This window comes from Nannobrachium achirus (genome assembly GCF_963921795.1).
Source record: "Nannobrachium achirus genome assembly, chromosome: 16".
Taxonomy (NCBI): domain Eukaryota; kingdom Metazoa; phylum Chordata; class Actinopteri; order Myctophiformes; family Myctophidae; genus Nannobrachium; species Nannobrachium achirus.
The window spans coordinates 36,821,215-36,893,303 of record NC_137823.1 but is presented as its reverse complement, the minus strand read 5'-3'; the positions used below and the strand labels follow the sequence as shown (position 1 = coordinate 36,893,303).

At 43.1% G+C, this 72,089-nt stretch overlaps 1 protein-coding gene and 1 pseudogene across 2 annotated transcripts; one reads left to right on the top strand and one right to left on the bottom strand.

Moving 5' to 3' along the window:
- Nucleotides 1–8,356: 8,356 nt before the first annotated feature.
- naa30 (N-alpha-acetyltransferase 30, NatC catalytic subunit) lies at nt 8,357–15,211 on the bottom strand (the record flags this gene model as incomplete). Its single annotated transcript, XM_080744892.1, has 4 exons — nt 8,357–8,494; nt 10,056–10,111; nt 12,264–12,387; nt 14,318–15,211. 4 exons carry the CDS (start codon nt 15,209–15,211, stop codon nt 8,357–8,359), a joined length of 1,212 nt encoding a protein of 403 aa, XP_080601018.1.
- Nucleotides 15,212–52,417: 37,206 nt separating this feature from the next.
- Nucleotides 52,418–54,356, top strand: LOC308300429 (homeobox protein OTX2-like; annotated as a pseudogene). Its single transcript has 3 exons — nt 52,418–52,515; nt 52,964–53,115; nt 53,727–54,356. The product of its transcript is annotated as a homeobox protein OTX2-like (transcript).
- The last annotated feature ends 17,733 nt before the right edge of the window (nt 54,357–72,089 follow it).

Below are 72,089 nucleotides of genomic sequence, written 5' to 3'. Positions count from 1 at the left end.
TTCAAGAGGTTCGACCTCCTAGACCCCCTTTTATTCATGCTATACTGTGCAAATAACCTTACATCTCTTGGTCGCTTGCTTCGTTTTTCATCCCCAGCAACCTAGAGAACCCGGCGCCGCCCGACAGGACCAAGCCATGCTATTGGCTGACAGCTCTGAGGACGAGTTCTGATCCGGTGTCAGTAACCAACGGCCTGCTCCTGCTGCTGCCGTGATACAAGGGACGATCAGCCCACATCACCATTTCTATGACGACCACATCTCACAACTCACCCCGGGGTGCTTGCTTTATGAGTCATTTGATCAGAGTTTGACAGCGTAGGGCACCAATTTGCACTGGCACTTGAAAGGTCAGCTCCTCCTCCCTTCATGTTTAGAGGCATATACTCAACACAGTGTTGCTTGCCGACAAGAACCGATCTTCAAACTAACTTGAAGATCCGCAAGCAAGTCAGCGACTCATTGTACTACGGTGCATAAATAGGCTCTGTGCATAACTGTAGTCCCAGGTTTCCAGAAGGTGGCAGTTCCTGTACCGGTTCATTTTACCACAGCTTCATTTGATTGGATTGGCAGCGGATTTGAATGTGGAAACACACATACAGCGAGCAAAGGTGTCATTCGTGTTTCCCGTTCAAATCTGCTGCCAAGCCAATCAAATGAGGCAATGGGACACTGAACAGGAACCATCTGGAAGCCTGGAACTACAGTTATGCACAGTAGCTGATTAGGCTTGACGTTGGTACTGGGAATACACATCTTTTCAGACAATATCGTCAGGTGTGGTTGTTTGCAATGGGATGGCAGGATTGGGCAACGGACCAGTGAACCAATGAAGACAAACATCAAACACGATGCCTCTCTGGATGCAGGTCTTATCATCAGCCGGGCCAGAAAGGTTGCACAAAATCATTGTCTGTAAAGTAAAATGTTGTCTTTGAGGACACTTGTGTGGTAGGGTTAGTATTAAGTCTGTCCATTAAGTTTAAGGGTTCAGATCCACCGTGGTACATCCAGCTTGGCCAAGCCTCTACACAGAAATGTGTGGGGAGGTCAACTGGCATAATTACTAAATTGGGAGGAAAGGAGGGTTAAAGTAATTTGCTACTTGAAAAAAAAGGGCTGTAGCAGATTTGAGACATGACGTAAACCTTGTAAATATTGTATGTAGATGACTGGGGGCCAATGTTATTAGTGTACATAAGACTTCATTACCCGTTGTCGACTGTCATTTTAGACTAAACTAAGTTGACTGGAACAAGATTTCCAAATAGCTACAGTACAGCGCGCATTTAGCAGAAATTATGCTTTTGTTCCAGGTCAGCTCAGTTGTTCATAAAAAAATAATGTTGGTCTACATCCTAGCATCCTGCTTTCTGCATTAGGCAGAAAGCAGGTCAGCATAAGCTGCTATTCCTCTTTCTGTTCCTTTTGTCAAACGAATGACACTTTCTTGCTGTGAATACAAAGCTTACCCCAACATGGCTTCTCTATTTTAGTCAAGATGTTCAACCCTATCACAGTTGTCCTCCTAATGGAGGTGGTGATCTCTCTCTCTCTGTGTGTGTGTGTGTGTGTGTGTGTGTGTGTGTGTGTGTGTGTTTTCCCTCTTGGTTAATTTGCTTTATTGTCATTGAAAAACAGCAGATGATAATGTTCTCGAAGGACACGTTTTTTAAATTTGTGTTGGAGCTTAGTTCATCTCATCTGAATAATGTACATACTGTACAATCAACAAACATGTTCCAACATACTTGATGCACAAATATATTGCCTGTATATATACTGTATGCACCACTGTTGTTAAGGGTCTAGACTTATGTAATATATTGGACATACTTGGCTAATTTCTGTATATTTTAAACATGACATGATGGCAAATAAATTACACCTGTCAGATTTCTGTTTGTGTGTACACACCAAAACACTGCTTGTTAAGCACATAAACCATATAGTGTCAGCTTTTAGATCGGCTATTTAATATACAACCAAGTATATATAGGTTTTAAGTGGTTAATGTTAAACATAATATGCTCATATTATGAGCATAAAAATGGACCAACCTCCACTTTCAGCATTTCTTCTATGACATCTGAGGAACCACGAACAAGTGATCGGTTTTCAGAATTTCAGATCATAAAGGCTTAAAAAACACTTCAAAATAGAATACCGTCTCTGTCGGGTGGAAACCTTATATGCCCAAAACTGTTATTTCAGGATTCAAATTAAAAAATAGCAGACCTTCAAGCTTGCGGGTTTGCTACTTTTGTGTGATGCTGCAGTATCATGAAAATGTAGGGGCACTAGTTTACGGAAAAAAATAAAAAAAATAAAGTTAAGTTAAAATATGGAGAAAAGAGCTTTCTGCCTGACAGCAACAATACGATGAGGCCGTTACAGGTCAATGTTTACTTGACAAACATATTTTACTATATCGTCATCTTCAGGTGGAAACCCTGTATGTCTAAAACTGTGCTTTTTGTATTTATCATTTTAAAAATAATTTAAAATAGTGAAAATAGCCGATCTACAAGGCGAGGCGTTGTGTGCTTGTAGATCTGCTATTTTCACTACTCTTGTATAATGAAGCAGGGCTTTACTTTACGAAAAAATGTACACATTTGAAACTTGGAGATACAATGTTTCTGCCTGACAGTGACGATATTCTATATTGCCAGATCTCTACCCTAAAGTAAAAGACCCCGGCTCATAACCTGAAACTTCACTCATTGTCACCAAGCTAAATCTGTTTGGGGTGATTCGACCGAGAAACAGAACCGACACGACACAACAGGCACCAGTCACTACAATCCAGCTTACAGCATTAAAAAAATCAAATAATTTATTTCTGTGTTCTTTTTTTTCCCCCACATTAAATAAAAGCTATTGTTGGACATTTTCAGATCAAAATGAAAAGAGGAGAAAGGGACGAGGGGCAGGGAATCAAAAACAAAGATTCTGACATGCAAAACGCCCCCTTTTTTTCCTCTCCCCTCAGCACACTTTTATAGATGGCCGCAGAGTCAGGGGGCTGGTGGTGCCGGTCGCCCCAAAGCCTGCTGGAGGCCCCTGTAGTTGGTTCTGGTGAGTGGAGCAGCTTAATTGCAGAGTCACGTTTTGCTTATTTCGTAGGCAGACAGTTTTTGTTGGTTAAGCAAAGGTCTTCCTGGGAGGGGCAGAGGATTGTGGGATTAGGTCTGGGAACGGTTGAGCCCAATTCATACCTCGTCACGCAACGGTTATCTACTTGCCGAAAGCGACACCATCGAGCAACGCGGCGTACATTGGGCTTTTAGTGTAAGCTAGCTGGGACGTGATTGGCCACCCCAAAGTCCATGAAGTAAAAAGTCCTTCTTGTAAGACACAATTAAATTTGAACACTTAACTGGCAAAACAAGTCACATCTCGCTCTCTTTTGTGAACAGTCGAGCCGTGACAAGGAGCAGTTGGTACTGAGTATTGGGTTGTTCTTAGGCATCGCCACAGGCCACGGCTACAAACTTGAGATTGATGACCAAGTCCTTTCAGCTGATGTTCAGTGTCTAAGCTGAGCCGTTTTGACTCATTGTGGCAGGCTGTAATGCCCATAAACCTAATGGCACTGCCAGAGTTTCACATGTCACAACATGGAGGGTGTAGGGGGGAGACCCATTCCACAAAAAAAAAAGAAAAGCAAAAAAACTCAACAAAGACAGTGCACAACTTATCACTGAACTGCCTCCTCATACACAGCTGGTTAGAAATATTGTTACAGGTTACACCTCTCCTGTCTGTTAGTCATCGTATGAAAGAGGAGAGTGGGACAGTGATGGGGTACAGACAGCAAAAGGTAAATTCATTAGGATCATGGCCCATATCAAAAGGATAGAAGACCCATACACCTCTATAAGAAACTCATATTAGATGAAGACGTCATCATTTTGATTGTGAGGGGAAGATTTAAGCGGTTGAGATAATTAATTGCGCCTGTTGCCACACACCGAAAATAGCAGATATACATGCTACAAGCTTGTAGACGAGCTATTTCTTCGGTAAAGTGAGACACCAGCAGCGACCAACTAAATATATGCATAAATCTGTTAAGATGTCACTGGTCGGTGACGGATAGGCAGAGGAAGAGAACAGCTTCAATAACCCTTCCTCCTTCATTCATGACATGATCTGTTTACAACCTGCTCATTCTAGGCAAAGCTCCAAAAGTCATCCAAGCACAAAAATCCACCAGAAACCTCAATAATAATAAAACTCACTCAATCAACCACCCCCCCCCCCCCCCCTTCCAAAAAATAACAAAAAGAAAACCAAATAAAAAATTAAATCAAAAGATTCACAAAAAGGTGCTCTCGATATATCTGATGAACAAAGACCAAACACTCACATACAGTACAAATCTGTAAAAAAAAAAAAAAGGTATGTTCTCCCCCCCTCACCCCAAACACACACAAACATACACAGGTTGTCGTGTGGGTTGACAGGACTGTAAAGTGTAAACATGTACTCTCCCCTTCAGCTCATGGTCTCACAGCCTCCATTCATTTCCACAGAACTGCACTAAAAGAGGAATAAACGCAGTGAATCAATCTCCAGCCTTTACCTCAACGCATCTCAGAGAGGGCTTCTCCCAGTTCATCTCTATTTTGCGGCTAAGGTTTATGACTGTGCTGAAATGGAAGAATTACACAATGTATGCCATTTTCTTTTTTACAAGGCCTAATTTATGATGTCACTTGCAAAAGTATTATTTTAAATCGACAATATCTGCAACGCTGAATATTCACTTTGGACGTCTCTCCCTGCAACAGGCAAAAACAGGAGCTATCGTCCATGTGAATTGTAGGCAGGATCAAAGTGCATAGACTTGTAGCTGCATTAACTTGACTCACTACCATTTATCTAAACTCAGATTCCACTGCAAATCACCAGACCTATTGTGGAAGCTATTCAAACGGCAACAATCCACAGAAAGACAAAGGTTTAAGTTGATGGCTCGTTGGGCGGGTTTATTCTCCCTTTCAAGCTTTGCAAACGATTGACACATTTGTCTTATAGTCCCGTGTTATCAGATCACAATAAAATAGTAGCCATGAATCCGGGAGAGTTTTAAGAATGTGTGCTTTCCTTCCAGGCCCATTACTAACTAGTCCTTTTGTCCTTGCTTAGAAGTGGGTTGGAACAAAAGCCTGCACCATAGAGCACTGTAGTTTCCCTGTGAAAAGTAGAGACAGAACATCTAGACAGAACCGATTTCCACACCATTGTCAAAATAACGACAAACACACGTCACACACACACTGCAGCAATTGCCAAAAGAAGTGCATCTGACCTTTGTTCATTTCACTATAGTTAAAACGAAGAAAAACGACATTTACTAATGCAAAGTGTCTTTGCCGTGTGGTGAATTGGAGCTTCCTGGTGCATGTGTGTGTGTGTGTGTGTGTGTGTGTGTGTGTGTGTGTGTGTGTGTGTGTGTGTGTGTGTGTGTGTGTGTGTGTGTGTGTGCTTCCCAGGTCTTGTCTTTTGATGTTGGGGAGGTTGGTAGTGCATCAAAGTTAGCAGGGCACCTGGGAAGCATGATGCGAGCTGTAGCCAGCATGAGGTCGTTACTGGTGTATGGTGGAACAATCTAGATAAGCCGAGAGCCAAAAAAAAAAAGAAAAAAAAAAGAATAAAATAAAAATCTGCTAAGAATACTTGTCTTTTCTTCCTTTTATCATCATCGCACACACGCGCAAACACTCGCACGCGCACATACACACACTCGCGCGTACCCCCCCACACACACACACACACACACACACACAAGAGCATATTCAAACAAGAATCCAGCATGTCTATAATACTAGCCCCCCCTCCAGTCTGATGCTGACGCCAGGCCAGGAGGAGACCAGAGCCCAGTGCCCAGCCTGTTAGCAGGCAGAACTCCCAGGCTGTGGTCAGTGTGAGTGGTGTTGGGTATAGTGGCACTTGTAACTAAGCAGTATTAAGGATCATTCTAAGGGAGGGGATGCTAGAGATCAGTGTTTCTCATACTTTCAAATTCCAAGGTGTCCCCTTAACTCTGACAGTGTACAAATGGAATCAAATGGACCCGTCAGGGTTCATTTGGTTCCATTTGTACACTGTTAAGAGTTACAGACTTGTATGGGTCAATTTAGACGCCCATAAAGGAACCCACAGAGTCCCTGGAATCCACTTTGAGAACCATGGCTATAGATGGTAGGACCCAATAGACTTTTTTGGATGACATTGGTATCGGCAGTTACGCAGGCGATGTGTCCCAATGTTGGGCACAGGCGAAGTTTTCAATAATCTAAAAAAGTGAATGGGCCAAGTGGTTAAATGAAATAAGAGTTCTGTTTGTTTTCATTATATCTTTATACTTTGTTTTGCTTGTAGACTGTATAATTAAAGTGAAAGGTTATTTTCATGTATTCAAGTTTAATAAACATTTTATAATTGATTTAAAAAGAATGTTTTGTTCATTTTTTTAGTTGCTTGCTTGTAAGTTAAATGTTCTCAAATAGAACTTTAATCAAATCAAAGTTTTTCAAATCGAATCGGACCTATAAATGTGGCATCAGTGGGGCTCTGATAGACAGACACAGTAGATAGATAGATACATACCACCTCAAGGGCTCTGTTTGGAAAAAAAAAACTAAACATGAAGAGAGTCTGATTCTCCTTTAAGGGACATTTTGCCGTGCCTGGCAGTGCATTTGCAGGGGGATGTGGGGGGGAAATGTAATAAAGAAAAAGAACATCCACTCATCCACTCTTCCTTTGGGGATTGGAGGAGGGACTGAGGACAGGAACAGAATGATCCACCATTTTGGGGCAAAGTCGGGGTTGCTAAGGAGAAGTGATTTGTTTAAAGCTACCTCCTGCTTTGCACCAAAAAACATATTGTTTACGGGGAGGAAAGCTTGTGTGTGTGTGTGTGTGTGTGTGTGTGTGTGTGTGTGTCTGTGTCTGTGTCTGTGTGTGTGTGTGTGTGTGTGTGTGTGTGTGTGTGTGTGTGTGTGTCTGTGTGTGTGTGTGTGTGTGTGTGTGTGTGTGTGTGTGTGTGTGTGTGTGTGTGTGTGTGTGTGTGTGTAGGGGGGAGTTAAGTCTCAGACCAGGCTGAGATCTGAGCGAATTGACACGTTCTCGCCACACTTGTCCCCTGACGAGTTCAAATAAAAGCATCAGCCCTGATGGTGGAGACGGGACGGCAAACAGGCGCAAGGGACAACACAGATGCACAGTGTTTTTTTCCCCCGCCCAAGTAGGCACGAACACACACACACACACACACACACACACACACACACACACACACACACACACACACACACACACACACACACACACACACACACACACACACACACACACACACACACACACACACACACACACACACACACACACACGCACGCATTTTGCATACACAAATGCACAGTTCACACAAACCCAACCACATCTCTTATCTGTGCCCACACAGAGACACAGAAACAGGCTATACACCCCCTTTTTTCCGAAAACACAAGGCGGTAACAAACACTCAGTCACAAGATAGATTTTTCCATCCTCTGTCTAACTCACCAAGAAAAGAAAAAAAGAGCAAAGAAACACAAAAATAAACTCCAAACATTTTCTTCCGAGTCTGTGATGGGTCACCCCCTCCCCTCCCTCATGTGTCCTGGTTTGACTTGGTGTTGGTTCTCCTGTGTTCAGGTGAATAACTGTGTGTGGGGTGCCGCCTTCTCTCAGCGGTGGCGCTTCCACGCGCAGAAACATGTGGCCTACCCGCCTCGAGTTGCCTCGCACCTCACTTCCTGGTCAACAAGGGGTCCAAGCTTGAAGGTCAAAAAGGTCACCTGGTGCGAGGCAAGGTCATCCAGGAGACCCTTCACTGCCCCTCCTCTCCCCCCACCCACGGCCCTTTATTCCTCCTGTTAGGGTCCAACGACTATAAGGGCCATATTCATTAAAACTTTTGGTGGGATTAATAGTCCTTTTTAAGCCTCAGGATGGGTTCTTGAGCTGATGAGGTCAGGGACTAAAGAAAATAAATGGGAGGTGTGTGTCGATGCATATGAACTCTCATACTTTGTTTGTTGTAGGTGACCTGCGTATGAGCACTCTATGCACGTACGCGTGTGTGTGTGTGTGTGTGTGTGTGAGTGTGAGTGCGTGTGTGTGCGTGTGTCTATAGTCTGTGTGTATGCGTGCGTGTAAAAAACAAAAAGGGGGGGTGAAATGTCGGGGCAGGATTGAGGCCGTTGAGCTGATCGTCAGAGGGGGCTAGCAACACTCCACTGCCCACCGCACACCCCCCACCCCCCTCCGCTCAATTTCCTTGTCTCGTGTTCCTCTAGCGGAGCCACAGTTTGAGTCGCAGGGCGTCCACTCCATTCAGGTAGTATCTGAACAGCCGCTTGTCTCTGACAAAGCCTAGGTTCTCATACAGCTTCAGGGCCGACTTGTTGGTGATCTCCGTCTCCAACACGACCTGCGGAGACGGGGAGGTGGACAGCCATGTCAGGGTGGGCAAGTTTCAATGTCCGAGGTGCCGTTACAAAAGTAATTTTGACTCTTATGTATGAGTATACGAAAAGTATGTTTTATTGTTACTCTTATGTACCTGTGTACAACATGTAACAATAAAGAGCTGTCAAGTTACTGAGTTAACCACTTTCAACCTGCCGTCCTTATTTTGGGCATGTGATTATAGGCGATACGTTTGTAAAAATCGTCCAACTACAAACTCCCTATGCAACGTGGTCGTGATGCGAGTTCATGGATCACCCATTTCCACCAAGTGAGCCCATCATATGATATATGAAATGGGGCACTCAAATTAATGGAGGTGATTGGAGTGGTTCATGGAGATAACGGATGTATAAATGGAGCAATGCGGAATATATATTTCCTTCTCCCCCCAAAACTGTGTTTGAATGAAATCAGTCGGCAGATATTTGTTTTGGGATTGTTTTGCTTAACTCACTTGTAAAAAAAAATGCACCCAACTCATGTGTCACTGACTGGTGTGGATGCTGTTGTTGTGATGCACACTGCCTGTTCACACACCGAAACCAACTCCACCTTTATCTTAGTGTAATTAAATTGATAATGTTCATGTCTTGCAAGTGTCTGATTGCTAAAAGATTTCAATAAATGTATTATCGTATTGGAAATCACCTTTACCAAACTTGCACACATAGCAAAATAATGTCTCTCAAATGATATAAAGAAGAAAATTAAAGGTTTATTTGATCCATTTGTGTATCTCAACTCGGTGACAAAATCATAAATAAAAGGCACAGCAATACAGTGAAAAAAGGTTATCCTTTTGTCTAATGCAGCAAGGGGAGGGGGACAGACAAGGAATCAATCTCAAACTGTCTGTCTCATATTTCTGCTCTATCATTTGATTTGAAATCATTTAAAAAACACTGTTTTGTCGCTAGTAGGTGCCTAAGTTAGTCGGCAGGCGTGAGTAAGTGTGTAAAAGAGTTTGTATTGGTTTTGATTGAAGAATTTATTAGAAGTTTGCAATAGAAAAAAGTACAGTTTCATGACAGTACAAATCACTGGTACAAGGTCAACTAAAAGGAGATCCTAGAAAGCCACAGCTTATTTCCACAGGAACCACACTTTAAGTATCTCATATAACATTGAAAGACAGACGGATAGAACGTAGTACTTTATCTAGGATAATATCAGTTTCAAAAGCATAACATCAAATACAAAGGCAGAAAAAAAGGGGTGGGGGGAGCATGGGGGCTTAGTCTATTTACAAGTCAGGGGTAGCAGCTGCCTGAAGGTGACTTTTCATGCCAATTTTGAAGGAGGCTAGTAGGCTTGTGGAAGGGCGTTCCACATGTTGATGGTATAGCAGGAGAACGAGTTTGAGCCTTGTTTGTTAAATCTACGTTGATGATGAGGAGCTGCCACGTTGGTGACACGTTTCCTGAATTTGTATCTATATTCTATGGGCCCTTGAGGCGAAAATGTATACGTATCCTGTCCCTATGTATCCTGTTAGACTGGAAAATAGTAATTTGTCTTACCTCGTCACAGTCGCCCTCTACCATGGCATAGATAGCCTTCTTTACCAAGTTAGTACCTGAAACAGAGGGTACACAGGTCAGCCAAACCACATACGTAGATAAGAAGCACACAATGGCTAATGTAAGCAGCCCTCGTGATTTGTGTATTGTCCTTGTTTAGTCCAGAAGTTCACTACATAGAACATGCTACGGAAAAGTGACTGGGCACGCTGGCAGAACATGTACGTAGAACAAATTTAAAGACATTATTTCGCGGTAAACGGGGTTCACTCTACTCCTACAGGCTGGGGCGGCGTCCTGTCAACGGGGAGTGTTGGGTGGGAGGAGTAGAGCGAAGGTTCTACTCTGTACGGTGCAGTAGAGCAGTGGTCCTCAACCTTTTCAGGCCGCAACCCGCAAAATAATCATATCTTAACTGGGGGGACAGCACTAAGTGTTGAGGCATTACATTTTGTATGACACGGTTCTATTGTGAAAATAGCAGCTCTACATGCTCATTGCTCACAACACCTTGCCTTGCGTTGTGAGCATGTAGATCGGCTATTTTCACAATTTCTGCCTATAATATTTGACAATTTGGCTAATGTTTAATTTGTCATTTTAGAGGTATTAAATTGTCACTTTAGAAACGTGCAGATGCCCTCTATACACTTAAACGTTATGTTGGTTTGTTTACTGTTGAGTTAGAAAACAATGTTGCACATTAAGTTAATCATCTGGGGAACCCCCAAAATAATTTGGGGACCCGCCCCTGGGGGTCTGAGAACTAGTGCAGCAGTGTAGTGTAGCACAATGCAGTACATTGATCAGTAGTCAGTGCACGAGTACCAGCGTACCACAAGTCACTGGAGTACAGTATAGTACGGTGATAAAGAATTCAGTATAGTACAGTACGGTGTAACAGAGTATGTTCATTAGAGAGCGGTACAGTGTAATGGAGTACAGTGGGTAACAGAGTCAAGTACTGTATAGTGCCGTACAGTAGAAAAGAACACAGCAGGGTTTCTGCCAACGCATTGCAAGCCTGGCGTTGCTGCCGTGCCTAAGTTGACCCCTGACTGGCCTACGCATCGTGGTAATACTCTCTGAAATGTACCGTGTAGTAGTCCGACTCAAATGCACCTCAACAAGGAAATGTTAAAATAGTCCAGACAAGAGTGTGGAACTTCTTGATAATACATGTAATCCACGGATTAATAAAGCATTTTTTTTGCAGCCATTTTTTTGTTTTGTTAGGCCAGCATTGTTGTAGCGAAGCAGTTTTTACAAATAGGATAAGTGTTTAAAAAGAAACATTTGGCAAAGGAGCCAGATGGTAGGGGGAGAAGTTGTTTGGTGTGACTGTCAGAGGGAGGTGCGGTGGGGGATGCAAGTGGGTGGTGAGTATTTGTAGTGAGACAAAAACATGAGAAAAACAAAACAGGTGCTCACAGGAGATAAAAGTAGTACAACTATAAAGTGCTGGTGGTTGGTTGGTGTGCTCAGATTTGAAGTGTTTGAAGCTTTGTGTTGAAGTTTGTCTACATAGTTTGACTGAAATTATAATCTTTTAAGCAAAAATGTGTCCAAATTATTTGTTTATTGGTATCCTTGATTATTAATAATCCATATTGTATTCCATCCATGATTCTGCTTAATCTACTTCCACAGAAACAATAGAGCTCTTCTGCCTTAACGCTGCCATCAGTCTGTCGCCAGCCTAACTATGTTGGGCCGCCAGTCCCTGTCAAGAGATACACTAGCCAGATAACTATTCGACAATCTCTGAATGTCATACAGTCTGAAACTACACTGGGAAGTGGGAACTACACCTGAAAGGCGATTAAGGCAACCGTCATCTGTTTGTCATTTCCGTTCACAGAAATATATTTTTTAATATCTTTATATTTTATTTTTGAATTTCCATTTCTGATAAGCGGCAAGCTATATCGGCTTTGATTATTTTGATTTACATCAGGACAAATTTGCGCGACTACAACGATGAAACAAAAGCGGGGGAGGAGGAGGGACATCCTCTTCACTCACAGCTCATTTTCAGCGCTTCCTTTGCACAGACTACATGACGGAAGCATTTGAACGTTGTGTAAGTCAACACTGCTGGCTCGAGAGACTACACCGAGCCTGACAACTTGTCCGGGGGAAATGCTGGTACAGTGTAGTACATTACAGTGCAATGCATTGCAGTGCCAAAGTGTCTGAGGGCCTCACCGATGCTTTTCCTCCTGTGCTTGGAGTCCACAGCCAGCATGGCAATGTAGCCGCGACGGAACATCTTCTTGTGCATGTCCAACTTACACACGATGGCTCCAACACACTCCTGCTCCACCATGGCCTGAGATACACACACACACACACACACACACACACACACAAACACACACACACACACATGTTATTCCTCAGTTCATCTTCAAAACATTTTACGACAGGAAAGAGGCTAGAGAGAGGGGAAACATGCGATACATGTTGTCTCGTGTCATACTCGAACACCAGCACGTTGTAATTATGTGGTCGTCAGCTCACTTAACTTGGTTGAGCCACCAGGACATCCTCTTTCTCTCTGTCTCTCAGACACACACACACACACACACACACACACACACACACACACACACACACACACACACACACACACACACACACACACACACACACACACACACACACACACACACACACACACACACACACACACACACACACACGACTCCTGGAGTGACCGGTGCAAACTCAGCTCCCTCTGCCAACACAGTAGCTGACCTGTCTCTGACCCTGTTGCGAAGCATTTCCTCTTGTCATGTGCTTGTCAAGGCAACAGTGGGTTTTCAGCCTCCCAGAGAGAAGAGATGGTGACATGACATGGTAAGCAGCCACACTACTGTGGTTCTGAACATTTCATTTGAGTACTGTACTACTGTAATCAAATTAAACCAACACACAATTTATTTAAGTAACAGATTTGATTACATGACAAACCTTTGATCCAGCAGCCAGTCTAGTAGGTTTGGTAAGTGTGTGTCCTCTGCACTTTTCTCATGTTGTATTACTGTGAACATATTTTGGTAGTCCTTTATGAGATTTTTATTAAACAGCTCTTAGCCAGCTAGATAGTGTTATATCAGTCCTGTTATGATGCCTTACCCCCCTGCCCAATCAAACAAGGATATCCTCTTCAAACAAATAACTCCTTTACTCCCTTTTATCGATTTATAGTCGATTAAATTATCTTCCTTACATCTTCGTATATAGAATGAAATGGCGGCACGTCATTGTCATTAAAGTGTGCATTTATTGAAGTTGGCCAAACTAAAGTGACTGTCACAACATCTCAGATTCTGCTAAATACGCTGTCCTGACTGCAGCCCTGTCCAAGGCTATAAACACTCCCTGTCAGGCCTTGTGCACTGAGGGATATTTATAAGTGGTTGTTGTTGGCTGTATGCGTTTGTGTACGCGGGCCAAGACTACATAGCACCACTGTGTTCAGCTGCCTCTTGTGACGGACAGGCTGACAGGTGATTATTTAAGTGCACTGGCTAGGCAATGTTCTGTACATACCAACTCCAGCAGTAGAGTTGACACACCCTATATATCTCAGATAAACATTGTGAGGTTGCAGTTATATACGTTCCCACCAGCGATGATAGAATACAGGCTTAGAACCACACAAACCCACCTACTATGGGCAGTACTATGGGGCCTGTCAAAATAGGCGAACATTAGGCAAAGATCGATGAACATTCAGCGAAGAGAGCAGATGTTTACAAGCAAGATCTGCCATCCGATGCATTGGCTATTTGAATTACAAATAAGTGTATACTTAGGGTAAGTGGATAAGAAGACCTGGAAAAATGCCATCTACAGGGAAACAGGTCTTAAGAGGACAACCGGCTCAGTCAGATCATAATGCAGGCTTGAAGATCTCAATACAAGCAGTCAGACTAGAGCAGAGAGAGCTGAGCCAGTAAAGATGGTTATATCATTGCTTCCCAAGTAGAGTTAAATTAACATTGATTTTACACTATTTATGGGGGTCTCAGAGATAGAAACGTGATTAAATGGGGGTATGTAGCATAATGCATATCAAACTGTGGGTGCTTGAAATTAAAAATGTTTGGGAATCACAGATAAAGCCGTAAAAATCTCCACTTATTGGGGCCCCTGGCGTATCTTTTCAAATGGGAGTTCGTGGGCTAATACGTGTCAATGTGTGGGTCCTTGACATGAAAGGTTTGAGAACCACTGGGTTATATACTACTCACCAGAAAGCAGAGCTGGGGCCAGTTGTGGATGAAGTACCTATAGGTGTAAATGGAATAAGGCTCAGACAAGTCCTTGGTGATCAGTCTCATGATCCATGGCATCTGTAACTCGGACTCGTAGCGGACGTAATGGATCCCGTGGCTCTCTTCTTCCGAGGCGGCTGTCGGGTTGAGATCCAGTCTCGCCAGCTCTGCGGCGGGGGGCTGGGGCTGCTGAGGTGCTGCCGGGTCGAGGCGTGTCTCAACGTCGAAGGGACTCGTCGTCGTTTCCCAGTCGTGATCGGGGGGCTCACCCGGTGGTCGCGGCGGTTCCGTGGGGCAACACCGCCCGGTGGCGCCCGGGTGGCTTTGCACAGCCTCAGTCCTTGTGATACTCGGCATTCCGTTCACGGCGTTGTTCAAGAGAGGGTGGCCGCCGGTGCCTTTCGAACGGGGGCCTCCTCCTCCTTCGTGGTGGCAACGCTCGCTGTTGTTGCTGTCGCTCGGTGTCCCCTCCTCCGGCTCCGCGGTGTTGTCACCGCTGTCACAGTTGTCATCGGACGGTCTGCTGGGATTGTCGGGTCGGTCCTCCGTGCGCTGGTGGCTGTCAGCGTCCTCCGAGGGGCTGATCATGCCGTTCATCTGCTGCTGTTCCTGGGCTTGCATCTTGAGGTGGAGCGCCGTCGGGTTAGCATGCGACGATAACATGTTCTTCTGATTCTTCTTGATCGCCTGTCGCTTGTCCTCGCCGACCTGCGACTCCTTCCCGGTGACACCGGTGGTGACAGGGTCCTCCCTGCCGCGGCCCGTCTGCGCGTCCTCCCCGGACTCCGCGCTCCTACCCCCGGGGAAGGGAGTAATTTCGGCCGGGGATGCAGGCAATGCGCTACTAGGCCCAGTCGGCACTGTAGCCATCCCACCGCATTAAGGTGGAGATTTGCACTTTAAAGGCGTTACGCGTGCTTGCATTCACGGGGTGGAGGTCTTCGCTGACAAGAACACAGGTCACTCCTCCGAATATTTCATAAATCCGAGGGTTCGTGCGGCGGTACAGCTTGTTTCCCCTGCGACGTTTGTCGTTGCTTTCTCCTCGATTTCCCAGCTGCCGTAAAGTGCTGTCGAAGCAAATGTCATTGCGACAGCACAGGGGAGGCGCTTTACGACAGTGGTGGTGAAATGCATCTCATGCTCAATGACCTGTCCTAAGAAGTGCATTATGTTTTTATTACATTATTTACACAACGTTTTTATTTTATTAGAACGTTTACAACTCGCTTTTGACCTCTTTGGGACACACTTGAATTAATGTTGGGACACCGACGTTTAATGTTTCTTAAAAAATAAGGATAAAATAATACACTTTATACTTGTGTATAATGTAATGCTCGATACAGCATCATAATGGGTATGTGGTGTGGCTGCAGTATTCTGCAACCCTTAAAAGTGTAGGTTAGTGTACTTTAAAGAACGTTACTGATGTGATCATTGAGTCCTGTGATAAACTGTCGACCTTCTAGATGTTAAATGCATTGTGGTGACATAATGACGCCATACCAGTAGAGGGTGCCCTCCAGGTTGAAGATTTTTTATTATTATTATTATTTATTTTTAACCATAATACCATAGGTGAATCCTATTTACCGTATATATAAATCCATGGGTGAATCACATTGAGATTTCTTTCTATTTCATGAGGGAGCTCTCACAGGGCAGCAGCGGTACAAAAATGATGTATTGTAGTGCGATAGTTAGTCCACTAGATGTCTCCCTTGTCTTATTGGTAACCATAGAGTTGAAGTTGTTACCACAGAAACTCAAAACCAGCCTGATTTAATTCATTCATTCGTTTGTTTGTTTGTTTGTTTGTTTGTTTGTTTGTTTGTTTGTTTGTTTGTTCGTTCATTCAGTTATGTTTTAAAGGAAAAATATGTAACTTTAAGACTATTACAAAATATATATGTATATACATTTCCCTTCATCAGTAACTATATTATTGTGCTGGGTGTTTCCTTGCAGAAAGACATCCCCTGGCTGTATTTCTGTTTTGTTCCACTCTTTATGTTGACATTAAATGTCAACAGAAACAGTGGAGGGACGTTTTTGTCAGGGGGAGCTCAGCCAGAGCTCTTAATTGCTCCCTTTGAACTTCAAAGGGGTTGTGCACTAAGGTAATTGATTGGGCCATAAAAGTGTCAAGTCCTCGTTAGTTATCTCTCTAATCAATGAAAGCATCAAAGACAGCTACCTGTTTGATGCCTGTCATAGAGGGGAGGGGGAGGGGGGAATGTTTTTGTGTACACACAAGCTTGCCTATTTTTCCTTTAAACTTTTAATTAATTCTATTTTTGAGCTGTGCTCCTGGAATTGGAGCTATAGCCCATAGCTCCAACATCTGGCTTTGTCCGGTCAAAAAACAAAGGGAAAACATGTTCAAAAATGTCCAGGCTTAAATAAACTGAAGCGTGGATACAATGTCCAGCCTGCATCCTGGCACAAACTAGTCTCGGGTGGCCAGACTGTTGACTCCCACAATTTGCAAATGCTCCCGTCATAGCCTACAGTCTGGGAGAGTCTGGGAGAGGGAAGTTCTGATCAGTATGGGATAAAGCCGAAGTGAAGCCTTCTCCCCACTTCCGTTTCGTTTTTACCAACGCACACATTTATCCTAATATATATAAAATGTGTGTGTGTGTGTGTGTGTGTGTGTGTGTGTGTGTGTGTGTGTGTGTGTGTGTGTGTGTGTGTGTGTGTGTGTGTGTGTGTGCGTGCGTGCGTGCGTGCGTGCGTGCGTGCGTGCGTGCGTGCGTGCGTGCGTGTGCACAGGGCGTGCACGTTAGCCTGGAAAATGGATGAATCAGCCACAGCAAAAAAGGTTTTTGTCCAATTTGTCCAAACAGTATCCAAATATGGGCGGCTTTATCACCAGAGGCATTTTTTCATTCAAATGCCTCTGGTGAAATGCAGGTTCTACACAGATATTCCAGACTAATATCTATGCAGTGATATTAGTCTTGCCATGCCAGGCTACCGGTACGCGCGTGTGTTTGTGAGTGTGTGTTATGTTATTCTTCCTCTGTTGCTGTTGGTAGTCATGGTTGCCAGTTCCCACTTGATGTCATGTGGGAGTTCAGACTGCTCCAGACCATAATTAATAACCGATAGCTTATATAATGTCTTCAGGCTAGGACTTAAATCTAACACGAAGACGTCATCAGTGATGTCCTGCTTTGTATCCTCCAAAGATGATGATACGATCTCGATGATACGACAATACACCCACACAGGTCTTTTTCTTGACTCTTTCCCCTTAGGCTCAACCTGCTTCCATGAAAAGGTCTCTTGACTGAATTTCCACAGATCACTGGAGTACTGGTGGTTCTTGGAGCTGTAGTCATTCATGAGCTTACCACATGTACAGCTCTCCATTGTAGACAAAAGCTGAATAATGATACCAACGTCCTTCTGGGAGAAGGTGTGCCGAAGGCGTGTTCAGCCAGGAGTTTGTCTCTGTGTCAAACACTCTGATGTTCTGGCCCCACTTATGCCCAGTGTATACAAACATCTTTGTTCCAAATGGTGGTAGAGTAACCTGTAGTCCAGCTTGTACATGTCATTAGTGTATTCAGTGTCCTCCATAGACATTACCTTCTCCAGGACAAAGGCTGAGTGGTTGCTCCTTACTTCTGGAATAGTTCCAGAAATATTGGGTTTGAACCAGATGTGGGTTGAGACATCAAAGGCATAAAGCACATTGCAGTAACAATAGACAATTTCTTCTACTAGCACGGCTGTGTGGGCATGGCGCCCAGAGGGAACCTCAATGGGACTTTCTCCTCTTCCATTTGTCACTGGGGGAAACTTCATCCATCACAAAGACACTGTGTTGAAGATGTGGACACCAATCTGACCACTATTGTTCATTATTCCAAATGAGTACACCACAGCAGCATGCTAGTCATTCTTCTATCCTCCTTTCAGATGTACCGTCCAATGAAACACTTCACAGAGAACCTGAATCAGTGTAACTTAGAGGATGACAAAACCGTCCGGAAACCTCTAGTAATAATAATTGGACAATAAGCAAATGCCCAAAATCAGGTCAGTTTGAGTAATGCCACCGCACAGCGACATCACAATATCGTCATCACTCGATTAGCTGACGACTCATTATAAAGGACCCAAGGACCCAAGTCCTTTATAATGAGTCGTCAGCTAAGCAAACTGCTATTTAATAACTTGTAGTAACTTCTCTTAGAGATTAGACTCTTCTGACTGTCTGCTGTGTAGCATGGAGTAGCATAGCCTGTCTGAACTGTGATTGCGCTCAATGCACTGGAGATCAATTTCGCTCTCAACAGGCATCGGAATTCCTTGACTGGACGACCCATCTCCTCAGACTTTGTAAATTTGTGCCACTGAACCCAAATATAAGCAATTACAGAGCACAATAAGGACTCTTACTTTTACCGAGCAAGACTTCAGCTACGGTGCGAGGAATGTGGTGCTGGACGCTTCACCTGAACAGAGGACAGAAGATATTAGATGATGTTGCCGTTGCAGTGCAGCACAAGGTGTACTCCTTTGTAGGGCATGGATACAGCAAACAGATCGATGTGTACATTTTCAACACAGTGACTTTGAGCTGGACGAAGTTGCCAGCGGTGATGGCTGGAAGAGGGAAACGCCCCCTTGAGGTTCCCTCCAGACGCCAAGGCCACACAGCTGTGCTGATAGGACACACCGTCTACATCCTGGGAGGGTGTTGTGACAGTGACTGGCTTTATGCATTTGATGTTGACGCCCACAGATGGTTAAACCTCTCGTTTTCTGGGACTGTTCCAGCGGGGAGGACCTTCCACTCAGCTTGCGTCTTGGGGAAGGTCATGTATATCTATGGAGGACATACTAATAATCTCAGTTTCACTAATGACATCTACAAGTTGGACACCAACACAATGGTCTGGTCTTTAATCAACACCAGAGGTATTACACCACCTGCTTCAGTTTGTCACTCTGCCACCATCATCGGGACAAAGATGTTTGTGTTCGGGGCCCGGGGCTATGGGCTCCCTGACGACGGCAACACCATCAGGGTGTTTGACACAGAGACCAACTGCTGGCTGAATACACCTCCGGCACAGTTCCTTCCAGATGTACGCTTCCATCATTCAGCCTTTGCCTACAACGGAGAGCTGTACATATTTGGTGGCCACTATTACAGCAACAATGAACTGTTGAAATTCAACCCAGAAACCTATTCCTGGAAGAAGGTTGTGCCACCCACTGGGAAAGGCCCGTCTGCGACTAATTCCATGTGCTGTTGCTTGGTGGGAGATCGCGTCGTCCTCTTTGGAGGAAACAACGGAATCACATGCAATCTATACGCTCATGACCTTTACATCTTAGACTTGAGTCCTAGTCTGAAGACGCTAAGCAAGGTAGCAGTTATTCAGTATGGTATGGATTATGTGGGACTCCCACATAATGTCAGATGGGAAATAACAGCCATGACTATACCAACAGAAACAAACTAGAAAAGATGAAACTGGAAATTACAAGTGTGGTTGCATATTTATTTCCTGGATAGAACGTCACCACTCCCCCATAGAACCCCCATGGAACTCAACTACATTAACTACACCAATCAGAATCAGACTTATACTCTATAATGGTGACGTTACCGAGAATGCTGCTTCCTGAATGGCTATGTTTACGGAATAATGTTGCTGCTTCCTGATTCCTGATTGGCTATGTTTACGTTGTTTTTTTTTTTCCTTCACTTTTTTCAAAAGTGTCATGGGACAACTGAGTGTGCTCTCGCTAAAGCGAGCCCACAATTAAGTAAAAGACTCCGCTCACTTCACACAGGGTGTGTTTTTTTTAAAACAATGTTTATTTAGTTTTTTGTTTTTTTTGGACATACAGTACAACATTTACTTGACAATAAAAAGACTACTTACAGACAAAACAAGGAAATAAAAAGAAAAGAAAAGAGAATACAACACCATACAAAAAAAAAAAAAAAAACTACAACAAACAAACAAAATACATGACATTAACACGACACATAAAATTATTAAATAATTATAATACAAAGAGCACATATCCTTAACAGTAACTCCCAGAGTCCCATGCTATAAGGCCGGACAAGTGACTGTAGAGAGGCTGCAGCTACCCTACTCCTGGTTCCTCCATTAAATGGGAGAGATCATTGCCCTTGACATATTGAATAAAATTCCCCCATATTTTCTCAAAAAGCTCTTGTTTGTTTTTGAGAGAGAAGACACAAAGATAGTTCCTTAAACCATTGAGCAATGCTAGGTTTCCCTGTCTTTTTCCATGAAAGGGCGATAACCCTTTTTGCTTGTAAGAACCCAAGGTCCAGAAATTTTATTTGGCAGTTTTTTATCTTATGACCAATCGGGTAAAGGCCTAATAAAAAGAGTTTTGGATCTAGCGCAATGTTGATAAGTAGTATAATCTGTTGTAACTCCTTTCTAACCTCCTCCCAAAACTCCTTTATTCTTGGGCATGCCCACAAACAGTGGAACAAGGTGCCTTTATCATCATTACATCTGATACAAGTGTCTGGGATATTGGGATTAAATTTGTTTATTTATTCTGGCGTGATGTACACCCTCATCAGCCAATTATATTGTAGCAATTTTAAACGGGTATTACTAGTCTGTGCCTGGGCCTCCTCACAGGCTGTGTTAAACTCATCGATTGTTAGTTCCCCTTGTAAATCAGAGTTCCAGGCAACAGGGTGTGTTTTTGAAGCGGTGAAAGCCGCTTCCAAGGAGTGGCTTTGTGTGTCCCGTTCATGTCCATTTGGTCATTCCAGTCCAGAATGAACAGGTTTTATCTGTCCCGTACGTCCAGAATATGTGTGTAACGTCCGTCCCGGTCTGATGATTGGATGATTAAAAATGTCCAATGAGACCATACTTTGAGGATTGGTCAAGCTTCACATGACAATTCGGCCCTCCAGATAAAATCATTCATTCATTCAGAATTGGAAGAATGTATAGATCACAGAGTTCATAGCTCTAGAACACATAGAATAAAAGTTCACCGCTTCACTTCGAACCGAGGTTTGATTTTTTCATTATTATTGACAGCTTTCTTGTTCATTGCTGGTCATTTTAGTTTTTGGACACCCATTAGTATTGGCTTTTTCATTAGTACCTCATTTAAATGAAACACCCCTCAAGGGCCCCTGGGGGTCCCCGGACACCCTCTCTGAGAACCACAGAGATAGACACTGAATTTCAGCACTGGACAGCTACTGCTGTCTGTCTGTCAGAATATTCCTAACATCTGGCTGTTGCTGTCTGGCACAAACATCACAAATTCTAATTCCAATAAGATAACATTGTTATTGTCAAACTAATAACAATAATGAATGGCATAGATGGGTAAAAGCTAGCTCTGTTCTCCTGGTCGGGAGTGGCTTATTGTCGGTAACAGCCGGTAACACTATCCCTGTTACAATGCGCTAGGCAAGACCCCTGGGAGATGGATTGCTGAGGTGGAGCGCCACACCTACCATCAGCCCCCAGTACTTGCCGCATGACTTGCCACACCCAAGCCATGCTACTGATACGCTGAATTAGCGGTGCCCAGGATCATACCCAAGACCTTATGGGCCAAAGGTGAGAGCTCTACCGCTACCATTTCCGCTTAATTCAGTTAAGAAAAGAAAGAACAAAATGTGAGTAGGCAGGAGGCATTTAACCACTATGAAAACTTCCAGCTCATTCTTGTCTGTCTGTCTGTCTGTCTGCCTGTCACACCTCATGCTCTTCTGACATCACAATGATGACTTGACCAGCTCAGCAAAAGGATATAGCAAGCTGACCTGTTCTGACATCACAATGATGACTCGACCAGCTCAGAGTTCTCAACGGGCCCAAAAATTAAGGCCTGGCCCTAACTGGGCTCCAACTGGGCCGGCCCGAGGCCCCGTCGGGCCTTACTAATAGCATACATTTTACACTCTACTCGCCCGAAAACATAAATATTATGGGCATTCCCAGATTACCTGTTAGGGCAACCACACTAATACAATTTATGCCCATATGGAGATCCCTGATGTCATCAATATTAAGCCCTTATCTGGGAATACCCATATATTGTGTCAGTCTCATGTAGTCTACATCTATGATGTCAGACGTCAGTCATCTCCATATTTGGGAAAATATGGCCACATTTTGGCCACATTTTAGCCAACTTAAACAACCAACCAGGTCTGTACATTTTTTTGGTCAAAGTTCATCCCATGCCAAAGCGCCAGCGCTCGCCCAGCAGTCTGCTCTCACCCAGGCGGATGCGTGCATGCTCCGCGTGACCTCGCTTCTTCTATATTACTGGTATATATATTTAAATACATAGAGAGAGAGAGAAAATAGCCGATATAAGCTCACAACCTGTTGTGACAATCTTTGTGACTGTGAGCTTTTAGAATTGGAACCCCCCCAAGGACCCCCACCGACTGTCCTAGGAACGTTGTATCGTACCGTGCACCCATAGGGTTGCAGGTGGACGTGGTGCAAGGGGTGGAATGGATGTTTTAGCCAGGATGGAGGTTCCCTTTCTGCAGGAGTCGGACACACAACATACATACTTAGTTCCATATACTGTAAGGCCACCCAGTTGAAATCTGCATGGTGGTTTAACACCCCTAGGTGCCGGTGTTGCTCTACGATACTCAAAAGTCCAAAGCCATAGACTTTCAAAGAAAGAGATTCAAAAGCACACACATCACAGCTCTGAACAGCCTCATCTCCTAGAGTGTGAGCACTCTGCATGAATATGAAGCCAAAGTGCAACAAGCACCAGGCAGGCAGGCAGGTAGGCAGGCAGGCAGGCAGGCAGGCAGGCAGGCAGGCAGGCAGACAGACAGACAGACAGACAGACAGACAGACAGACAGACAGATGCTATTAGGTGCTATTTATGAGTTAATTTCATCAAGCGTCCCACTAGCCAATCACAGCTCGTCCTACGAATCTTGGCCAATGGGACCCTGGGCGGACAACAAACTTTGAGCCTTTTGTGCCAAGATGTAGGCCATATCTAGGCCAGATGTACAGTATAGGCCACGCTTCAGTTTTCTTTAGGGCCTGGAATATTTTTGGGAACTGGACAAAGCCAGATGTCGGAGCTTAGCTCCTTCCAGGAGCACCGCTCAAACATTCAGAGAAAGAGAGAGAGAGAGAGAGAGAGAGAGAGAGAGAGACCGCCATTTGAAAGCTAAGCCCAGTGAGGGATGGTGGGGGGTTGAGAACTGGGTGAGGAGCTGGAATCAGACATGCACTATCAGTTCCCCTCTTCAAATCTCCTTTGCAGGCCTATCTGCTCAGACACGCTTCTCTTAATTACTTTCTCTATCACTAAGAGAGCTGTGACTGGGCTTGAGAGCATCGTCTTCTTGCCAGAGACAGTTGGCTGCTGTGAGCCCATTAAACTTATACTGCAGTCATACTGTACCTGTTTTCTCCCCCCATCTCTCTTTATTCCTTTCTGCCTTTCATTCTCTGCTGCTGTCGTCTCTTCCATGGCTCTGTTGTTGTTGGTGGTGGTGGTGGTGGTGGTGTTGATGGTGGTGTTGTGGTTGCTTTTGTGGTGTGGTGTCTCCCTCTCTTTCCAAATATCTCCAGGGCTTGAGTTGCATCGCGTGGCCGTGTTGCCTCAGTGATTAAGCGCAGTTGGCAGTGTCTCACACTCCTGTTTATCTGCAGTATATGGTGATGGCTGGCTGGCTGTGTGTGCCGGGGAGGACGTCTTCCAAAAGGTACCTTGAAAAGACACCCGCATGAAAGGGTCAGTGAAAGGTCATGTTGTTTAGCCCATCCTCAGTGGACAGTGAGGACACTTTGAAATCCTTGGTGTTCTGACTTAAATGAACACAGGATATTTAATGTGAAGACTACTGGAAATATGACAGGACAATTCTCTCTCTCTCTCTCGCTCTCTCTCTCTCTCTCTCTCTCTCTCGCTCTCTCTCTCTCCCTCTCTTCTCCTCTCTCTGGCTGAACCAGTCTTGAGGCGGGAGGCCAAGTGCTTCTTTCTCTCCCCCTGCCCAACTCGTTGGCTCCCTCGCCTTCCCATTACGCCGCTCACTTCCCCACGTCCTCTTCTCCTCTTGTCTGGCGTCTGGTCCTTCAGAGCTGCATTTAATTAGTTTCTGTTGGGTTAATTAGGGGGCCAAAGTTAGGGGGTCGGTCCGGAACAAAAGCGGGTCAGGCTGGATGGACGCAGGTGCCCCGGAACGGTTGCCAGATTCCTCCGTTCAGATTAAGATGGTTGGAAAACTGTCTGCCGGAGCCGGAGAGTGTGTGTGTGTGTGTGTGTGTGTGTGTGTGTGTGTGTGTGTGTGTGTGTGTGGGGGGGGGGGGGGGGGGGGGGGGGGTTACACTGTATCTGATATAAGATTATGTATTTCTTTGTCATTTTCTGGCCTAAACAAACAGAGTGTTGGACTCAACCCCACCCAGCCATTTCTTACTGGGTCTTCATCCGTTCCCGTCTTCATAAAGTATATAGAAAAGCAAATTCTTAGGACTTCAGAATGTCCACCTAGGACCTGCACAACAGTCAAGTCATGTTGATTTGACAATGAAGTGCCTCTGAGAGTAACAAAGTCCAATGTAATTCAAGTACTTTGAAAGCCTGATGGATCTGATGTCAGTCATCCATGACATTAGTCGTCTATGCCTCTCTGACATACCGGTTGGTATAACTCCAAATTTGACCAAAGCTTCAGCTTTAGAGCCCCATTAACTTCTATCTATAAGTTACAGATTTCAGCATACAACAATGTGATTTCAGCATACAACCATGTGAAGTGGAGGTACTTCTGTGGCCTAATGGCAGCATGGATACAGACAGACTGATGCACTGCACACTCTCATAGACAGACAGCTTGCCTCTTGCGCTATACATTGAAAATGACTTGATCAACCACAATAACAAAAGTAAGCATCCATATACTCGTTCATGTTGAATGTCCACTGCATGCTGTTTCAATACAGAGGTAAACCCAGGAGAGGGGAGATAGAAACCCATCCATTCTGAACCTGCATGCTAACACATCATGCGGAGACAGAGAGCTAATAGATAAAGTTAAGAGAGGGCACAGGGAGAGAGAGAGATGGTATGTGACAGTACAGGAGACACGGAGGTGAGAAGGTGGAGAGGAGAGGAGAGGAGAGGAGAGGAGAGGAGAGGAGAGGAGAGGAGAGGAGAGGAGAGGAGAGGAGAGGAGAGGAGAGGGATTTCTCTGGCATGGCCGGGGCTCCTCAGCGTGTGAGCGTCCTATGGCTCTTTAGACAGGCGCCAGCCCAGCGGGGAGCACAGACAATCACACAGCACCAGATCCTACGAACAGAGATGGAAGGATGGAGGGAGCCCGAGAGAAGGAGGAGGAGCTGTGCTGATGGGGTGTAGGACAGGGCAAGGATAGAGGAGGACAGGTAGCATCCTGAAAGAGAGCAGGGATGAGCTGAAAACGAACACAAAACGGAGAGAACCTAAGAAGACCAGTCGAGATCAAGGAGGAGAGAAGAGGGGTTAAGTGAGGAGAGAGGGAGGGAGGGAGAGAGAGAGAGAGAGAGAGAGAGAGAGAGAGAGAGAGAGAGAGAGAGAGAGAGAGAAAGAAAGAGCTAGCAGTATTTATCAGCAGCCCATATCGTAGTGTGTGGACAGTGATCCAAGTCAACCATCTGCTGAGGATAGATAAGCCTGGGAGAGAGCAGTATTGTACTGTCACTCAGGGGTAGGGCTGAGAGAGACACAGAGAGGGAGACATAAAGGGAAGGAGGGAGCGAGAGGTTTGAGAGAGAGAGAGAGAGAGAGAGGGAGATGGGGGAGACGGGAGAGCAGGGGGGAGGAGAGGGAAAGAGAAGAGGGAAGAAAGGAAGAGAGGAGAGAGGAGAGGAGGAGAGAAAGATTAGTGATGTCGAGAGAGATGTCACACTTCCTCTCATGTAGAAGGAATTAACATTAACATCAGATAATACGGTAAATACAATCATTTAACTACCGTATACCTTTACCTAAGAACAATGGAACATAATGATTGTTCTCTGTCTTTAAATGCAAGCAAAATCATGTTAATTGCAGATATATCCATGTGTAAAGACTGACACACATGTAGAGAATAAGAGAATATTTATGTCTAAAGAGTGAGCGATGCACCATTCCAAATTTAGCAGATCTACAAGCCCACAAAGTCTTGCGACTTGTGATGCAATGCATTTTGAGCATGCCGATTTGTAATTTATTTTTAAAAAATGCCAGGGACACTGACATGCTACAAAGTACACAATTCGTAGAGTACACAGTAATATCGTCAGTGTCAATTGAACACACTTTTTTTTTTTTTTTGCTGTGATTTCGGCAGGCAGGTGCGCAACACCCGTGTACAAAATAGGAACAAAGTAGCTGTCGGGCAAACCTTGCTTGCATCCCTAAAACCCGTAAATGAATAGCCTACTTCATCATCCTACAAGATCACACAAAAGTATTGAGAATAGCAGATCTACAAGCTAGATCTGAAGATCTGCTATTCTGACTATACTTTTTAATATTATTTTTAAAAAATGATTTTTTTTTTGACATACAAGGTTTCCTGTCCGACAGCGGCAACATCAGACTCACCTAGAGTACACATTCTATGCTCGTTACAATCTTCAGTGTCAATTACACTCTGTGTGAGTGTTAAAAATAGGCCCTGATTGTTATACCCTCAGGGTTCAATTATCAACAGTGAGTATAGGCCGATTTTGCTGCGTGGCCATGTGGTGTGGATTGTGTGACTGTCTGTGGGGAAGGATGTGTAACCGTTGATCTCCAGTATGATACTGGGATCAGTTCATAGGTGATTAACCTAAAACCCCTTAAACATACACCGCTAAACCTCCGATACTATAACTATGAATCAGATTATCCCTCTGTGTGTGTGTGTGTGTGTGTGTGTGTGTGTGTGTGTGTGTGTGTGTGTGTGTGTGTGTGTGTGTGTGTGTGTGTGTGTGTGTGTGTGTGTGCGTGCGTGCGCACTTGCATACGTGTGCAGCATATGTTGACATGACTATTTGAAAGAACACACCTGTCTCTTCGCCCGCCTGTTTCTTTTCTTTGGGAGGACAGGGGGCGCGCGCGCGCGCGCGTGTGTCCACGCGCTTGCGTGTCCCCGTCTATGCACGTGCATGCAGCTGAGAGTGGCATTATGGCGGTGCATGGGGGGCTCAGGTTGGGGTCGGGGGCAGTGGCTGGTGGTGGTGGTAGTTGTGAGGGGGGAGGTTGGATGAGATTAGCCCTGGCCAGTTGGATCATTTTACAGGCGGCGAGCCCCCCACCACACCAGCCCCCATACACCCCCCCCCTCCCAAGTCTCTCGGACAATGAGGATTAAACTGCTCTTGTTCCTCAACTCCGAAACGGCAGGGCGACAAAGACACCATTCCTCCCGGGGACCCTGGCTGTGTGGCTGGGAGCTGAGTAGAGCTGGGGGGGTTACGGAGTGAAGAAGAGGAGGAGGGGGGAGTCAGGCCGGCAGGCAGGCAGGAGGCAGGGGGTCCGTCATAAAATTAATCCCTTCACAGTTTCCTCTGGGTGCAGAGTGAGATATGAGAAACGACTAATGAAACACTACAGTCATCTAAGGCCACAGCGATAAAGGCCCTATATTAAACTAATGGAGCCTGTCATTAGCGCCTCTATTAGAGGGGAAGGGGAAGGTTGTGCACTCCTCTGGCGATTACCGCCGAAGATTAAACAGTCCGACTCATTACTGTAATCCGCCACCGTTCAGCACTTCCCTATATCGTTTTGTGCCCAAAGTTATGTGCATGGACGATAGTTACACTCACGTACTCGACTGAACCACTGACCATTATTCAGTTCAGGGTCACACCTTCTGTGATGACATTCTCCATCCTAATCTACGTTCATACGATGCACACTAAACACAGAATTACAACATGCAAAATGTAACAGTGTGAACTCCCACCTGCAACCTCAACCAAAGTTCTAGAGCTCAGTATACTGAATCAGAGCAAATAAAAGAGCGGTCATTTAGCCGTATGTGATTGTACCCTTAGGCACTGTACTTAGGCATGTCTTTTTGAGGAGCTTTTCTGCCTTGATTTCGATAGTACAGTGGAGATTCACAGGAAACAGAGAGTTGTGGGTGACACGCAGCAAAGGTCCACCAGGCTCGGGAATCAAACCCAGGACTCTATCAGAGCCTATACGTATGTGGTACACGCCATAATCACTCAGCCATCTGCACCCTGTGATTAGGGTTCCTTATGCTGTAAAAAACTATACACGTCCCTGAATATAACAATGTGCTCAATATGTGGCAGGATAGCAGAGAAGGGTTTAGTGACCTTCAGATATTTACTATAACTACTTGGTATTATCAATAACAGATTTCTATATCTGTTGCTATTCTATTGCTGTACCTTATGTACGGAATACATCTTTTACTACAATAAATCTCCAAAAAGAGAACATAAGTATGCATGGTATGCTGCACATACAACACACCCAACGCTAAAGAAGGCTTGATGCAGAAACGTGTACATTGCTGTCTGCTCTGCAGCATATCATGCCTACTTAATATATAAAAGTGCCTTCGAGTACAGTTCCGTGAGTGCTGGTGTTCTCTTTTAGTGATTTATTTTAAAGTTACTTTTCCAAACAGTGCACCGTGCAAGAAAGTACAGAATTGTTGAAACAAGTTGGAGTATTTTACTATCTGCTGCTGCCTCATTCCATTGAAATCTATTTTAACCATAAGTATAATGTATATTTACTTTACTCATATCAAGAATATTTGACTTATCTGACCTGTTTTCCTTGTTTTCTTTCTATCTCTATTCTTCTTCCCTTTCAAGCTGCAAATGATGGGATCTTTCCACAGACTTTATTTATTTTTTACAACTGTAAAGACCTGTGACGTAACAATAAAGAAGTTGAAGTTATGTCATATGCATGGAGGACATTACTTGTGTTGTGTTAAGCGAAAGCTCACCCAGATCCATTTTACAAGGACAAAGACAGAGTGGGACTCAGAACAGAGAGTTCCATTGCTTTTTATGTAGTGGGAGTCAATATAGGAGACCGAAGTGAGGGTTGAAAGAAAGAATGGAGGAGGAGGGTGAGAAGGCCCAGAGCGCCAGAGGCAGAGGGAAAGAAGAGAGAGAGAGAGAGAGAGAGAGAGAGAGAGAGAGAGAGAGAGAGAGAGAGAGAGAAGAAAGGCGGAGCCCGTCATATACAAAGGCTCTCTTTTACTTTTAGAGGGCGAGAGAGGGAGGAGGAAAAAAAAGAGCAATAGAAAAGCTTCTTCTCGCCTCCTGGACGCAGTGTCAAACCCAATCAGCGTCTGGTCTGCCAGCGTTGCTCGTCTCCCAGGCACCGCACCACAATGGAGGCCGGCCACGGCCGCCACACCTTTCACTTCCAATCTCCGTCTTCCAGGACGGGCCCTGCTGGAGGGGACCCACGGGCCAAGGGGGGCCTCAGAGGGGGTCCCTCGGAGCAGCCTCTTATGGTGAAATTGTCGTCGCAAAGACAACCAGATTATTAAGTAGAAGTGAAAAATACTTGAGTCTGTTTGTGCACATGTTTTAAAGGTACATGATCATTTTATTTTAGTGTGGCTTAGAGTAAGCCGGTGGGTGTCGGTGAGCCATTGTTCTAGAAAGCCCTCCAGTACAGGTAGAGAATGGGGGCTTAAGCCACAGGATGCGTACAGACGCCTAAGGCAAACATGGATCAACTGCTCAACGAAGGTGTGTAACAAGCTCTGAGCCGTGGCATCACTCGCTAATAAACGTGAGCAACAACAAGGGTTGATCCTCAGGAAACCACACGCCATTCACAAAAAAGAACAAATGTCTGCCTCCAATAGACACCCTCCCTAAATCGCATTGTTGAACAAATCCTGCATTAAAAGGAAAGAGTTAGTCTACGCTTATACTCAACAATTTAGTCGAGTCAGCGTCTCTCTGCCACTTTCAGAGGCTTGGGCCTCATCGAACCCGAGTAAATCCCGTCGCCCAACAGTCCCAATTGGCTGATGCTGAGGGGACCCGACCATCTTTTTTCACACGCTTCCCGACTGAAGAGCCGTCACCAAACAATGGCCAGTTACTGGCAATTAAACAGCGTTTTCCCAAGGAATCCGTGGCACTGGTGTAATGGCATTACCGATTCAATCCCTGAATAGTCAACAGGATTTCGCCTCTCACCAGGAAAAATACTCCTTCATCGAATTACCCGTATTACATAGATTTAGCCAGAGCTTATGATTCAAGGTTCACAGATTATGGCTCCTCTAAAGATGGCAGGAAGAGAATGGAGCGAAAGGCCAGGAGAATGATGCAAGAGGGCCGAATCCAGCGTATTGTCGCCATCGGGCAGAAACCTTGTGCCTCCATATTTTAACTTTTTAAGTTTTCGCGTAAATTAATGCCCTATACTTCATCATACTACAGTGTCACGCAAACACGTCACATCGCGATACGCTTTGTTTGAGCTTGTAGAGCTATCTTTGATACTTTTGCATTTGAATCATGGAAAGAAACAGTTTTGGCACTTGCGTCGCATGCAGGACAGATTTGTGTACATTCTGTTGTCCGTGGTGAATAAGCTTAACGCTTATTGAGGTTCTGATATAAATTTATTTGTTTAATGTTTTGTACAACTAGAATCTGACAACACAGCTCAACATGCCCTGACAGTACCTGACAGCAGACTGTAGAGATTAAACACACACACACACACACACACACACACACACACACACACACACACACACACACACACACACACACACACACACACACACACACACACACACACACACACACACACACACACACAATATTCAGGAGGCAAACTGCACATGGTGCCCTTTGACCCCTCATCGGTCGGGTTGTCCGGGTGGTTCTGGGAATCAGGAAGTCTTGCCAAGTCCATTATCTCACAATGAAGGGCTAATTACCGGGTCCGCAAGCCTCAAATCACACAGCAACAGACTGCTGGTCTCTGTCCTCCTCTCACCCAGCATCTTAATTGCTCTTTTATTCTCCTTGCGTTTCATTCTGTCTCTTTCCCCAACTCTCCTTCCCTCGCCTCAGCCATTCCGCACATAAAAGCGGGATGCTAATTGCTTGCTATGGAAATATTGGGACTGTGATTAGAGAGGTTGGAGGGGATTGGCTGGTCCGCTCCTCTCTGTCTGCACGTTGAGGCAGCGGCGAGCCACCTCGCCACACTGCAGTCGCAGAGCCACAGCCAATGGGAAAGTACAGTGAGTGAGCACGTCTGTGCTGAGAGGAAATTGCTTCCGTCCGCGTGCCGTGCAGCCCCGGACAGCGTTTGACAGTGTGAGAGCCGGCACCACTGGAGATGTGTCAGCTATTAGCCTATGATTGCTGGCTAAATGTCGATGGAATTATGATTGGCAGAAGTGCAGTCTCTCCATGCCTCAGCAAAGTGACATGAGAATTAATTTACTTTTGCTAATGAGGCAGTAACTATTTTTACTGCTCCTACATCTGGCTTTATCTGTTTGTCTGTATGTATGTATGTATGTATGTATGTATGTACAGTATGTATGTATGTATGTATGTATGTATGTATGTATGTATGTATGTATTATGTATGTATGTATGTATGTATGTATGTATGTTTGAAGGGTTTATTAGCAGTTTGCAATAGAAAAAAGTACAGTTTCATGACAGCACAAATCACTGGTACAAGGTCAACTAAAAGGAGATCTTAGTAAGCTTTACGGCTTATGTATGTACCTACCGTATGTATTATGTATGTATGTATGTATGTATGTACTGTATGTATGACATACATACAGTACATACAGTACATACATACATACATACATACATACATACATACATACATACATACATACATACATACATTGTATGTATGTATGTATGTATGTACTGTATACTGTATGTATGTATGTCCCACACTTGACTCATTGGCCAAGCTCAATCACCGCTCACTTCACACTGGGTGTGATTTTTCAAATATTAATGCTATCTATGCACATATTGTCACCATGTGGTGAAAATACTTAGCTTGGAGTATGTATGTGTATGTAAAAAAAGACTGTAGAAAGACTTATTTGCGATGTTCCTTTTAGGCAGGGTGTTTAACTGTACTTGTACTGTACTACATTCTTTAATGTATTGACTATACTTGTTATGTTCTCCACTTTTGTCTAATAAAAATACTCAATCAATCAATGTACAGATACCACAAAGGACCCAATACCACCTCTAGACCCAATGCTGCATACACAGACCAAATACCTCATACACAGGATCCGATACCAAGACACAACATTGCATAGACACAATACACAGAACCAAATAATACCTAGACCTACATGCCCAATACTACATACTGTACACTGCACTCAATACCACATACACAGACCCAATTCCATACACAGACATGACCCATTTATTGTTGATTCAGTTGGATTCAGATGGAAGACTATATCATAGAGTGTGAATGGAACATGAGACCACAAGGAGGAATTCATATGATACCGGTATATGTTTTTGGACAAATCCCCCTTTCCTTGTTTTCTTTCTTGTGAGTATTTTAAAGATGGGGTGCCATGATTTTTCCCCTCCCTAAAACATGATGATCAGGTATTATGATTATACTCGGAGGAAGATTTTTTCCAAAGAAGTCTACAGAAAGTGTTAAAATTAGGTTTTTATGCCACACCCACAGTTCATTAAGTATTCCTGGTTTTCAGGTGGGTGGTGACCCAGCTGAAGTTAACTACATCCACCTTGGGTGTATGGTAAAAGGGGAGGGGATGATTTTATGATATCATTAAATATGTTTGGTTTTTTTTTTTCGATTGGCCTTAATTTTGGCTTTCAGGAACGAAAAATACACAGGGAAGGCAAATTTGCATATTATAAACACATCTGGTGGTCTATTAGAGTAATGTTAATTTCATAGACACATGCAAAACAGAAAAAGTACACAATTATGGCACCACCTTTTTAAGATTCTTTCCTACTACAAAAATAATGAATCAAGTTTGTAAGTTATTTTCTATCTGGTAAGTACCAATTAGGGCCAGTCGAGTGATGCTGTCACGGGAAGAGGGAACCACGCCTAGGCTACAGGTAATCTAATCACATTCACAAAATAACTGTTTGCTAAAAGCACTGCGAATTCACTGCTGGAGGTTGCTGGTTGTGCAGAGAGGTGTCTGAATTGTACAAATGATCTATGTAGGCCTATGCCAATCACTGTGGGAGGTTTCTGCTATGCGTTAAGATGAGTCTGAATAGTATAAGTCAGTGGTTCCCGAACTTTTTTGCTAGAGAACCAAAAGAGAACATTCTCCCCAGGACCCAAACTATAGCCAATCTACAAGCAGGTTGGTGCGCCTTACACAGTTTCCTCTGACGTTGGTTGGCGTATGAATGTGTGTGTGAATGGATGAAGCTCACTTGAGTTAAGCTGAGTGAAACTGAAAACTGAATTTACCCTGTGGGATGAAATAGGTTTAATTATCACTATTAAACTAACAAATCATAACAGAGATGTTTTGGGCTGTTTGTTCATTGTGACATAATGGGTCTGAATCCTGTAGCCTGGCGTTGCCAGCCTCTTTCACACACTTCGTTTTGGGATTACACCAGGGGGCGGAGTTCAGTCAGGCTGGAACCCAGGCTATGAATCTTGCTGCAGGACAATATCACATTGTGCATGTGAGGGCAGAGAAGAGAAATGACATGCAACACAGGCCCCAATATGGGAATCGAACCCAGGGCGTGGTCAATGCACTGACGGGTTGAGTGTTCCCAGCATCTTATTGAGCACGCACAAATGTACTGTACATTATCAGAGTTAAATTAACTCTCTGGTTGTTAAAGGGTATATATAGACTAGTAAGACGCCTAAGGGCGAAAAGCGCCCTCGCCCTCGCTTTTCTAACCTATAGACTATACATGTCAGTCTAACCAGTGTGGCTGGTTCTACAGACAGGGATCTCCATATATGGGCATAAAAGGGATTGTATGTGGCCGATGTGGCCTCCATATATGGGCATTCCTATATGAAGTCCTGTTAGGGGAACCACACTAACAGAATCCCTTTTATGCCCATATATGGAGATCCCTGTCTGTATAGAACCAGCCACACTGGTTAGACTGACATGTACCGGTATATACTGTACAGTATATTGGCATTCACATAAATGGGCTCAATATTGATGACATCAGGGATCTCCATATACCATGTGGGCATAAAAGGGATTCTGTTAGTGTGGTTCCCCTGACATCACAGTGATGTCAGAGGCGTGACAGTCGATTAACAATGAAAGACAAGCGTTTTCCAGACAGATACGGTCAAGATGTGACGGTTCTGATACACAATTAATTCTCTTGGGCAGAAACCCTGTATGCCCAAAACTGTTACTTTCCAGAAGAAAAAGCCTGCGTTCCAGTGAATCCAATAGTTATTATTTGCAAGCTCTCATTAATTATTTTCATTGGTCAAATATTTATTAAACACACTGACAAAGAAATGTCTACAAGCTGACAACATGTTGCATCGTGACACATTGTGACCTTGTAGATTGCCTACTTTTGTGCAACACTCATGCAAATAATTCAAAAGGCCATTCATTTTTGAAAAACAAAAAGATGAAATATGGAGATAAAGATTTCTGCCCAACAGCGGCTATAAATAATTACTGGTGATTACAGCATATCTGCACTGCAAGCGCTAAGCTGGTGCCTGACTGATGACTTTAGTGTTGACATATTGTTTTTCTATCAGTGATCAGACTCATTTAACCAAGATCACATTACCTTTTCCAGCCTGAATATCCCCAGGCTTATAATGGTTGGTAATTCACAAATAATGGATGCACATAATCATCTACTAACTAGTCCTTTTTTAACAACAAGGGTCAGCCTTAATAGACTCCGCAATCCCAACATAAGATACTTATCCATATGGAAATTAGGCCTGGTTAGTGGAGGGGAAATGTGCAGTCTCACAACGCTGCCTTTTGCCCTTTCTGCTTTTTAGAATCATGGCCTATTTTCTGCACCTGTATCTGTTCAATTGATGCTGATGGATTGGTTTTTAATTTAACCACTTTGAATCTTTCATCCTTATTTTGGGTGCATTTCAAAAAAGTATAATAATTCACACCCAGAATATGGATGGTTTAAAAAGGAAATGGCTGTTAAACGGAACCGCACTCCGATATCCACCTCTCCTCCATCTGTGTGAAATCTTTAGAAATGTCGCTCGCTTGCTTCAGTGTCCACCTAACGCTTGACCTCTGACCTTCGTCAAAAACGTCGGGGGAAAATCAAAAGCATGTTGAGGAACTTCGATGGATGAAGTACTCTTTCAAAGACTTCCCCCCTACCCTCCCACCTCCCCAAAGAGGCTGGAAAAGATGGAAAATGGGGGTCGAGTCTTTGGTTTTCCCAATGGTGGGAGTGGCGGAGTGTTTGGACAGCGTGCGGTGACTGGCGGGTAGGGGGCGGTGGGGGTGGTTGAGGGGTGCAGGTCGGCTGTTCAAAGGCTGGCTTTTTACATTGTTGGTCAGTTGGGGATTAAGGCCCTCTCGGCAGCAGAATAGCCCCTCTAATTAAAAAGGATAAGGAGACAGAGAGGTAGCGAGAGGCACGGGAGGACTGGGGGGACGAGAGGGGGAGAGAGGGAGAGCAAATTTGAGGAGAAAAGAAAGAAAAGAAAAACTGTTTTTTAGTGTCACTCCTCTGAGCCGGACCCCGGTAGGATTAACTTTACCAACTCCCCTCCTCTCACTCTCCTTTTCTCATGTCTGTCTGTCTGTCTGTCTGTCTGTCTGTCTGTCTGTCTGTCTCTCCTCTCTCTCTCTCTCTCTCTCTCTCTCTCTCTCTCTCTCTCTCTCTCTCTCTCTCTAATAGCTGTTGCCAGGTGTAACAGCTAATGGGGATCCTATGTAAAAAATCGAACCTCTGTTCGAAGTGGAGCTGTGTGTGTGTGTGTGTGTGTGTGTGTGTGTGTGTGTGTGTGTGTGTGTGTGTGTGTGCAACAGCGCCCCTCCCTTAACATGTGTGGCCAGAAAAGGTTACTGCAGGCTACATACCCGGAGACAGACAGACAGACAAACAGACAAACAGACAGACAGACAGACCCACACACACGGCCACGTATAGGGAGCTCCACACAGCTCCAAAAAAACTCATAAACTCATCTCTCCGCTACCCACAGGCAACAAACTTTGTGTTCCCCCAAAAAACGTTCTTCTCGTCATGCATGTGTGTGTCCCAGTTACAGGTTTACATCTTGCTATGCCTTTTAATAACCTATGCAGGCCAATAATGTCTTAATTCGACTCTGATAGTGTCAAAACAGAGGACTTACTGTGTAGAGGAAACATTGTTAGGCAATATCTTCCATGATCTATTGACATTTGTTTGGTTCTAATCTGAGCCTTGTAATAACAACATAATATCTGTCCTAGAAACTCATTACAGTAAGCTTGGATGGTGTTTGGGATTGTAGGCTCACATGAAACATGCATGATGCTACAGTATCAGTAGCAGCCTTTGGGATCAGGGCCCACTTGAAGTATTTTGAAAGAATTTGTGGCCCACCCATCTGACCTCTTAAATGGTCAGATTGGTGGACATTTTTGAGCTGTGCTAACCGCTCCTACATCTGGCTTTGTCTGTTTGTATAGGTACGTTACGTACGTCCCACACTTGGCCAAACTTCACTTGACGCTTAATGAAATGAACTCATAAAAGGCGCAGCTCTCGATTTGCATACAGTATCTTGTGGACTGGTTTCAGCCAACTCGTGTGTGTGTGTGCATGTACAAATCATAGGCTCAAGTGACAGGCAATATCTAAGTTTTGCACACTTTAGTGTGTGAACATGCAAATGTGTGTGTGTGTGTGTGTGTGTGTGTGTGTGTGTGTGTGTGTGTGTGTGCGTGCGTGCGTGCGTGCGTGCGTGCGTGCGTGTGTGCAGTCTTCAGAATGTGAATGGGAGCTGTGCTGTGGTCCAGATGCTGGCTGTCAGTAGGTGGGCTGTTTGCAGTGGGGATGCCAGGTTGTGTTTTTGTTTGTCCCTCCTCCGTCCCACCTCCCTCCCTCCCCTCTCTCGGTGGGGGTCCGGGGTTCCCGGGGTTTGCTGGGCGGGGGGGCAGTCCCTGCTGACCGATACCCAGCTCTATAAGGCCTCTCAGCCGGGCTAACAGTGGCCACTGGCCACGGGAGGTTAACGAGGTACCAGCAGGAACAACACACTCCATCCTCCCCATGCGGACAGCTCACAAGGGGCTGCGCACCGAAAACTCTACAGCGTTAATTTAACTCTGAGAGAGCAGGCTTGCACCCTTAGGAGCCCTTACAGTTAAATGAACACTCCAGAGTTTGCAGTGCATGTGTCTCAATTAAGATAAGATAAGAAAAAAAGGGGGGGGGGGGGCTTACGGTTAGTTTATTGAGCACTGTGGGAAAATTCAGGTAGGAGCAACAGCAGTAAGCTTGAAACATAACTGATAAGATAAGAATTATGATACATAATTCATGGTTTGTGAAAGCTGCCACCCGGATGGCAGCTCACTGTTTGTCTCCTCTGTCTGACTCCTCTCAAAATACAGCAATCTATGGACTGTCCTTTGGTCTCTGTGTTTTATTTTAACTATGGATTTATAGATCCATATTTATCTTTAATAATTTATCTAATAATAATGGGTCCATCGAGCGAGGATACTGTTTGTAACATTGGCCGACTGAGGGACGGATAAGTGTTCAGGGCTGTTAGCCATTTAAGGTTCACTTTCTCTCCCCCGGTGGAACAATGTTGCAACACGTATCTGGAACCAACCAGGAATTCTCTACATTGCTGTATTTTCAGACAAAGGTTTTTATTGGACAACAGTGTTATCTGAGCTTTGGATTAATGTGGACCCGCGTGGACATCCATCAGCACCGGACCGTGTGACGAAGGGTTGGATATCTCCACCGATGTTCTCCGTGTGCGGTGCTTTGGGATCTCCACGCCTGGCAAATTCCTAAGATGATTAAGATAAGTACATATTTACTTAGTCCCCGTAACGTGTCATGTCTTTGAATTTTGAATTAACGATGTTAATGTAATGATAATTGATATGATTTGTGAAATATGTTCTCCCTCCGTCGGAGGAATGTTTTGGTTTGACACGCGTCGTAAATTAACCCCAATCTACTAGATACAGAATGGTCGTAAATCTCTTTGTTTCATCTTACAACGTTTCAAGGTGGTGATCAACACCTTAAATCTATTTTTATCTATTTCTCTGGTCTCTCCCTCTCATTGACATGAGGATTAGTAGAGACAAATATTTTCAGACTTAACTTTTTCGGTACAGTCGTTGTCTTTTGTCTGGACCCACAAGTGAATTTGCAACTCATCTTGTTGAATGGTCATTATATCTTTTGCTTTAGCCTAGGGCGAGGTTATAGCTTGTTTGTCTGGACCCTATGAAGGGTCAGTATTTGTCAGTTTGTTACTGTTATGTTCACTGTACCGATAATACTGTGTTTACTCAACGCCTCTCACTCCCTCGCTTGCCCTCGCGAAGCAGAGTGGGGGAGTCAGAAGCAATATGTTTATCTTTAAGACCGTTTTTATGGACCAGTTCTGTTTTCTGTAATATTAAGTACTTTTAAGACGCTTTAAAAGTTCTCTGAGAAATTAAAGTTAAGATTTAAGATTAAGAATAACTAACTAAATTATGATGTCTAAATTAATATTATATGTTGTAACGTTAAGATTTTAGAACCTCCCATAGGACTATGGGTGTGTATTATACTGTAATTCTCAGTTATTTTTCTGATGAAATTCTGTGAGAATGAGTTTACTGTACTGTATGTGTGAGTGCGGGCATGCGCCTGTGTGTGCGTGAAGTCGCTTTGACCCTTATCTCTTTCACTCCCTGTGTGTGCGTGAGCGTGCATGTGAGTGTGTGTGTGCACTTCTGAGTGCAGCGTGTGTTTGACTGTCTGCTAGAATAACACCTGCCTGCCAAGGTCAGATTGTTTTTGTGTGTCTGCTATCTGTTATGGGAACATGACCTCCTTTCTCCTATTTTTCGTAAACATTCTGATTGTTTACTGTCTTAAGTATTTTGTTGATGTTCTGTCTGTCTTGTTATGAATACATTTTAGAAAAGACTTCATTACCCATAAATCTCTGTTGGGAACGTCATGTTCCCTGGTTACCATAACAACCAAATTAGTTGAGAAGGACACAAGGTCGCTTCTCGCCCCTGAGGCGTATTACTTATCACTGACAGTTTCAACTGTCCCTCTCCCCTGTGCCCACTGCTACTGTACTGTACTGTAGTGTATGATTTAAAGCTCTTTTCATTGATTTAAATAATTTAAATAATTTTATTTAACTTTTACAACTTGTTGTAAAAAAGGGGGGAGTTTAAGGATTAATATATTTTAATTTTGATTTGTTTTTGATTAATTTAATTTGGTTTTTCATTGATTTATGATTTCAATTTGAAACTTAATTTGAAATATTTCTGTTTCAACATGGGCTGAGATGGAGCGGAGAGAGGAATGCAGTGTGGGGAAGGAATCGGGTCACCGGAATCACCACGACTGAGGCGGGGTGCAGACGAACCACCTCCTGAGAGAGGCCAGGACAGTGCATGCCAATCCACCGCAGAGGCACGAGTGATCGTGCCTGGTCGGTGAGTTTCTGTTGCACTGTTTGTTATGCCATGTAGTACAAACGCTACCTGAAGTTCTGAATTAAATTGTTTTGGAAACAGTAAACTGGCCAAAGGTTTCGTCCCCCGTAGGAAACACCTGAAACACCTGAGAGAAGAGACCCAGAAGAACCCACAGCTTCTGCATGTCCTCACCGCCGTCTCTCCACTGCCCCAACATCATCATCATCATCATCATCATCATCATCATCATCATCATCATCATCATCATCATCCTCATCATCATCATCATCGTCATCACCGTCATCATCGACTTTTCAATTCATCTTTTATTTGTTTTCATTCTTTATTCTTTATACAGTTTATTCAATTTTAATTCTGTCTCCATTCATCTGTAAAAAACGATGAAATATTTTTATTTGGTGTCACATTTCTTTAACTTTAAGGATATATTACAGTCCTTTTTTGAAAATTTGAATTTATAAATATTATTAAAGTCTTCATAATATTATTATTATTATTACCCTGATAAAATGTTTAATATGGAGGTCATATGAACCTCATACAAAAATTAAAAGGATAGATTGATAAGATAAGAATTATGATACATAATTCATGGTTTGTGTATGAGGCTCATATGACCATATAATATATATAATATGAACTGAACTTACAGTATAGAGACCACATTTTGGTCGGATACTGTAGGGTCAGGCTAAAGATTACAGGTCATAATAACTTTGGTTGCCCTGACTACAAAACCATGATATACTGTATCTCACTGTGGAAAATTACCAACACTACGTGTCACTTTCTTCCTTGTCTTCCTTGTTATGATCTGGGAACCAATCCATGAGTCCCACGATCTTATACTGTACCCAGGGGGCAAAGGAAGGTGTGCTGCATTTGCCCCGACATAAAAGGTTGTCCACCAGAAATATTATCTATGACCCAGTAGGATCACAACCTATATGGACAACCCGGTCAATTTGTACGGCAAAGTTCCAATATGGCCGCCTCAATATTAGCCCCTATTAGTTTTAATGGGGGGTGAATAGGGAAAATTTTTAAACTGAGGGATATTTCCACGAAACTTCACAGGTTGATCAATGGTATACATATGAACATTTTTTGTATTGCAAGTTTCCATGTAATCCAATATGGCCACCACAATATGGCCGCCATAATGTAAGGACCCAGAAAATAGGTTTTGCCTCTAACTTCTGAACCAGATGAGCTAGAAACGCAAACTTGGTGTCTATTTCATGGTGTCTGACCATGGGAGACTCAATGGAATAGCTAATTTTATTATTGGGTGTGTCTGGACCTTTATTGTGCATATTTGCAAGATGGTGGACTCCCAAAATAGAGCTTTAACATAATTTCTACCATGATTGTTGACTGCTTTTGCAAATACAAGCAATATGAATCCATTTGCTAAGATATGGCACAGAAGGGACTTATACCTGTATTATTCTTGAGTTTGCATGTTGTCAAAATGGCTGTAAACGAGATATTATATTTCCTGTCCGATTCTACTGTATGTAGTTGTAGCAATGACTTCAGATAAAATCAGAGACCAAAACAATGTATCTTAGAAATTATTTTTTTATTAAAAAAATGAATAAAAAAAGAGAGAGATTATCTCAATGAAATGAATGCAACTGCCTTTTTGGGTCTTCATGCACATGCTTTCCAACAACTTCAGCTTCAGGGAAATTATAATGAACACATGATTAAAACAGGCTGCATTATAATGCAAATAATTGCTAGTCACTATCACTGTCATGTGTACCTATCCTGCTGCATCTTGTCTCCAGTCCTTGGCAACGACACCCCAAGTAGCATGCAATTCCCTTCTTCGCACATGAAAAGTTTTTCTGGCAGCCTTTGATACAGCTACATGATATTGCCTTGTCCATTGATATAGGCCAGGCTGGCTCTGTAGATGGACAGGGGACTGCCTTCCCATGGCGGCAGCATGATATAGGCATCTATATCATGCTGCCACCCACCTCCTAGACCTTCCAGAGCTGTGGGTGAGAACAGAGCAGGATGCATATCTTCCTATCCATCACATGGTCTCAGCCCTTGGACTCGCACAGTGTCGTGCCCTGCCCTTTATTCACAGCCTGAGTGGCAGAGATACCACCAGCTATCCCTTTTTCACTGGAAAGAAGGCATGGTTCAAGACCAGCATGGGTCTAGATCTCCCTGCACTTCAGGAGTTTGGTGAAAATTCCTCTTATTCCCTCTCAGAGGATGTCAAGAATCAGGCTAGAGACCTCACAATAGCTGTATATGCATCAAAAGCTGACCATTCGGAGGACTTTGACCTGGCAAAGCTGAGAGTGTACAAGTTCCTAAATAACCGATCAACCCTGTTGAAGCTGCTGCCACCTACAGAAAATGCCTTTGGCCTGCACCTGAAAAGAGCTGCTCTTGCAGCCATAATAGATAAAACTGCACACATCGCGAAGCCAGACATCCCTTGCTTCACTGAATATGGATGGTCTCTCAGTGATGGGAAGGCAGTCCCCTGTCCATCTACAGAGCCAGCCTGGCCTATATCAATGGACAAGGCAATATCATGTAGCTGTATCAAAGGCTGCCAGAAAAACTGTTCATGTGCCATCCATCCATCCATCCATCTTCAACCGCTTATCCGGAATCGGGTCGCGGGGGTAACGGTTCCAACTGAGACTTCCAGATTTCCTTATCCTGCGTAACTTCCTCCACTCCCTCTGGGAGTATACCGAGGCGTTCCCAGGCCAGTCTGGAGATATAATCCTTCCATCTGGTCTTAGGTCTGCCATGGGGTCTCCTCCCAGTGGGACGTGCATCGAGGACCTTCCTAGGAAGGCGCTCGGGGGGCATCCGTACTAGATGCCCGAACCACCTAAGCTGACTCCTTTCCAAGTGAAGGAGCAGCGGTTCTACTCCAAGTCTCTCTTGGGTGATTGAACTTCATGTGCGAAGAAGGGAATTGCATGCTACTTGGGGTGTCGTTGCCAAGGACTGGAGACAAGATGCAGCAGGATAGGTACACATGACAGTGATAGTGACTAGCAATTATTTGCATTATAATGCAGCCTGTTTTAATCATGTGTTCATTATAATTTCCCTGAAGCTGAAGTTGTTGGAAAGCATGTGCATGTCTATGTGTGAAAGACCCAAAAAGGCAGTCTAAGATACATTGTTTTGGTCTCTGATTTTATCTGAAGTCATTGCTACAACTACATACAGTAGAATCGGACAGGAAATATAATATCTCGTTTACAGCCATTTTGACAACATGCAAACTCAAGAATAATACAGGTATAAGTCCCTTCTGTGCCATAAATCTTAGCAAATGGATTCATATTGCTTGTATTTGCAAAAGCAGTCAACAATCATGGTAGAAATTATATTAAAGCTCTATTTTGGGAATCCACCATCTTGCAAATATGCACAATAAAGGTCCAGACACACCCAATAATAAAATTAGCTATTCCATTGAGTCTCCCATGGTCAGACACCATGAAATAGACACCAAGTTTGCGTTTCTAGCTCATCTGGTTCAGAAGTTAGAGGCAAAACCTATTTTCTGGGTCCTTACATTATGGCGGCCATATTGTGGCGGCCATATTGGATTTCATGGAAACTTGCAATACAAAAAATGTTCATATGTATACCATTGATCAACCTGTGAAGTTTCGTGGAAATATCCCTCAGTTTAAAATTTTTCCCTATTCACCCCCCATTAAAACTAATAGGGGCTAATATTGAGGCGGCCATATTGGAACTTTGCCGTACAAATTGACCGGGTTGTCCATATAGGTTGTGATCCTACTGGGTCATAGATAATATTTCTGGTGGACAACCTTTTATGTCGGGGCAAATGCAGGTTTCCTAAAAAAAGGCTGGTTTGCCCCCTGGGTACTGTCATAACTGTACTCCTTATATACATGTTAAACTTCCATTTTGGGAGAGAGAGAATTAGAAAGCTGCCACTAGGATGGTAGCTCACTGTCTGTCTTCCTTGTCTGCTCTCTTAAAATACAGCAATCTAAGATATAGTCCTTTGGTCTCTTTGTCTTATTTTAATTATGGATTTATAGATCCATATTTGTTTAACATTAATATTAATTTACATTTCAATAACAAAATAAAAGAAATAACTAAATAGACTTAGAGTCTGACACTAGACATCTACACTATCTGACCGAGACGAGTTAACATTATGTATATTATATCAATATAAATGCACAATATATCACCAGTGAATATATGCATGAATATACCGGTACATATATCATCAGTGGATATATGAAGGGATTATGTAGAGACCACCCTGTCAACCGGCCTTCAACAGTGGGCATCAGGATCATATGTACGGCATGATCAAAGGAACAATCCACACTCACAGAACAGAGCATTTAATGTGTCTCGACTGCAATCATGCCGTGGCACATTAAAAGCTTTGAAACGTAGTCTGTGAGTGTGGATGTTTTTTTAATGATACTGTTTGTTTAGGGCAGTGGTTTCAGGGACCCCCAGGGGTCCTTCAGGAGGTTCCAGGGGGTCCTCAGTTAAATTAGTTAACATAGCATCAAAATCAGTTTAACCACTTTAACCCTATATATTGTACATTGGCTATCTGCAAATAGTCGATCTACAGAGCTTGTAGCTTGCGCAATTTGGGGTTCCTGGCACAAAATATTTTCAGGGGTCCTTGATAAAAGAACAAGGTTTAGAGTCTGCACCAGTCTTTGTTTGATCAACAGTGAATGTGTAAAAATGATGATATGTACCGTTTATCAACAATGATAATGCAGCAAAAAATGGTTTAACTCATATATCACTTTATGAGTTGCTCCAGTTGATAACTGGCTAGTATATTCAACAACACTGTATATCTATTGATATTAATCGTGGCATTTTACTGTTTTTATTCTTCTTGATAGTGCTGAGTCAAGCACTCTTTAAACTAATAAATACTGATTATCATTATTATAACGCAGCAATCAATAATTAGTATTGGATTAAATATTTGGCTCAGAAAAGGTTCCTCACAAAATGGTGTGCATTTCTAAAGCACCTTTATGCAAATCTTTACAAAATATGTATAAAACATTCAATCATTCACACCACCAACAGCAGACAACCGTGCAAGGCAACCATATACTTGTCAGGAGCAGTTAGGGGTTCAGCGTCTTGCTCAAGGACAAGCCACTACTGGCCCATTCCTCTCAGAACAGTGGTTCTGAAAGTGGGTTCCGGGCCACCCAGAGGGGTCTCAGCTAAATGACTGATAGTTAACATCCAAATGGACACTCACGGGTCTATAACTCGGAGTGTTGTGGGGGGGACCTAATGCATGCGGTCCTTGAAATGAAAACATTCATGACCATAAGATATTTTATTGAATATTTGAAGAATAAATATTTGAATATAATAGGTATTATATTATATATGAATATTTCTAAAACAAATGGAATTTATTAAATATAGAATAAATATCCTACTACTAAACGACCAAATGTCTGTCTGTCCGATGTGTGTCTGATATACCGTACACCCATGCTGACATCACTGATACTAAACAGTGACAACATTTGGAGATAACTTACATCACTGATACTGCCGCCTGTACCGCACATGTGTCCCCGCCATGGTAACAGCCGCATGCTGAAACAGTGCCCAAATTTGGAGATGACTGACATCACTGATACGTCTGGGTTCTCCAACATTACTTCTGAGACTCCTATATTCAATCCCTCATACTGTGCATCCAAACTACATAATTCTGGGCACATATGTTCGAACGGGCAAGGACTAGTTAAAAGTAATTTTTCAAATGTTCAAATGTTTTGAGCACCACTGACATAGAAACATAATTCAAAAAAATAAACTTGACCTAATCAAAGACTTGCACAAATTCTCACAATTTTTTAAAACAATCTGATCTACAAGCTCGCAGCTGTGAGCTTGTACTGTATATCTGCTATTTTTCAATAAATAAAGCATAAAATAATGCATAATAATGCGTTCCCAGTCTAAATGGGTTAAACCCCCTCCCCCCTATGAACATTCATGGGGGCCCGTAGTGAATCCTTGTAGGGCCCAGAATTTGGTGCGACACCCTTGTGACCCAAGGTAGTATGGTTTAATTGTTACACTCCCAGAGTTGAATTGACATTCAGGATTCTACAGTGTAAACAACACCTGTTCAGGATTTTGTGATAATTGTTAAACTTGGACGCTACGCCTTGTTGAGCTGTATAGCTTAGCAGTCAATACATGTTACGATAGCCACCACCTATCAATAAATCCATGAGGACATGCAATGCAGATGGCAATATCTTGTTGTTTGATAGTTATCTACATGTATGTGTGTGCAACTGTGCATGTGCGCTGTGCGTGTGTGTGTGTGTGTGTGTGCGCGTGTGCGTGTGTGTGCGTAGGCCTACAGTATGTGTGACAGATGGGGGCAGTTGAGTGGGCCAAGTCATTGATTTGACCTTGAGGTGGACAGCTGAACTCCAGTGAAGAGGCAGTGGCACAAACAAAAGATTCAATTATTACACAATAATATTGAGTGCCTTAATGCCGTTTAAAAATAGAAACTCTTATTATAATAATCAGGGGGGGAAATCATGAGTACTGTAGGCCTATTAATAGAAAGACTAATTCCACAGTGAAACTTAATTACACTGACTAAAATAATAGCATGGGATAGGGAATCATTATGATCTATTTATTATAATTTTCTATCAAGCCTTCTAAGTTTACACCATACATGTGTTCTAGAGCTATGAAATCTGTTTTCTAGATCTATACATTCTGTGTTCTAGATCTATACTTTCTATGTGCTTTATTTCTATATTTTTATGAATTCTGAATGAATGAATGATTTTATCTGGAGGGCCAAATTGTCATGTGAAGCTTGACCAATCCTCAATCCTGAACGCACGGGACACACAAATTAAGCCACTCCTTGGAAGCGGCTTTCACCGCTTCAAAAATAACAGATCTAGAATATTGTGTATTGTGCAATGTGCATGTAATATGTTTCTCATGCCAGTAGCCCATCTGTAGAGAGAATTGGCTGGCACTGCGAGTCATATCTCAGTCCCACGATTCTTAAGCATTCAGTCTGTCTCTCTAAACAGCAGGAGAAACCGTGACTCTTGCAATTGGCCCCGGGACATGGGGACATGGGGAGGGCAGATTGTCACAGACATTAACAAGAGTGTTCACCTTTTTTACAATCACAGGCCCCGTTTAGCTCAAGCGCTCCCCGGGGACTATTAGATATTTTTTCAGATGAATTATATATCAGAGGAGGAGATGAAAAGGCCCCAGCGAGAGTCAAGAACAGCTGTGGGACATGACGAGGGGAATAGTTGTTAGGTTATTTGTTTGTCTGTTTGATCATGTGCAAAAAGGATAATTAGCTATACTTCGGATAATACAGCGACATGTTTGGCAGGCTATAATGAAGATCATTTTATTTATTATTTAAAAATCACACCCAATGTGAAGTGAGCGGTGGTCGTGCTTGCATAACGTCTTCAGACTAGGATTTGAGTCTAGGATGTACAGGCTATGCTACACACACACACGTTTTGCTATGGCAAAACGCTGAGGAAAAAGGCTACAGACACATGCACAGCCACTCTATGGAGCTCTATGCTACACACACACGTTTTACTATGGCAAAAAGCTGAGGAAAAAGGCTACAGACACGCACAGCCACTCTATGGACGTATGGAGCGGTTTACCACCGCTCAAAAATATATACAATTAAAATGTACAACATTTAGTGGCACTGTGAATATTTCTCCATGGTGCATTAATAAAAGGAATAAAGACTGAAAGTCTTATATTGATTTTAGATGTGTCTAACAAGCCCATTGGGTTTTATTAGTCTCCCAGTTAATTAAGTGTGTAACCAGTGTTGGTGCATTAACCTGCTGTTTGTTTTCAAACTACAACAAGGATCCTGTGATCGAAACAGGGTTCATGGGGATTCCTTGTGAAAAAGCAGGGTGTGCTGTGCATGGTAGCTATAGCTTGTTATGATGAATGCTCCAATTTATCTTTGAGCTGTTTGAGCTGTGGACACACAACACACAGCACAGTGAAAAGAGCACTTTACAATTAGCTTGCTTGATAATCACATCCAGCCGGTAATCCCCCAAACTGCATGCAACCTGCCTGCTGGACGGAAACTGGGAGGATGATGGAGAGAATCTGGGAGGATGGAGAGAATCTGAGGATGGAGAGAATTAGGGAGGATGGAAAGGGGGTGGTGGGTGGGTAAGCAGGAGAAGTAAGTAGGCTATAAGGAACTTGCAATATCCCATATAACCCCTATTAATAGAAAGAAATAATTATGAATTATTAGACCCAACCGAAAACTTAAAGTCAACAGAATCAATTAGAGACTTTTTACTATACTGAGAGAGAGAAAGGGGGAAGCAAGAGAGAGAGAGAGAGAGAGAGAGAGAGAGGGAGGGAGAGAGAGAAAGAGAGATCAGAGAGTTTTATTAATCTCCTTGACAGATTTAACCGTGACAGATTGTTGTTTATAAAAGGTATGCAGGCCTGTGCCAAAAACCGTTACTTTTATTCATTTATTTTTGCTTCTTCAGTAGTTTTCCCAACTAAACACACACACACGCACGCACGCACGCACGCACACACACACACACACACACACACACACACACACACACACACACACACACACACACACACACACACACACACACACACACACACACACACACACACACACACACACACAGAGAGAGAGAGAGAGAGAGAGAGAGAGAGAGAGAGAGAGAGAGACATCACAGCAACATCATGGCCTATTTCATATGTATATATTTGATGATGAGGGTGTGTTACACAGAACGATTCATTTGTAAAACCAAATGCTTCACAGAGCTCCAGGCTCAATAGACTGCATGGTGTTGTTGTTGTGCAATTAGGAATACATTACAGCCTTGGCACAACAAGGCTGCTTTGCCTCTCCTCCTTTGCAAATATTACATGTTTTCACACCTCTGCTCTGGCTGTCATATTTTCTCCAATTCCATTGGCTGTTCCCACTTAAACCTCTCTCTCTCTCTCTCTCTCTCTCTCTCTCTCTCTCTCTCTCTCTCTCTCTCTCTCTCTCTCTCTCTCTCTCTGTGTGTCTCTCTCTCCATCTCTCCATATTGAGTGTCGACTGACTAATAATATTCATGTCCTCTGAAAGGGACGTGTGACCTATCTATCCCAAAGGAGACGCCGGATCAAGTGAGGATATCTGACTTTATCTAGTGACTGATAAAAAAAGGACATTTCAAAGGCAAGTATCACAACTCCAAATTATTTTCAGCATCTCATATAGGCATAGATATCATGTCTCAATATCCAGACATGACAATTGCTATTGATGCTGCCTGCCCTGCAGGGCCGAGACTTTGTGACCAAAATACCAGAGCATAATTGGGGAGGCGTGCTTAACCGCCCCGCACCCCCACACCCCACCGTTGTCACTTGTCTCTGCGACCGGGTATTGAGGCCCCAGCAAAGCAGCCTGTGCCTATTTATTTACTAGTCAGACACACCTTAGACTGTGCAGGAGTCGGACAGAGTATAGACAGCTTTAAACTAATGTAATGTCTTGTCATATTTGGTTGGGGTGATAAAAAAACAGGTATACATTTATGGAATTATTATTATTATTAGTTATATAGCATTAGCAATAAACAAAACCTAAAACAACACCAATAATAATTATAATAATAATAAAACAATAATAACAATGTCATATTATATTAATAATAAGAACAGTGATTCATCTTTGTTTTACAATTGTAAATATTAGCCTAGATATATTATGATAAAAGGTAAATAGATATTAAATTCAAACCTACACTCTGCTTTAACCGGCCCTAATAGTAACAACACAGAATTATTAGGCCTACAATAATATTAATAATAGCCTAATAAAAGTCTAATAACAATTACAATAATTATAAATAAATATATTTGATGATGATAATTGTCATTAACTTATAGATGTCAGTTTGGGAAAGTGAGTATAGGGGGGGGGGGGGGGGGGGGGGGTAACCGGGTTGGTGGGGGTTACTATAGGAGGGAGGGGGGAGAGGGGGGGGGGGGTTCTGTCTGGCAGTCAGCTGGTCCCATAAACACAATGTCGGCCTTTGTTTTTTTTTCGTGACGCAGAAAATTAATCTGGGGCCCGAATGCGGAGCGCGTCCTGTAATCACGCCAGCGCGTGCCGTCCGGATTATCTCGTTAATTTCTTACAGAAGAGGAGGAAACTTGTGGCCAATAATAATTAATCGTTGGTGCAGGGGAGGGTAATTATTTTTATCATCATTATTATTATTGAACAGATATCTGAGTGTGTGGTGGACGGTGGTTGGTGGGTGGGGTGGGGGTCTATATTGGGGTGACAGATTGAGAAGAATAGCATAGGCCTAGTGTCCGTTATTGGCTGTATAAAAACGTTAGAGGTGTAACAGGCTACAGATGTAGAAAAGACAGTTTAGACACAACACTAACAGGACCCCCCGCCGGCTTCAACTGCAATCTACAGGTGTGTGGGGACAAAACCATTTACCGTTTAGCCTTTATAACATATTCAAGACAGGCAGCAAAACATATAGCCTAATTATGCTAGTATAGGTTTTGGCCCAAAATAACGCAGTTACGAATTATAAATGTATTAGGCCCTAATACCATGCTACATTTATAATCCAACCTTTAATGTGGGGGGGAAATCCAATTTGTTATTTTAATTATCAGATCAAGTTGGGAATTTTGACCATTTCAAGAATATATAGAGAGAGATTTCTTAGGCAAAATCAAAACAATCTGTTTACACATTATTTTTTATTCCCTTTTTATTGTAGCTATACATAGGCCTACATTCTTTTGTTTTGATGTTTTGATTTTAATTGAATGTTGAAGAGAGAGAAAGAGATAGAGAGAGAGAGAGAGAGAGAGAGAGAGAGAGGTTGGAGAGAGAGAGAGAGAGAGAGAGAGAGAGAGAGAGAGAGAGAGAGAGAGAGAGAGAGAGAGAGAGAGAGAGAGAGAATCCAGGTGAATCTGCGTGTGTTTGTTTAAATTAAGATTAGCCTAAGCGTTTTCTAATCAACACTCTTGGAGAGTGTCTGCACCACTTAAATCTAATTACCGGGCGGGGGCAATTCATTAGTGGAAATCACCCTAATGGCTACTGGCTACAGACACCAGCCTATCAATAACATATATATAGGCCTATAGGTAAACACACACACACGCACGCACGCATGCACACACACACACACGCGCGCGCGCACACACACACACACACACACACACACACACACACACACACACACACACACACACACACACACACACACACACACACACACACACACACACACACACACACACACACACGCCTCAAGGTTCCCCCTCTCTCATTATATTTGCTCGAATCTATGTCATTCGCAAATGTAACTCTGTTACATTTAAATGTACAAGAGTGTTTTTATTTAGCCCGCCAACAAAAGCGCGCAATAGAAATTCGAACGAGCTCTGAGTTGGCAGTATTGCGGTCTTTTGTATGTCTGTGTCCCCCCCTAAAGGTTCTTTTGTTATCAGCATTACTTATCGGTCAACAGTGGCCTTTGTCTCTGCAAATGGACCCCCAATCAGCTGTCTATTTAGTTACTCCTAACCTGTGGGTATATGCTAATTGGGGGGTGCCTGGTAGGGGTGGGGGGGCGTGGGGCGAGATGAGTGTGCGCATTTTAACGACAATGTTTTGTTTTCGTTGGGAGTGTGTGTGTGTGTGTGTGTGTGTGTGTGTGTGTGTGTGTGTGTGTGTGTGTGTGTGTGTGTGTGTGTGTGTGTGTGTGTGTGTGAGAGAGAGAGAGAGAGAGAGAGAGAGAGAGAGAGAGAGAGAGAGAGAGAGAGAGAGAGAGAGAGAGAGAGAGAGAGAGAAAACGAGGGGGCGGGTAGGGGTGGTGGTGGGGGGGGGGGGGGGGGCGTAAACGTTTGTCAGACAGACAGAGCCTCCAGGCCAGCTGGGGGTCTCCGCTACCTCTTTAAGAGCCGTGCGTAAAGAGCGCACGCAGCAACAAACCCACCGGGAACCAAACTCTCAACACATATCTCTTCTCCTCCTCCCGCCTGTACAGTCTGTTTTGTGTCCTCATATTAGGTCTCTGACTGACTGGGGGAATTTATAGGGAAATAGGCCTACAAGAGAAACGACGAGACGTACGAGACAGGATTTTAAAAAGAAGAGAGGATTCATTATTGTTATTTTGATTCAGTTTGTCCCTCTCCATCGCATACGGACTCTAACATGATGTCTTATCTGAAACAACCTCCGTACACCGTCAACGGTCTGAGTCTGTCTACCTCTGGCATGGACCTGCTGCATCCCTCCGTCGGGATATCCAGGTAGGAGTCATAATGTGATTAATATTGTAAAACGTTGTTTTTTAATCGTTATTATATTGTTATTCGTTAGCTGTTGTGATTTGTTTTTTATCAGCCATTTGGATTAACGAAACATGCATTTTCAACATTCTTGTTATTTCTGACTAAAGGCTGTTTCATTTAAATGATTCTCATTCTATCTGTTGCACTGATTAATGTTTCTTATCATTAATCCATGTGTAATCAATCCAACAAACCTTGCGGCCAAAAGCAAAGTAGCCAGTCCATAATTGAATTCAAATGGGGCCGTGGTCTTTTTTTTTTTTTTTTACTGAATTCAAAAGGTCGGTTATTTAGAAGGGAAAATGAAATAAGTTGGCCTATAAGTTAAAGAAAGAAATTAAGAACTAGGGAGAACGAAGGAAATATGTTGCCATGTTATTCATGTTTCTTGTCCGCCTTGTTGCAGGTCATCCTCGGAAGCAGAGGCGGGAGCGGACGACCTTCACGCGGGGGCAGCTGGACATCCTGGAGAACCTGTTCTCCAAGACGCGCTATCCTGACATCTTCATGAGGGAGGAGGTGGCCTTGAAGATCAACCTGCCCGAGTCCAGAGTTCAGGTGCGTCTCCGATCCATCATGACTGCAGTCAGTGCGCGCACATAAACAAAGGGCTTGTGTTGTCACCCTTTCTCACGATTCGTATAATTATATGGCTGAGACTGAGGTGACAGACTTGCACTTGCAGTGGTTCACAAACTTTTTTTCTTTTCTTTTTCTTTTAGATCGAGACCCAAAAGAGAAATTATTACACGTTTGCCCTTAAACATTTGTTTTCTAATTTATGGAATTTCTTAGATTTTTCTTTTATTTATTCATGAAATTACTTACATTACATCATTTCATTTTTTTATAATGAAAAATGTTTTTTTTTTCTTTTTTTTTTTATGTTTTGAAATAATAATTAAAAACAAAATGTATAGGAAAACAAAAAATTAAGGGATCCATAAAAATGGGTCTGCGACCCACAAATGGGTCCTGACCCACTGTCTGGGAAACAGTGTATATCCTCTCGACAACGAATATGCCACTGAGCCACTCCAACAAAACATCACATATTTTTCCCAAATATTAACATTGTTTTAAATGATTTATTATGATGTATTATGTAGTATCTACTACCCTGGCCTTAGAATGAGTTATTAATGAATTGCGGTTGTTCTCTTTTTCAGGTATGGTTCAAGAACAGGAGGGCCAAGTGTCGCCAGCAGGCCCAGCAAAGCCAGAGCGGCGCGCAGAACAAGACCGCCCCAAAGCCGGTGAAAAAGAAATCTTCTCCCATCGGAGAGGCGAGCTCCGAGAGCGGCGCCAGCGGCCAGTTCACGCCGCCCTCGAGCACCTCCATACCGCCTGTGAGCACCACCAGCGCGCCCGTGTCCAGTATCTGGAGCCCGGCGTCCATCTCCCCGCTCTCAGACCCGCTCTCTACCTCCTCGTCGTCCTGCATGCAGCGGTCCTACCCCATGACCTACACCCAGGCCCAGGGCTACAACCAGGGATACTCGGGCTCTTCGGGGTCCTACTTCGGGGGGATGGACTGCGGCTCGTACCTTTCCCCGATGCACCATCAGCTATCCGGCTCCACCATGAGCCCCATGGGGAGCACCGGCGTCTCCGGCCACCTCAACCCGGCGTCCTCGCTCTCCACGTCGGCCTACGGGGCGGCTGGACTGGGCTTCGGTGGCGCGGCGGACTGTCTGGACTATAAGGACCAAACCGCCGCCTCGTGGAAACTCAATTTCAACGCGGACTGTTTGGATTATAAAGACCAGGCCACGTCGTGGAAATTTCAGGTGTTGTGAAAATATCTTGCCCAACTCAAGACTATATATCTATCCCTCAAGTTGGGTGCTGCTTTGTCGCAAAGCCCCAAATAGGTCTACCTCTTCCTCGGGCAGAACAGAGACAGTTGTTTTCACCTGTTGGGTTAACTTATTGAACATTCAGAGTGAACTCTCTTTAACTTTGATCAACCACATGAACGAACAAATCGTTATAGCCAGGAAGAAAATGACAAAGAAAGAGTCCAGCTTCAGCAAAGTGGCATGGCTGCATGATAGGCTCCTTTATGCCATAATATGATTCATCAGGAAGAACCTCTCTTGTCTTTTTCGATTTTTGGCGAGCATGGGCCATTTGATCAAAGATGTGTGTGTGTGTGTGTGTGTGTGTGTGTGTGTGTGTGTGTGTGTGTGTGTGTGTGTGTGTGTGTGTGTGTGTGTGTGTGTGTGTGTGTGTGTGTGTGTGTGTGTGTGTTGAGAGAGAAACCTCTGACGTGAACCAGGATGCACTATTTAATTTATGAAAAACAATGTTTATAAGACGCTAGTTGTAAAGACAATCAGTCCGTATGCGTGGTGCGCATAAGCCCCATCATGTGTTTTTCCCCTTTCTGTGTTAGATTTGAAACTGTGATTCTTTGTAATTACTTGTATGCAATTTTGTTTCGCGCCCTGCGATTCCCCAACTGTGAATGTGATATAGTTTTAATTTCTGTCCCTATTGTTAAACGATAATTTATTACCTATAACAAACCTATTAGTTGAAATATAGCAAGTGCATACGGATCAGAGTGGGTAAATCAGGTCAACGGGAAATGTCCATTCAAGCATCTTTGACAACTGTAAACTGCTATGAAGAGGCCACGACGCACAACTAATAAAAAATAAAGAACATTTGAACTGATTCCACATTGTTGACTGCATGTGTGTATATATATACCTGTATATAGCCTATAGGCCTGTCTCTTATAAACGTTCTTATTGCATTATTATCATCACATCATCGTTCATCCCCATCGTCCAAATCATTACAATTAGGGCTATCACTTTCATTATATGGCACAGTGCACAGATCCATGGAAGGAAAGGCAGACAGGAATGTGCAGTAAAGGCAAAAGCTATGTTAATCCTGTCCCATAAAGAGGATAATCCAACATCTTATTGACGGGCCGTGCTTTGGTTCAGAGGCTGAGCGCTGCGCACCGGCCGGTGCCTTTCATGAGGACACACGCACACGCACACCACACACACACACACACACACACACACAAAAGCGGAAAACTTTAGAGAATTTATATAAAGACATGTTATTGAACATGGGGAAAGGCGAGAGGTAGAGGGAGAGGGGGGGGAGAAGGAGAGAGAGACCTAATAAGGCCCATGCATGGATTAAAGAAGAAGAAAAGGTTTAGATTGAGGCTATCGGTCTAATTAGGACTCGACAGATCCTGGGACGTCAACAGAGGCTCTGTAGGCCTATCATTTTTGACGTGACTTTTCGCAGCCTTTCGGTTCCTTTGTTGTCAATTTAACCCCCCTCCTCCTCCCCCCGCCAAAAGACACACGCAATTATAAACATAACTTTTTTGGGGGGAGGGGGGTCTATATATAGGCCTAGTCGTTGAGGTTTTCACTTGAAATGAAGCCTAAAAATAATAGGCCTATATAGGTATATAGGCTATAAGAGGGAATTCAAGGAAATACTTGGAATATTTAAAGGAAATGTGTTTTGTTTTTAGGCCGTTTATTGATTTCAATACCTTACCCTATATCATTGTTTTATCCAGACTAAGTTAAATCAGTTTCTTAAATTGAGGCCTATATTAGAAAAATCTAAACGCGAGTAATCTTTCTCAGCCAAACAGTTTGCCTGCATTGTAATCGAATTTATAACGTCACAAATATTAAGCTACGCTATATATGCCTTGTCAAGCCAATTCCTCCAAACAGGACACTTCACATTTAATAACAAGCCACGTATAGCCTACATCAGGCATGCAAACGCATCCATTAATAAATAATCTGTTAATAGCGTATTGCCTATTAATTATGAAAAGGCACCCTGCATCAAAATCTAACAGGTTCCCCCTTCTGTTAAAATCTCGCAGGAGTGGTGTTCCTGCGAGATTCATCATCATCAAATTCTACAGGTTAAATAAATGTCAGTCAGATTAAAAACGTGCTTTCCTAAAACGTCAGAGAGGCAGTAAGTCACTCTTCACGGGCCCCCGGCCGGAACCATGCGGCAGCAGATCCATTCATTCCGGAGCTGTTGGGTTTTAATTAAGCTCCAGCACGCTGCACTGGAGAGAGAGGACAGACATATGGATCCGGCCAGACGCGACTCATTAATCCTCTCATCATCGTCGCATTCGAGGATGTTAAACAATGAGCAACGCATTCGGAAGCCCCGCTCTTGGCCGAGGCGACAACACTGAACAGTGGGCCATGCAGACGATGCAGTCACACTCACAGTGCCTGAGGCAGGGCTTTCCCCAAACCACACCACTCACTGTACCAGACCAGACCCGCGTGCACTGCACGACCTGCAGGCAGCCTGGGAATCCCACGTGTCGCCACGACGCCTACGCACGGCCACGACTCCCACGAGCAAGGCAGACCCTGGCGTGGCGTGCACACACGAAAGGCGAAAGCCTAATATAGCCAGAATTATGACCTGGAAACTTTGATAGGCTATTATTGGAAATATGAGTTCATTTTTAATATATTTTAATTCCTCTGTTTCAAAAGATATAGGCCCTATGCTGTTTAACCTGTTTTCATTCAGTGACCTTGAGAAACGTTATACACAATGGTGGACTGGACACAGATGGAGATGGGAGTAGGAATATAGCCTATGAACCGCGAATAACGTTTTTTTTTATTTTTTTTATTAAAATTGATTATCCATTGATTAAGGTAATTACTTTGTTGAAATCTAAAAATAAAAATAACAATTTGTTATTTCAACCACCTGTCGATTGGGTAATGATTGATTATATATATATATATATATATATATATATATATATATATATATATATAATACATATTTTATAGATTTTTATAGATTTGTTTTACATACAATAAACATACAATACAATACATATACTCACATTCACTCACATTCACACACTCACAGCCTAATTTAACCATGGCTTATACAGATTGGGTACAGTGGCATTGGAATGCCTCCTTCTCAAACATCTGAATAAACTGCCATTTTGTGGGAACTGAACCTACAAATTCCCAAACAACCGTTTAAATCTAAAATAAATAGGCACAACCAGTATAAAGAGGCATTTTAATACACAACAGGACCTCAGTGATAAACTTGTGAGAATGTAACCGAACACCATTGTTATGCAGAAACATGTGATGTGTCCTACATTCCCAGCTAGACAGTGTCTATCATATTATATCAACACCAACACATACATAATTCATCTCAAAATGAATCTCATTTAGACCTAATGAAACAATAGTGTTTCTGTACTCCTCACACAGGAGCCTCCTGCCTGATGGCAGTTGGGGAATAATGGTAAAATGTCTCCATGCAACCAACACACACACATACACACGTGCACGCGCACACACACACACGCGCGCAGACACACACACACACACACACACACGCACGGTTAATACATCCTGACCCTCTCAAACACATTAAAGCATGCCATGTCTGGAGTGTTTTCAGGATTACACGATTTGATGAAATTTAACACATTTATGCACCGACAAAATGTTAATGGACATATAGCAAAATATACTGTTGCACAATAAAGAACTGATTAAATTAATCTGACTCGCACAAAACTATCACCTTGGTGTTAACTGTTTCTGTACAAATAAATACTGATTAATTGATATTTTTATTGACAAAAAATGCATATAAGGTACATGATAAACATGCATGTATTTGTTTTTTATCTGTCAAAAGGATAAAATACAAAAAAGCTTGAGAGCCTTTTTCCATTGTGGTCCTTAACCTGATTATCCGGCAGGGTCTATGCTCTGGAGCCAGTGGGCCCTATCTTGCGTGCCACCTTACTCCTTATGCTTAAACCATTTTAGCCATTTTTGTGTACTATTTTGAAAAACAAGCTATTCAAAAAATGAAATGGTAAAAAATACACCAAAGTTTAGGGCCCATTATGCCATACATAGCCTATATCATGGTAAAGTTGTGGAATCATTTCTTCATGTTGTGCCAAAAGACATGCATGTTAGAGACACAGTGTCAATGCCCTCAAGCGATGCCAATGCCGGATACATCTAGCCTAAATGTATAGCCTACTTTGACATTATGAAAAAAAGGTAAACTTTCACACAACTCATGCACTTTGTCTGTTCTTCTTGAATATGTCAGTAATGCACACATGAATATACCTTCACTAATTATTGTCAGCAAAGAGATTTGCTGCAGAGTGCAAAAAGGATAGAACGATAGAACTCTGTGAACCCGGTGAACCCGGTGAACCCTGGTCAAGGAAGTCTATGGGTTTAAGTCAGGGGTCTTCAACAGGGGGTCCGGGACCCCTAGGGGGTCTTCAGAGTTACTACAAGGGGTCCTTCAAATCTTTGTGTGATAGAAACTTTTTTTCTCCTTTTCTTTATTAACCACTTGAACCCTAGTGTCCTTATTTTGAGAACTTTAGCCAAAACTAGCAGATCTACAAGCATTGTGAGCTTGTAGATCGGCTATTTTTGGCAAAGAGGTTTGTTGTAGGGGGGAAAAAGAGCAGACGAAGTACAGAGTGAAAGGTCAACTTTATTAAGCATTGATGGTTCAAGTGGTTAAATATCTGAAAACACAAATTGACATGAAACCAAAATACACTGATGATTGTGCTGTCAAACAATGAAACTAAATGGAATCTATGAACAGGTTGTGGAGGTCCCTGCTTCATCTCTCTCTCAGCTAAGGGGTCCTTGACAATCCCACACAACAGACCGATTGTTTAAATTAAAGTAGCTGGGTGCTTATATACCATATATACCATAGTCAAAATCCTGAGAGGAGTGTGCACTGAGAGTGTAACAAATTTACCCTTTTTTACACTCTTAGATCTTTTTTTATTGATTGATTGAAGATTTTATTAGACGTTTGCAAATAGGAAAAGGTACAGGACAGTACAGTCACTGGTACACGGTCAACTAAAAGGATAAACACCACAAGAAAGCTTTTGGGCTTGTTTCAATTGGGGTCCCTATATTAAAAATACTGCTGCGTCGTGCGTCACATCTATTTGGAATGGAATATGTGCTATATTTGGCAGGTTTGTGTGGGAGGTTTGTTTGGGACAGCTCCCATTATTTGATGGAAACTCTTAGATATTGGATGTAATCATGCTGAACCAATAATATGACCGGCTTCCACCTTCTGTTGATGCTATTTTTGGTTGGCAGCCGCATCACTTTTTTTCCCCCACAGTCATGTGATTAAACTGCTGGTGTTTTCTCGACACATGCCAAAGGGCCTCTTTAATTAATAGCATTAACTTTAATAGCTATTTAGCTTGTTAATAAAAAAAGAAATCCCTTCAGGGTCCGATGTTTTGGAATAAAGTTCAAACGTTTTAAACCTGGCAGCCTTTTGATGGGCAAGTCAGTGAAACTGATCAAAAATTCTAAGAAATCTTCAAAATTTGGAATTGTTGTGAACTTTATTTTTTTCTTTTAATGCACGACATCGTCGTACAAAGAAGTCTAAAAGAGGGGTTACAATTGAAATTAAGTATGTATAAAATGAATAAAACTGAATGAAGTTGTCCATCCTCCATCCACCACGATGCAAATTGATGTGATTTGGTTGTTTAGGTTACTTATAGGCATTTACTGCATATAAACAGGTTAAAACAGCACATAAGAGCACTATAGATAGAACAGTATAAGCCTATATGAAATCACAGTAGCCTATATGGTATTTTACACCATCACAGGCAGAATAAAAAATAGCCCTGCCTGTGATTTATAGTTGGTCCTGCACCTTAAAGCCCCTCTCGAAATGAGATGATACTTCTCAAGGGGTTATCCTTTCAATAAAGGTATAATAACTATACCCTCCAACGGATGTGCCACTTCTATTTTCTCTTATTATGCCATCATCCCATTAATAATTCAATTAACATGAATTAGGAATTGTGACTGATCTCAGCAGCTTGTTATGAACTAATGCAATAAACCCTATAAAGAAAGTCTAAGTTAAAAGACTCCAGTTTGTTTCTGTATTTCTCATCTCCATACCCAAACACTTTTCAGAGTGCACATTTAACACGAGTGCATTTTAAATCAACATAGCTGGATCCAAAAAGGCCTCCCGCACACTCACTCACACGCACGCACACACACGCAGGAACGCCCGCACGCGCACACACACACACACACACACACACACACACACACACACACACACACACACACACACACACACACACACACACACACACACACACACACACACACACACACACCCATACAAAAGCATAAAGCTGATTACAGCTTTTAAGAAGATCCAACATATGTAAAAAAAAATGAATTGCCATTTGGGACTTTATATAAAGTTAATGCCTAGTTAATATGTCTTCCTTTTTCCCAGTAAAATCATCCATTTAGCTTCCTGACCTTTCAGCTTCAGGATTAAATGGACAGTGGACCACCAGCCAACAAAGCACTTCTACCCTTAAGCGTGCATTGCAGACCATTAGCACAGAGGGAAAAAAATGAAACATACGCAAAGCGCTTTAGCAGCGCAAAAGCGAGATGTTCTAATGACAGATTACATGCATCTAAACGCACAATTTGTGTCCATAAGCTTGTTGTGGGCTAAAAGCATTTGATGCAAACAGAATGTGTGTGGGGAGCTTTATCAAGGTTTATTATGGATGGAAAGGAAATCTGACCTTCTGACACGGGCAGGGAAGTAACGGATGTTCTAAACTGAAGCAATAGTATTTGATTATGTTGTGCCACCTGGAGGCAGGGTTTCATTCCAATGCAATGTAACATCAGATGAATTTAGTAAAAACACTAATTACTGACCCTACAATTCACTTAGTGCGGCCCTCAGGTTAAATAATAGTCAAATATTATTGATTTGCTGTTACAATTCCAAACATGCGAACATGTCCTGCTTTAATTATTTCAGTCTATATTAGCAGCTTAATGACTAGCATTACATTGTCTTTAAATGCATTTGAAATTAAATATGCTAAATGTTACTTCAGGATTCTAATTAAAAAAACTAACAAAAACCCATTCAGGATTCCAATCCAAATAGCAAAAATAGCAGATCTACAAGCTCAAAACGCGGCCGCAACACGTTTTGAACTAGTAGATCGGCTATTTTTGCTAGAACTTTGCTATTTTTGACAGAATGAGGAAGTATAGGGCATTAATTACAAAAACATATCGAGATAAGAGGTTTCTGCCCAAATACGCAATGTGGCCACTGGGGTGAGTGTAGAAACGTTAGCCGGTTTTCCACAGGCCCAACTCCACACCACTCCACACCGCCCACTACAAGGAACTGGGTAGAGTGGTGTGAAAGTGGTACTTAACGGGGTACTAAAGCGGCTCCACTCTTGAGGTGGTCCGGCCTGGGCTAAGTGAGGCCAAATCAGTGACGTATACACGCTGCTGATACTGATTGGTCAGAGATATGAGTTGTGTCTTTCAACACAACAGCTTGAGACAGATTTTAGTATGCAGTCACGGCTGCAAATCAAATATAAAAGCAAAGCCTGTTTGTTTTATATATCTGTTTATAAAGAGGACGATTAGGCAGAATTGTGTTCCCCAGCCCTGCAGTTGAGATACCACGAAGCACCAAGAACATTAACCAACACAAACAGTGGACATAGGCTATATCGTCGCGAGTCGCAATTATCAACGGCAAATGCGTCGGCAATCCGTTATTTTATATAGATCTCAGTGAGATGTCTCCTGTTTGTATTTGTAACTGCATGTGTTGAATGGGGGAACGAATATACAGTAGCCTACATGTACTGTACTGTTGCTGCGCTAGCATAGCCTCTACATTAGCTTACTTCTTTGTGTAGTTTGGCCAATAAAGTTATTATTTGACCATGAACATCCCGACGTTAGTCGTCGCTATAGTTGTTAAGACTTGATGAAGACCTGTGTGAGCGTGTGGCATCTAAAACATTGTCCACCACATCTCCGTGTTGAATGGGGAAAAGAATCTACAGTAGCCTACATGTACTGTACTGTAGCTTAGCATGTATGCTAGCGCAACTAGCCTCTACTCTTCTTTGTGTAGTTTGGCCAATAAAGTTATTATTTGACTATGTTCACCCCGACGTTAGTCGTCGCTATAGTTGTAAAGACTCGATGAAGACATGCGTGAGTGTGTGACATCAAAAACATTGTCCACCACATCTCTAAAAAATAATTAGCGCAAGTTAGCATCTCCGTTGTGTTTACAGACTGAGAAAATCCTAACCAAGTATCCGTATGTTGAAAGGGGCGTCGATTTCTTTCGGGAGCTTCTTCATATATGGGCATAAAAGGGATTCTGGGGAATACCCATATATGGACTTTTACATAGGTGATGTCACCTGTGATATCACCTGTGAAAAATACATATGTGTAATGCAGTCACTGACATTCGTCACCACTTAACTCAAAAACGCGTCAGCAATGCTACATGCCGGCTAGAAAAGATCAATGTGCATGATAATCAAATGTCAAATAGCATACTCTAACCCCAAAATTATATAAAGGGAGTATTTGATACAAAAGAACCATGTGCCATTATTCCTACAAAAAATGATCATTTTTATACAACAACAAAACAAAATGGTTCCACACAGAGCCTAAAAAGCAGTACGCTACATAAAAGGCTTCTACATTTGGATTTATTTTTATATTTAGAAAGAAATGTTTCTGTTTAAATCTTTTGTAAAAATTTACCCTATACCAAAATGTAGTTGTATTACAGTGGCTGGGTCAAAGGTCAAGGGGCCCCCTCCATCAGCCAGAAGAGTAAGATTCAACAATAAAGGGTTTGTATTTGTTGTTATGTCTCCAGTTCCTCAACACTGTAGCAAAAACAATAACAAGGGAAAGAGTTAACCACATTAAACCCTATTTCATTCAACTTTCTTAGAAGCTTACAGTGTGACGCGTTTGTGAACTTTTAGCTCAAAAGCCAACTTAAGGACAAATGTGTTGTGTAAAAATAGTGAAAATATCAGACCTATAATGCCATGCCCAAAATAAGGATAGATTATTTTATTCAATCATAATTATCATTATTGTTTTTTTTTTTTAAATAATCGATTAAATGGACTAATTTGATTAACTGTTGAGCCATTATAATACAGATCTGCTGTGGAAAAACAATCAGGACTCTGACAGGAGGAAGTGGAAATGAATGCCATTGACCAGTTCAAAGATGGGACATCCCCCCCCCCCCCCCCCCCCCCTCCATTCTGTGGGCAGATGGAGGTAGTGGAGCAGAGGAGGGTGGATGCAGGGTGTTTTGTTGACAGATGCTCCTCTCCCCTCGGCCCCCCCCGTCCCGTCCCCGTCCCGTCCCACCTGTTAAGGGCGTCCACAAGCTCGCGGACGCGTGTGTGACTGTACGGAAACACGCAGCGAGGTGGCAGAGGGGTGGGGGGACGCGGTGGTGGTGGGGTGGGGGGCTGTAAATACTGGCACGTGCTTCTCTGACGATAGCTTCCTTGGGCTGTCCTGTCCGTCTTGTATGTGTGTGTGTGTGTGTGTGTGTGTGTGTGTGTGTGTGTGTGTGTGTGTGTGTGTGTGTGTGTCGGTGCGTGCGTGCATGTGTGTATTTGTTTGTGAATGTGTCTGCATTGGGTGTATGCATATATGCTGCCTGTTTTTAATAGTCTGTCTCTAAACACACAATGCTCGTGTGTGTGTGTGTGTGTGTGTGTGTGTGTGTGTGTGTGTGTGTGTGTGTGTGTGTGTGTGTGTGTGTGTGTGTGTGCGTGCGTGTGTGTGTGTGTGTGCGTGCGTGTGTGCGTGTGTGTGTGTGTGTGTGTGTGTGTGTGTGTGTGTGTGAGAGAGAGAGAGAGAGAGATTATGGGTGATGCATTTGTGTGAGTGTGTTTATACGTGTGTGTGTGTGTCAGGAGCGTGCCTCACTGTACCCCCTCACAGCCTCCACACGCCTGGCCACCTGCTCTGGGATTATAGAGGATGCGGATTACACGCGTCACAATGAAGATACACCAAACACTAAATTCAACAACACACACACACACACACACACACACACACACACACACACACACACACACACACACACACACACAAAGAGGAAAGCCCATGGCTAAAATGACCTCACAACTAATAGCATAGCTTCTCTGATGTGTTTATTGACTGGCAAATTGACTCAAGTGCACAATATGCTTTCCTCCCCCGGTTTTTGCTTTATTTTAGACAGGACCTTATAGACAGACATGTTGACCTCTCCACCCAAGATGACTATAGGCCTACTTAATTGACCGGAGTCCCCCAAGGGTGTATACTAATACTAGGCCCCCTCCTGTCTTTGCTCTAAATATAGAGATTGGCCAATTTACAAGCTTGGAGATCAGCTATTTTGCAGAATGTTTGCCCCAGAATAGGGACGCTGTAGGATTTGAGTGGTTAAATATAATGGTCGACACACTCTGCTTCTCTTAAGAGAGGCACCCGTATCTCGCTGGAAGGTGTTCCACCATTCATATATTATGTTTTTTATAAAGTTATTTCCATATGTTCTTACGAGTAGGTATGGAGCCCTAAACAAGGGTAGCTCGATAACCTGATAACAGATTTATTGAGTACCCGGTATCAATAAGCTTTGGGCTTATCAAGCTTGTTATTGAACATAGCGGCCTATGATGTCATGTTTAAACAATCAAGACAAGAGGCGATCAAGAGATTATTACAGTACTATCCATAATATAAAGCCTTTTAACACTTATTGCACACTAATGAATGATTGTTTTAATGATATTTGTTACTTTTGTCAATATTGTCATCTTCATAGATCGTGATCAGCCACAAACTGAACTGGCCAATAAAAAAAGATACCACTTAAGTTATGTTCTGAATTTGTCATCTCATATCTTTCCACAAAGTATTAGAAAAAAGAGTAGCTCGATAACCCGATAACCGATTAATTGAGTACCCGGTATCAATAAGCTTTGGGCTTATCAAGCTTGTTATTGAGCATAGCGGCCTATGATGTCATGTTTAAACAATCAAGACAAGAGGCGATCAAGACATTGGTACAGTATCCATAATATAAAGCCATTTAACACTTATTGCACACTAATGAATGATTGTTTTAATGATATTTGTCACTTTTGTCAATTGTCATCTTCATAGATGGTGGTCACCCGCAAACTCAACTGGCCAATAAAAGAAGATACCAGTTATGTTCTGAATTTGTCGTCTCATATCTTTCCACAAAGTATTAGAAAACGTGTGTGAATGCATGTGAGCGTACATGCGTGCATACGTGTGTGTGCGGTCGTGTGTGTGAATGCATGTGAGCGTACATGCGTGCGTACGCGTGTGTGTGTGTGTGTGTGTGTGTGTGTGTGTGTGTGTGTGTGTGTGTGTGTGTGTGTGCTCTCTGTGCGAGGGAGGTGTTTACACCATATGACCTACAACAGACCTGTTGTCCCACTTTCCACTCATAAAAACAGTGTGACATCATCATCATCATCATCATCCAGACCACCCGGGCCTGCCAAACAAGGTCAGCTGCGCTTTAGGAAACACAACAAAACAATAACATTAACGTCAACAACAACAGCTGGGTCAAAGTGTTTGTAAAAGATGTAAATGAAAATTATGATCTGTAATGATTCAAAATGATGAAGATTCAAAGGTTATGAATGATAATTTACACTCAAATATTTGGATATTGGCATCTGTCAGAAAGTGTTGATGCCAAGCTCTTCATTTACATACAAGTAGGACAGTGACAATGCGGGAAATGTTTTGACTTCATTGTGAATTTTTGCCTGTATTAAATGAACAATTAAACTACAGTGACTTTTGCATTCATGTATAGGCGAAGAGATTAAAGAGCATAGAAGGCAGGTATTTATGGGAATGTATCATCATTAATCATTAATTATTTACCTCTATTGTGGCCCCTCTTTAAAATAAATGTGTGCATTCAGGAGAGCAACAGTTAATCAAAGTAATCGATAGCAGACCAGTTGTCCATTTGGCTCTAAACATGGCATACATATTGGCCATGGGTCTGGCCTTTGATCAAACTTTTTTTTTTTTATTCACTTTTCTCAGATATTGTACAGTTTACATTAATATTACATTTTTGCCCAATATTTGGCCAGTGAGGCACCCAGAGCCATTGAGACTTAACAGACATGAAATTATTTTAGTTTATTATAAAAAATATATATATATTTTTGATTATCTAAAAAATAAACCTAAATTCAAAACATGCTTCTTGATTATTCGATTCATCTAAAAAGTAAAAGAATAATCACTAAGACAACAATGGGTATAACGGCCGTATAGTAGAATGGATTGTGGCCGTATAGTAGCGTGAGGGCCGGATCATAACACATTTGAACAGTGCTGCTGACAGCCCTGCCGTGGTGTTGACAACATCATGGGGGCCCACCGTGCTCCTTATAGCAGCAGGAACATGCAACGCTCACCCGAGTGTTCCTCAATAGACTTGTCCTGGGAAGAATGGGATGTCAGGGGTGCAGCGGAGCATGTGCAATCATCACTTTGTATGGAGGCTGAAGGGGCAGTTTGTGCCATGATGACTGAAATTCTCCCCATGGGCTCAATAAAGTCTATCTATTAGGCTTGCCTTGGGTGTTCCATGTAAACAGGTTGTGTGTAAATCCATGTCTCACCAGGGATTCCTAACCAGTGTCCCGGGTGAATGTTCAAGTGACTACGTTTACATGGACAACATTTACTGCTGAGCTATAACGGTGAGCCATTTACTTAAGTACTGTACTTAAGTACAATTTTTAGGTATCTGCACTTTACATGAGTATTTCCAATTTCCAATACTTTTACTTTTACTCCACTTCATCTCAGATCAAAATATTGTACTTTTTCTACACTACATTTATTTGAAAAACTTTAGTTATTAGTTACTTTGCAGATATCAATTATAATATTATAAAATATACATGAACCACTTTAGCACTATTTTATACCTAGGCTATTTGAAAATAGCCGATCTACAAGCCGATCTACAAGCTCACAACGCATCGCATCGGGACTTTAAGTATTTGTAACAGAGTATTTCTACATCACAGTATTGATACTTTTACTTAAGTAAGAAATGTGAGTACTTTTTCACTGCTATTTGGAAAGGCAGTTATTTACAATTGAGTTTCAAGCAATATCTTGTCAACCAGCAGTGGTCCTAAACGACCACAGGATAAAAAATGTTATCAAAGAGTTGGGAGATCACCTTCAACCGCCACAGTTGCGTTAGTTATTAAATATTAACATACTCTACCATACAGATAGGTATACAATTTACATTTTATTCACAAAGGTTAAGGTCTTTTATCTCATATTCCATAAGCAGTTAATTCTTTTTAAATGGAACAGCGCTTTCGGGGGGCTTGACGGGTAAAAACATAAATTATGACCCGGGGCATAAACTACTATGCGGGGATTATTAACAGAAATTTGACATTGTCAAATGTACTGGGATAACCACTAGTTGGGTAGAGATACAGATGTAGCAGGGATCCCCACGGGGTTAGTGGGTTTGTTTTGCTAATGACTCCATCATTCAGTTTGCTCTTGGTAATTGGTTGCATGCTGACACACTGTTGTGTTGGGGGAGGGGCTCATACATACAGACCAGTGCTCCGCCCCTCTCTGACAATAAGGTATTGTTGCTGATGTGTGTGTGTGCGTGTGTGTGTGTGTGTGTGTGTGTGTGTGTGTGTGTGTGTGTGTGTGTGTGTGTGTGTGTGCGTGCGTGCGTGCATTCGTGTGTGTGTGTGCGGTAGGATGAAGATGTAATGAATGAAAAGGATGCTGGATTGTCAGGAAAAATAAAAAAGTATTGACTATCTGCATTTGACAAATACAGTAAATAACAAACCCATTATTACCAGTAAGACTCCCTAATCGGGAGATAAGCGACCGTCACGTCGCATACACAAACTTTAGAAGGCAATCGTAGCCAAACAGGAGGGAATATGGGAAATGGGACAGATCCAAGTTGATGACATGACTTAAGAGATACTATGTACCGCTTTGCGTGATTTTAGGCCAAAATCTATAGGAGCAGTGTCCAAAAATGTTTTTTGCAAAAATCGGCCTGATGGTGGCACTAGAAGAAGGGCATGTGAGAAATCAGCCATCCAAGGAGTGTGTGTACAAAGTTTGGCATCGATAGGGCCAACGTTGCCAGGGATAGAATAGGGGCAAAAGTGTGACGTGACGGACAGACAGACGGACAGACAGCCGGTGGAGCTTTTCATTAGCAGCAGTGTAGCTGTGTTGCTTTTTCTTATACTACATTTAGGAAAGCATGGATTTTGTGTGTTTGTGCGTCCAACTTCTCCCTGCAGATCAGTTGTCCAATTGCCTCCAAAATTTAGCATAAATATTGGTCATAGGTCTGGCCTTTGACCGATCTACAAACAAGACGCTTCAGTAGACTGTGTATTTTCTGACCCTGGTGTAAAAAGCAATGAGGGACAACAGACGGCACGTACGGAGAGGGATTATCCACAGCCAACCTTTCTTTGAAACAGAGCTGACAGAATGCAGAATTAAAACTATTTCATGAGCGCATCAAGGCAGCCTCTCTACCTATTCAGCTACGGCCACCCCCGAGAAGGAGGGAAAAACTAACAACATTGTTGACCTGCTTTATCTTTAAGTCATTCATTCATCATCATCATTGCCACTATGAAAAACCGAGGATCCGTTCTCCTCATCCATTCTATTTCCCTTTTGAGCTATCTGGGCTCTCCGTCTGCGTGTGTGCTTGCTGTTCACTATATGGAGGCCAAGATGTGAGTGAATGGTCCGGGGCAGTGTGGGCACAGAAGTGTTGGAGGTGGCACTAAATTATACCGTTTAAGGACTGCGTACGTGAGTGCGTGCATGTGTTTGTGTGTGCTCGAGTGAAGCTGCATGCCTCTGGCCATCCACAGAGATTCCACGGAGACCCAATGGGTTACATTTGTACAATTTGAGTTGAAATAACATTGAGGAATGTATTGTGTACCTTCCTTCCTTTATTAGTGAGCCCTGAGTCCTTGGAGGCCAGTAGGTTGTCACCCTGCTGCATGTGTGTTGGTATGCTCTGTGGCTCTGTGGATTTATCAGCTTAACACACGTGCACACACACACACACACACACACACACACACACACACACACGCACGCACGCACGCACGCACGCACGCACGCAGTGCCGCGCACGCACACACACACACACACACACACACACACACACACACACACACACACACACACACACACACACACACACACACACACACACACACACACACACACACACACACTCAGAGGCACTTGTACTCAGTCACCCATAAATGAAAAGCACGCATATTGCGCACACACACACACACACACACACACACACACACACACACACACACACACACACACACACACACACACACACACAGTCTTGCTTTTTGCCCACAGAGGGGGGGTAACTCTTCCATTCCACCCTCCATCTTCCCCTATACCCTCCTCTTCCTCCTCCTCCTCCTCCTCTCCGTCCTGCTATCACATCGGACAGGGTCTGTTTATAGGCGCCGCGTGTGCCAGGGAGACGAGAGAATGGGGAGAGAAAGGGTATTATGCCAGCGGAGAGAGAAAGAGAGGGGAGCGCGAGAGAGGAGAAAAGGCAGACAGGGTATTATGAGGGAACGGGATGAGAGCAGTGAAGGTATTTGGAGTCTTTATTCGCCTTCCTAAGCCACGGGCTCCGCTCCCAATCCGATTGGTCGATACAGCCAGGCATGTAAATGAAATGCAAAGCAGAGAGACCCGACTTCCCTCCAACAATTTGCGCAAACCTCCCCCTCTTTCTCCAACCATCTTCTTTTAGTTTTCTATAATCAATCTGTCTTCAGCATCTTTTTGTCTATTGTGCTCTCTCTCTCTCTCTCTCTCTTTCTCTCTGGTAGTAGATAGTAATTCATCTTTCCTGTGAGAGTTGAACTCTGTCCATCTCTAATGTTTGACTCTGACGACTTAATCCACACACGCTTTTATTTCCTGGGAAACTCAGTGGGTCTTTACGTGTGTGTGTGTGTGTGTGTGTGTGTGTGTGTGTGTGTGTGTGTGTGTGTGTGTGTGTGTGTGTGTGTGTGTGGCAGATGTGTCTGTGTGTGTGAAGTGTGTCTGTGTTAGTGTACAGATATATATGTACAGTATGTACTGTATTAATGTACTTTATGTACATGCATGTGTGTGTGTGTGTGCATTTGCCCACGCACATCCGTTCATGTGCCCAACCCATTTGTAGAGTGTAGTATGTGAGAGGTGTGCACATGCATCCTGAAAGTCTTCCTTTCTTGCAGTTCAAAGAGAAAAGTGAACCACAAAGCATATTCTCATTAATGCTGCATCAATGCACCAATATGTCCATGAACTAATAGACAGACACCTTACGTATGGACAGGGGCGTCACAAGGGGGGGGAAAGTGGGACTGAGTTACTAGGGCCCAAGGTGGAGGGGCCTTAATTATTTATTGAAAAATAGCTTGTATATCTGCTATTTTTCAATAGTTAAAGCTAAATGGGTTAACCCCCCTCCCCCTATGAAGAACATTCATGGGGGCCCGCAGTGAATCCTTGTACCCCAGGGCCCAGAATTTGGTGCAACACCCCTGGTAAGGGGTATACCCCACAACCGCCTTTAGGAAGAGGGTTGGTTGAGAGTAAACTCACCCCAGGGGGTAAAGAGAGCGAGATAATGGCTGACTGGGTTGGGGGGGGGGGGGGGTTGTGGCAGGCGTAAAGTCCCTAGCTATGAGATTTGGCTCGTGGCTTATTTATTTATTTATTTAAACGTCTAATCAGCTCCAGCAGTGCTTGCGTCGACAGTTCAGCTGACGGGCCGACAGACAAACAGTCCTAAGACAGACAGAGTCAAGATAGACAGACAGACTGACAGGGAGAGAGAAAGGGGGGGCGGATGGCAGGGCTGATGACAGTTCTGAATGCCCTGGCCCAGGCCCACCATCAGTACAGAAATCCCCTGTAGCTCTGCCAAATTAGACCTTCCTCTCAGTCCCACTCTGTAAAATCCTGAGTGTTCATTTAACTCAGAGTGGATAAATAATATATTTGAATAAAACAACAGCAACAGGGCGAGTTCGCTTCTCTCACATGGGCGCATGCACATGGGCGCGCGCACGCATCCGCCTGGGTGACAGCGCTTTGGCATGGGATCAACTTTGACCAAAACATTTTAAAGTGTAAATTGGTCAAAATGTGGCCAAAATGTGGCCATATTTTCCCAAATATGGAGATGACTGACGTCTGACGTCATAGATGTTTGACGTCATAGACCACATGAGACTGACAAGGTATTATTGATGACATTAGTGTGGCATCATCTGGGAATGCTCATAAGCCCAGACGGGCTTATGAGCCGGGTAAGGCGTAAAATGTATGCTAATTAGTAAGGCCAGACAGGGCCAGTTAGGGCACAGTTTGAGCCAGGCCTTAATTTTCGGGCCCGTTGAGAACGCT